This window comes from Perissodus microlepis, chromosome 4, assembly GCF_051167445.1.
Source record: "Perissodus microlepis isolate ML-2025 ecotype Zambia chromosome 4, ASM5116744v1, whole genome shotgun sequence".
Taxonomy (NCBI): Eukaryota; Metazoa; Chordata; class Actinopteri; order Cichliformes; family Cichlidae; genus Perissodus; species Perissodus microlepis.
In genome coordinates this window covers 32578524-32649316 of record NC_140464.1, presented here as the reverse complement: position 1 = coordinate 32649316, position 70793 = coordinate 32578524, and the positions used below count along the sequence as shown (strand labels likewise).

Sequence of the window (70793 nt, the reverse complement as noted above, 5' to 3'; positions counted from 1 at the left end):
CATCTTTAATAAAACGATCAGCATTGCTGCTTTACCAGGTGTAACTATGAAGTTTAACTTACAGGCATCCATGAAAACAAAATTTCTTACATTTAACGGAGTTAGAAGTTAGCAGGAAGCTAGCGGAAGTTAGCTCGCTAGTTTCGCTAGTTACCTAAGCATGATATAGCATGTTCTGACTGAGAGATTTCTGAAAAAATTCAAACGTACAGCTCTGCTATCACTTCCAACATAAATGAAGACAGGAAACTAAACAGCAGTGACGTTTGTAGGGTTACTGAAGTTGGGCTAGCTGGTAGATATTGATGTGCTACGTGATCGCTAGCGACACAGCTACGTTAGCATAAGATAAATATTGAAGCTGCAGGATGAACACTAACACTTTTCCACTTATAAAAGTTAACGTTAAGGTTCCTGATAGTTAGAGACAAATGCAATCGCATGGCAGGATGCTGTAAACGGACCAAACTTCAGTCAGGAGAACAACTGAGATAATCCATCCACAATACAAGGTTAGTCATTAATATACTGCAACAACATGGGAATAGAGCCGCTGCCAGAGAATTCAACATTAATGAATCAATGGTACAGAAGTGGAGGAAGCAAGAAGAATGAGTTTAATAAAGTTTGATTTATCTGACTGCTTTGTTTCGCTTAATGTGCCTTATAATCCCGTGCAGCTTATGGTCCGAAAAATACGTACTGCACACAGCAGTTTAATGTAGCAAAGCACCTCTTTTTAACTTCAGTGGATATTATACATGGTTATGCTCAGGATATGTCAGCACATTTCTACTGGAAATGCCTTTTGGTTAAACTTTCAGCAAGGAATTTGCATTTGCACTGTTGCATTTTTATAAAGCTTTAATGTACATAAAAACCAGCTTCTTGTTTAAGTGAAAATAAATGGAAGGTTGTCTTTTTGTGCTAGTAATGTTGTGGAGTTGTATTTTGTCTCGCATCAATTATATCGTCAGTTAAATCGTTATCGCAAATTTTCAAATATATATCGTGATAAATATTTTTGGCCATATCGCCCTGCTCTATGTGTGAGGATGTGACAATGCTCACTTTATGCACCGGACATTAGGAAAACGATTATTAAAACATTCTTTTAAAAGGGCCGTGGCACTTTACCTCTCTAATGGCAGCACAGAATTTGCTCTGTAGGACTCTCTGCAGGGCCTGCAGTTTGGGAGGAGGCAGCTCACCAGTCCGCTGCAGCCGGTCCAGCAGCTCGATCACCCTGCATACATCTAACCCACAACACACACAAGCCAGGATTACCAACACAGCAACACAACACTGTCTGTGGACCTTACAGACCCTCCCACAGTCACAGTATGCATTTCCATGAGGTGAGTGGGAACATTTCTCCAAGTGGTGAAGACGGCCGCATGAAGGCATCTACTGCCTTTCCATCCATCCCCAAAGGTTCTCAGTTGGATTTAGATCAGGGGAACACGCAGGATGGTCCAACAGGGTGATGTTATTGTCCTAGAAGTCTCTTGTCCTGCAACATTGTGTACTGTAGCATTGTCCTGTTGATAAACCCAGTGGTTACCACACAGACGATGGCCCTCGGTCATGAGGGACGCTCTCTGCAACATCTGGACACAGCCAGCAGCTGTTTGATGCCCCTGCACCTCCTGAAGCTCCACTGAAGGAAAAAGCACCCCAGGCCATGATGGCGGGAGACTACCTGACAGAAAATGACAATGAATCCACATTCGGCCTTTTAAAGGCCATGATCCCACCAAGAGGTGGGATCACGGCTAAACTGGAAACGTGGACCCTCCTGGGGTGATTACCAACACGATGTTAAACCCTCTGAAGGTCTACTGGAAAATGTGAATATGGAGCATTTTGGACGAGGCCTGAAGCATGAAGAGTTGGTACATGGCACCAGGCCCTGGCATGATTCACACCTACTGTCTAACACAGGTGGCAAAGGCTCACACATTCTCTACTTAAGTACACATACTAGTGTATGGGGAAAAGAATTACAAATCACTACACTTTCTATTGAGCGCTCCAGTAGCTACATGCTGCTGCTGCTCTGAGTTTTACTGCTCTTTGTGGACTTGCACGACTGAACTGAACAAGACGTACGCAGATGTTTGACAGTACACTGCTCATGCTGTTTTTATACTAGATGATATAAAGTTAGCATGAAGGTGGAATGAATCTCACCATCATCAGCTTAACTAACTAATCCCTGCTACACTTGATGATGTAACCTAACTCTGACCATAAGCACCACAGGTACTGTGCACCCGTCACACGCTGTTCTTTAGTGTAGAGCCATCACAGTACAGCAAGCTAACCTGTTCATCCTGCACTAAATGGCAGAATGTTTTTCAAGCAACACTTAAATAACAGCCTATTTTGTTTCTCAGCAGATTTCTCCATATGAACAGACACATCACATGTATAACCTTAATTTAAAAACACGAGGACTCACATGTAAGCTTTACATTTCCCATTTATCAAATACCAATTCAATTTTATTTATACAGTACCAAATCACAGCAGCAGGGGATAGGGCCTGATTATTTAAGACCTTGTATGTGAGGAGCAGGATTTGAATTCTGGATTTAACAGGAAGCCAAAACAGGAGAAATCTGCTCTCTTTCTAGTCCCTGTCAGGACTCTTGCTGCAGCATTTTGGATTAGCTGAAGGCTTTTCAGGGAGTTTTTAGGACTTCCTGATAATAATGAATTACAGTCGTCCAGCCTGGAAGTAATAAATGCATGAACTAGTTTTTCAGCGTCACTCTGAGATTACTTATTTACTTATTACTTTTTAAAAACATGATACCTAATCTGAATACGTAATAAAGCGACAGACCTTTCAGCCCAACTCTATTTTTCTGCATAATCATCATATCAAATTGAATCAAATGGAAAAGTCTCTTTTAAAAAATTGTTTTATAAGTTTTAATCTTTTAACTTTATGCACATTGCATCAAGCAAAAATTTAATTATATGTTACAGTCTTTCACATGAAGAAATGTGCCATTTAAACCTATGTTCTGCATATTCCAGCATATGAAATAAAATTATGTTTTGTGTTTACACTCTTTCAAATAGATGCAAGTAAAACTCAGCAAATAAATGAATAAAATCAAAGATTCAGCAGCTCTTAAATCTATTGTCACCTGTTTAGCAGGAGTGGGGCGGATCCCTTAGTTGCCTGGGAAAAAGTAGATAAGAGGGGACCATCTCTAGTGGAAAGTTACTGAGACACTGTTGTTTAGACTAGAATGAGAGAGCTTCTGTAATAAAACTGTTAGGGGCACACCACCATTTGGAGATCCGTGGCAACGTGTCATGCAGGACGCATCTCCCTTCTAGAAGTAATGTGAAAGAGAAATAAAGCGTTAAATGGTCTGAGCAGTGTTTTGTCTTCCATCGGATGTGTCTGAGGAATCAAAAGAACTCAGAACTGTGGGGGTCGAACTACCAGAAGGCAACATTGCTGTACGAAAGGCCCCATAGTTACGGTGATCGTTGTTCAGTTGTTAGTTTCACTGGTAGTTTTTTAGAGTGGCCAGTAGAGGTCACTCCACTGCTTTGTATGAGAGAGACAATGGGCAGGCACCTGAGCTTTTCTGCTCCAGATTACGGGCAGAGAATCGGTCATTCCTTGAGAAGTGTGCGTTAATGAGCAAAGTAAGCTTGTGATGTGTAAGTATAAGTGATGATAAGATATGTTTGGGACTGTGTCTGAGGTTAGTGGGGGAATGACTGTGCTTCTGCCTGTGCAGCTAGTGAGCGTGATCAGGTACCCTGCTGGGGTAATAAGCTGGCCAAAGGAGGAGATAGAAGCTCCTGACATCAAGACCAGGAAGCACCTGACCATGCATGGAGGGTTTCACCCCAAGTCCAGCACCCTGAGGCTGTACGCTAAGCGGAAGGAAGGAGGCCAGGAACTGGTGAGTGTCAGCACCACAGTCCAGGATGAGACAACGAACATCCACGAATACATCACGAAGATGGCCCCAACAGACCACGTGCTCAGTGAATACCTCAGGCAGCAGAAACCCAAGAATGAGGAGGAAGAGGAGGAACCATCATGGAAGGACAGGCCCCTGCATGGTATGTACCACCGGCAGATAGAGGAGGTGGCTGATACCCAGAAATCCTACCAGAGGCTGGACAAAGCTGGACTGAAAGACAGCACAGAGGCACTAATCATGGCAGCACAGGAACAAGCACTGAGCACAAGATCCATAGAGGCTGGGGTCTATCACACCAGGCAAGACCCCAGGTGCAGGCTGTGTAAAGATGCCCCTGAGACAATCCAACACATAACAGCAGGGTGCAAGATGCTAGCAGGCAAGGCATACATGGAACGCCATAACCAAGTGGCCGGCATAGTGTACAGGAAACATCTCTGCCGAGTATAACCTGGAAGTCCCGAGGTCAAAATGGGAGACGCCCCCAAGGGTGATGGAGAATGACCGAGCTAAGATCCTGTGGGACTTCCAGATACAGACGGACAAAATGGTGGTGGCTAACCAACCGGACATAGTGGTGCTAGACAAACATGAGAAGACGGCCGTAGTGATCGATGTAGCGGTTCCCAATGACAGCAACATCAGGAAGAAGGAACACGAGAAGCTGGAGAAATACCAAGGGCTCAGAGAAGAGCTCGAGAGGATGTGGAGGGTGAAGGTGACGGTGGTCCCCGTGGTAATCGAAGCACTAGGTGCAGTGACTCCCAAGCTAGGCGAGTGGCTCCAGCAGATCCCAGGAACAACATCGGAGATCTCTGTCCAGAAGAGCGCAGTCCTGGGAACAGCTAAGATACTGCGCAGGACCCTCAAGCTCCCAGGCCTCTGGTAGAGGACCCGAGCTTGAAGGATAGACCGCCCACAGGGGTGAGCGGGGGATTAAAGAAAAAAAAATTGCTGGAGCCACTCACCTAGTGCTCCGATGAGGGGTTTATGTATATGTATGTGTGTATATATATATGTACATATATGGTTTTAATAGTAGGGTGATCATTGGCAGTATTCATAGAAGAAGTAGTTCTGAAAGAAATCATAAATTCTTTGACCATTTTTATAAATAAGGGGGAAAGACGTCTGCAAAATGTGTTTATGTTACCTCCTCTCCTCTCTTTCACTAACGAGGCCCTCACCCTGTCAGCTCCAGAATAATAACCACTCAGATAATATTGTAAATATAAAATAAAAAGACTAACATGAGGAGCCTATAGTCTATAGTGCTCCTCTCGGCAAAGCAAATATTTTTGACACAACCAAGTAGTCAGACGATGATTCTACTTCTTACAACTATTGGACAGGTCAGGTATAAAAAAATAAAACAAAACGTTTAGTAGCTTCACTGCACTGTGTTTGCACACGGGACTGAAGAAGATAACAGAGGAATTATACCTTTAATTAAATATTAATTAAGGATACAATCCAAGCACCCTTTTCACACCTTGACTCATGTAATGAAGCACATGATAGTGGGTCACCCACTGGGATAGATACCTGGGGCTGTCCACCCAGTCTTAGAACTGACAAAACTTCTCAGATGAGACGTCTTCAAGAAACTTAAAGAAGTCCAGTTACATTTTTCCCCAAGCTCCTTAGACTACCATGACCTGGATGACTGAGAACCTACACAGATATGATGTTAACCTGCTTTAATGATTCCAAAACCAATTTTGATGAGTATTTGGAATATCTGTCCTGCTGGAACATCCAGTTTTCTTCACTTGAGGTTAAGTTGAAGACGTTACTCCATCCTCTTTGTGTGGATATACCAGTAGCACTTGCAGCAAAACATCCCCAGAGCATGATGTCACCACCATGATCCACAGCACATGTGTATACAGGTATATGTAGCACAGACTGTACAGTATCCCACACACTTTTGATGCTTCATCCGTGGCTGTTTGATCAGTTTTACCAGTGTGAACCTGGTGTATTATATTGAAAACATGGGCTAATTTATTCTGAATTATTCTTTGACACTACATCAGGTCATCCCACTAATGAGGGTTGCTTTTGAAGGTGGTGTTGTAATTAAAGAGTTTAAAAAACTGAATGTGTCTGCGAGCAGCGTTCACAGTAACTGAGAGGTAGGCGTGGCACTGGGGACCGAGCCCCAATAAAGGTTACGTCCTAGTCACCCCTGCTGCGCACATCATCAAAACTGTGTCGTGGTTAAATTATTAACTTGTTTCGTTGAAGTCTGTGTGCATTAACAGACGTCGAACACGATCCTCCTCACCGGCTGGATCATGCCGTACGCTGATGGATACTCAGCATTTTAGGCCCAACCAAGCTCTACACACGCAGGCTCCACACCGCTAAAGACGCAGTAGATGGTGCCGTAAAACCCAAAGAAGCCGACCACAGCAAACAAACGTGTTAGTGTAGGAGCGGAGGCGGGGCCCAGGGACGTGTACATCGGTACCTTTGTATGCATTAGACAAGCCAACGCTCATCGTTTCGCCTTTGTTGTGAAATCAGACTGCTCCATGTGCGAGCACGTCTCCCACACACACTGCATCTGCTAGCTACGTTACCTCTCTCCAGGGTTATGGTTAGCTACCCTGCTATCTACGTTACCTCTCTCCAGGCACAGCGGCTCTGTCATGGCCGCCATGTCTGCTTCTTTAGCCGGGTGGTAGTACGAGGACATCATCGCGGACTCGGTGCACACTGATCCAACGAACACCTCGTATGGCCGATTGATGTTGTTCACAGCAGTGCGTGGCCCATCGTTGCCCACGGCCTGCTTAGCATGGTGAGTGGAGCTCCGAGACTACAACCTGACGCAGCAGCTCTCCTCCAGCTGCGGCTTCTGTGCGCGAAGCAGCGATGTCATCTACGCAGGACTCATGTGCTCCACGCAGACACAACAAAGGACATCCCTCACACACTTGCAGTATCTGCTGCTGTCTAATGGGCGTTTTTAATATTTATCACCCAGCTGAAAGACTAATAGAGCACTGCTACATGTGCTCTGGACATCCTGTAACTGGCCTTCGTTTGTCTGGGGTGACAGGTTTGGTAAGAACTGATCGGAGACTACGAAATAAACAGAAAACATTTGGCACAGACTCGTGGACAAAGGATGCAAAGTGAATGGTGTGAAACTTTCTGGCTTTAAGTCACATCTTTATTAAAATGTCCTTGCAAATATTACCAACAGCAGGAGAGATCAATAAAAAGGAATAAACAGAAGAGCTCATAACTGCCACAACACTACAGCTCCTTCAACCTGACAGGATGCTCATCGGGACACATTTACCAAACTCACGTGGCTCCTAAATCTGGAAATTAAAACGGCTACACCATCGACCCATTTCAAAACAAAGTTTATTTGTGTCTGTTTGTTTGTTTTTTTTTGGGGGGGGGGGGACTACAACCAAAACCATCGCTACAGTAAAATGAGAGTGTGATGTAGTGGCACACATTAGTGGGGTCATGTTGAGAGCGTACCATGACACCAGGTTACAGAAACAGACTGACAGGAAGGCTCTGACATCACAAAGGTCAAAGAACACAGACGGTGTGTACGAGACGCTCCGACGGGCGCTTCATTTCAGTACTCGTCTCCTGCAGCCTCCATCTTGTAGCCATTTTCACTGGAAACATAGCCATCAGCTGACGGCGCAGACTGCTGGCCCGCCATCATCCCATCCTGGCTGTATTCCTCCATCTGTGGCGGCACTCCTCCATCATCCTCGTTTACCATGTCGTCTTGAGGGCCCATGTCATCTCGCAGGGAGCTGTGCCGTTCCTCTCGCCGATCGCCCCTGTCTCTCTCTCCACGCTCCCGTTTGTGCTCCCTGTCTCTGTCCCGATCTCCCCTGCGTCTGTCCCTATCCCTGTGGCTGCGCCTTCTGTCCCTGTCCCTGTCTCTGTCTCTACGCTCCTCTAAGCCCTCACTCGCTTCTCCCTCGTGTTCCTCCAGCATGCGCTCTCCGACCTCGGGGGCAGCTTCTCCTTGGCCGACCTCCTCCCCTCCTTCTGGCCCCTTCACCCTGTCCCTGTCTCTTTTACGATCTCTGCTCCTGCTCCTTCTCTTCCGGTCTCGACTCCTCTCCCTGCTCCTGCTGTCTCCTCCTGATGCCGCCCCACGCTCCCTTTCGCGATCTCGACGCCGGTTACTACCACTGTTGTCGTCTGCTGCTCCGATCTGTCTGTCCCTTTCTCGCTCCCGGGAACGGGTGTGGCGACGGCGTTCGCGAGATCGGGACCGGCGACGCTCTCTGTCCTTGTCCCTGTCCCGTTCACGGCTGCGTTCCCTCCGGTCTCCACGGTCACGGTCACTGTGAGCAGCACAGTTGCAATAAGTATTTACAGCAGTTTGTATTTTTACGTCAAATTACAAACGTAGAACAAAGACCCACCCCCCAAGAGGACGGTCGTCATAGCGTGACGCGTCATCTCGACCAGAGTGCTTGATGTTGACATCAGCGCCGCCTCGCCTGGTGCCACCCAGTCCACCTCCTAGACAAAGAAACCACAAACATTTCTAACACGTTCATGAGAAGTCTGCTTTCTTCAGGCGAATGTTTACAGCGCCACCACAAACAGAGGCGCTGCACATTACAGTGCCACAGTGGAGGGACGCCTAACAACTTAGAAAGCAGTGCTCACCTAGCCTGCGAGGACGCCACCCTTTGACAGTACGTCCTCTTTCCACGTCCACCAGGACCCTTCTGCCATCAATCTTCTTCCCGTCAGCATGCTTATAGGCGGCTGGAGAAGAGTAACGGGAAGAGGGAAGATAAAAGGTGAGGAAAGGGAGCGAGGGAATATGGCTAAGGAAACAAACAGTGCATTATTATACTGACCAGGAGCAGGCGAAGCCGACATGGCTGCTCTCTGGGCAAAAGTCGAAGGATAATGGGAGTAGACTTCCTTCCACCCGAAGAGTGATTGTTACATTACACCGTTTCTTTTACTTACTCAGGGTCCTACACCAGCTACACCAAAGAGCTGCTGTTTGATATGCTAAGGTGCTGTTTCATTAAGCTGTGGCATGTTTGGATACACTGCTGCTAAACCTTTGTGTCACCCGCTGACACGTCTACAATAAGACTTTGTTTTCTAGAAGATTTAAATGCATCGAGCTACAAACTGCTGGTAAAAAGCTGCAGCAGCTTCTGTTATTACACAAAGCTGCTTTCATTTACAGGTTTCCTGAGAGCAACATACAGTAGGAACATCAGGACCTGGCAAACTGTCCACTCGTATACCACACAATGTTATGACCCATGTTGACTGATGTAAGAACGTGCCACGGTCCAGACTGCTAAGCTACTTGATGTGTGGAGCCAAGGCTAAAACGTTACCATCCATGAAAGGGGCCTTACCAAAACCCACCAGACACAACATCATTTCACTGATAAGAGTTCAGAAAGGCTCAGGCCGAGCTTTAAGGCCTCACTAAAGTACCTCCACACCACGACAGTGTCACAGCACATCTACTTACCATACCCCGAACCCATTTCCCTCTTCAAGAAGGATTTTACCACCAGTCCTACTGACATGGACCACGTGGGGAAAAAAGGAAAGGAAACGTGGAAAAATATAAAAAAACCCAAAACAAACAAAACTGGGCTTGCTTCTTTGCAGGACTGGCTTTATCACAACTCCAACCTACTGAGAAAGAAATGTTCCTAACACTGGCATGCCATGGATGTGTAGGCTGAGATGCATTCAGTGCGCAGATGTTATAAACTGGAATTGTAGAAACTAGCACCTGGAAACTTTGGCCTTGGGCGGTCATTTCCTGTTGTATTTACTGTCTGCCTGGATACGCAGTGACAATCATTAAAGCTAAGTGAGAGCGAGACTGAGAACCACAACGGTTTGTTTGTGGCTGCAACTACGCAAAGGGGCTGATCACATGACCCCGACAAGCCTGGTTGAGGGAAGAAAACCCAAACTGGGGGGGCTCATACACGACACTCGGAAACTTCAAGTGAATCATGTTAAAGATAGTCAAAGATGTTTTGCAGCCCCCCTGCACTGATTTATCCATTTTGTTGGTGACCCATCCTGGAACACTGTTGTTCTTTGAGCTGACAGCACAGGAACCTCTGGATTAACGTGTGGAGCTTCACTCTTCACTGTGATGAACAACAAGATTATCGGAGTAAATAAATGATGAGATTAAAGCTTTTTGGTGACAGTCTGCAGTTTGTAAGGCTGCCAAGTTAAGCATTGCAGCAATTTAGTGCTGTGCAATGAGAAAGACTGCAAACTCCACGTCACAACAAACTCCAGCTAATGCGAATGGCAGCCATTTAATAATGCGTGTGGCTCTCTCAGGCTCAGCTACCACTGCCTTCATTAACCTGAGGTGACATTTAGGACAGGCGGTCGGGTGCGTTCAATGGTAAAAGTCTGAATAAAAGCTCTTTAGGGTCTGCAAGAAGACGCTTTACCCATTGAACCCTATCCCTATGTAGGAGATGGAGGGTGGAAAAAAATCTTACCCATCATACAAACCCATTATACCAACCATATACTGAGCTGTGGTAGTAGGGTGTAGATGTATCATAACCATCATCATCTGCCAGCCAGCTCTGGCCAATAGCCATCACAGATTGGCGGCTGCAGTGGCAATGAGAACAACATACAGTTAATACACTGTTTACCCCACATTCCCCATCAGTTCATCCCCTGCTCCAACTACACAACTGTGATTCAGCAACTCTGGTCTTGAAGAGCTGATTGCACCAACATCCCAGAATGGCGTCATTGTGTTCGATGACACCATTCGACTAAAGAGACAGTATTTACTGTGGCATCGCCACCAGCTTAACGTATCTCGCTAGTGTGGAAAGGCTGAATTAATCTCACCATGACCAGGGTTGAAGACCACCGATAGAAAGTTTGTAAAACGTGGGCTTTGACACACGTCTGGTAAAAAACCCATTCAATGCTTGGTGACCAGTCTGACTATGTGCTTACCATTATAGTCCAACCGGGAGAGCTGCTCTTCCACAAAGCTACAAGGCCTAACAGTTAAAAAGACAATGTGCCTTTGACAGGCAAAGATGTTCAGGCTCACAAATGAAACAGTTGACCCCGCCCCCACACACAAGATGCAAAAAAGAAAACAAGTCTTTATTGCTGAGAACGCCGTTCTTAGACCAGACTGATGACACGCATCTCTCTTACACACTCACACACACACACTCACACACACACTGTAGAGCTCCAGCACTAACCAGCAGCTGGGCTCTCACTCAGCAGCAGTCACTACAGAGAAAGCTGCTGCTGTTACAAACAGAGTGCTGCAGAGGAGAAACGCCCTGCACACAGTATTTGGTCTTTAAGTTACATAACTATGTTTGGGTTCATATTGGTACTCACAGTGCATGTCTCTCTCATGCTCATATTCAATGAATGCATAGCCTCGAGGCTTCCCCGTCCTCTTGTTGTAGACTATGTAAATCTGGAACAACAGTAGAAGAAAAGAATATATCACAATATATATCATTACCGCACATGCTTCAAATTATACGACGATATGGATTTTAGGCCATATCGTGCAGCCCTGGGCAACAGTAACTCAGATCACGAGTTGTTACAACCAAAGTAAGCAGAACAGCATCCTGAATGTGCATGCACTGACAGCACCCCCTAATGCAGCAGACACGCCCACCTAGGACCAGGACACGACACGCTAGGGCTGCACGATTAATCGTTAGAAAATCGCGATCTCGATTCATACTTATGTGCGACCTCATTTTCAAATGACAACGATTTAAAAAAAAAAAAAAAAAAAAAAGGATTGTACCGCATTTTGATCCGGGACGTAATCTGCATGAAAACAAGCGCTCACTCTTCCTGCTCAACAAATGACAAGGGCGGAGCCTTATACCACGTGGTACAGAAGCTGGCTGCTAAAATTAGCAGGGAAAAAACAACGGAGAGCAGGTCAGGGATGACGAGAAAGTGACAGGAGAAAATCCGTCCCGGTCAACCACCCAAACATCAATAACGGGAACCTTATACAGCGCTTCCCTATACACGTCGAACTCCCGCAGGCACAAAGAAATTACGGAGGCCATCACTTATCACCTGACCAAAGATATGGCTCCATCAACACTGTGCAAAACGAGGGATTTAGGAGAACGATCAACACCCTAGACAAACGCTACGCAGTGCCGTCCCGCAACTATTTTTCTATTGTTGCACTACCTGCTCTGTACACGCAGCGTCGAGCAACGGTGGAGACGGAATTTCAAGCAGTACAACATTTTGCGGCAACGACAAAATGTAAGACATTTGTTGTTTTTATGTTTATTTATTGTTTTTATGTTTATTTATTGTTTTTATGTTCAGTCTCAACTGTTACGAAGTTGATGTGCAGTTAATAAGTGCAATAAATATTTATACTGGAAAAGAAAATCGTGAGAGAATCGTGATCTCAATTCTAAGCAAAAAAATCGTGATTCTCATTTTATGCAAAATCGTGCAGCCCTACGACACGCCCCTGTCCTGATGGCTGCTTCCAGCAGGATAACACCGTGTGATAAAGTTGATCAGTTTCTTGAACAGGACAATCAGTTCATTGTGGATAAATGAGCTCTGGGTCACAGATCTGAATCCAACAGAGTGCTCCTGAAACATGGTGGAGCTGGAGTTTAGCATCATGGATGTGCAGCTTGCAAATGAATGAAGGCGCTACGGACTACAGTTTCTGAGGAATCCATGTGTTTTTCTCTTCAGGTGAACATGGAGTCCAACCTGTTACTATCAAGGTGTACCTTAAGTGGCTGGTGAGTTTACGCCTGAGCGACCTGCCCAGGACGTGCACGTGCGTTAGCTTGTCTTCATAATAGAAATAAGAACTGAACACATCGTCGATCTTTGATGTTCTAAAGGTGCTACTGACATCAAAGTCAGTAACAAGGCACGCTACACACACGCCAACACATCCAACCACAGCTGTCCATAAAGGATGTGTAATAATGAGGAATGGGAGAAAGCTGACAGCTGCTGTATGCACAAACCAGTCCGACGGTCCTCAGGCGTGGTTCTGGACCTCCAAACACCGACTGGTATTACGGCATCCAAACAGCCCTTTCCCACTAGTACCAGCTTGGCTCAACTGGACTTTGATCATTTTCCATGACAATCGAGTACCAGCTAATGTGCGTGGGGTTGTTATAGCAACACTCGTGGTTTCACGTATGCGACACAGGAGCACGTCGAGGGATCAGCATACCCCCTGCTCTGTGTAGCTCGCTGTCAGGGTCGGGGACCACGGTGTGTCGTTGTCAAGACGACAGAGGTTTGGGTTTGAATGAGCTGCTCTCCTGATTCAATGGCGATGAGTTCAGTTTGGCTCTTCTGTGACCAGTTTATGTTGAAATGATTCCTTCTCCACTACGGCCCAACACTGCTGCAGAGTTTAGAGACGTTTGTGTAACCAGTGCCACCAGTTTGCAAAGGTCATGACAGAGCTCACTGGTTCTCCTCATAATGAGACGTTACTTGTGTGACAGCTCGGTAACGACACAGCTTTGTGCAGGTTGGGATTGAACGAGCTGCCGTGACTCGGCCTTCAACACTTCATTTATGCACAGCCATGATTTCAATAGATGAGCTGTTAGTGACATCTGGAGAAAACCTCATGTCAGAGCTCCTTTACAAAGATGCTGGACTTCAATTGGACACGCGTCCAGTACACGAGCCCGACAGTCAATACAATTATTACAGCATGTGGAAAGGACTCCAATAATCAAGAGTAACATTTCTCTTCCTGTAGAAAGTGACCTGCAACTGTTTTAAAGGCTAACCTTGATATCTTTGTTGCATGAGACTGATACTGTGAGACTGCAGCACAGGCTTAGCTGGATCTGGATGGCTGTAAGCGTGGCTCAAATATCCTGTTCGATTCACCATTGCTGCACTGCTACATTAAGGGGCAACACACAAAAGTGTGCCGATGCCAGTTGTGTACTGTACGCGACAATTGAAAATAGTACTAACTGAATAAATAAGACATTAAGCACAACATTACTCAGACGGGACTGTGTAAACGTACCCGTTTGATGGGGCCGTACACTTCAAATTCCCGGCGAAGCTTGGACTCAGTGGTGTCATAATTCTGTAGAAAGAAGATATTTAGAGTTCACACAGTTCATACAGGTAACACCCCCACCCAAAAAACCCAAGCCCAACACACTTGGGCAGGCAGCTATTTGAATATACTAACCACTCGTGCCACAAACAGAGTCTTGAAGGCATCGCCCTGTGCGTTGGGGTCATTATGAGGGTCCCCTGATAGCATGCGAACAGAAAAGCAACATTAGGCCAAATCTCCACATCATGCAGCGTTTGCAGAGCGTGTGCCGTGTCAGGAACTTACAAAGCTTCAGCTCTGTCTCTACTACTGCTTGCCTCCTTTCAATCTTCTCTCGTCTCTACAAAAACAAAAGATTCACAGAAACGGTTAGTGCTCAGCTTTCTTAACGATCGTTGCCTTGTTCTCAGAAAACCTGACACATACATCACAGAGCTTCATCTGTTCCAGTCTCTTTCAGCATTGGATTAAATTCATTTCCACCTCTAAATTCTTCACAAAACACCCCATAAAGTTAAAAGATGCATCCCGTTTCCACTGATCACCTGTCAGATGTTATGTCTACAGCCTGACTGGAGCCCCAGCTGTGGTAAATAAAGCAAACTGGACATTATTTGGAAAGAAACACTTTCACTATAAAAAGGTCCCACAGCTGACAGTCCAAGTCAGAGAACACACCCAAGCTGTGAAGTCCAAAGAGTTGTCCTCAGAGACTGGATTGTAGGTGAAGGAGGCTACAGAAAAATGTGTGCAGTATTTAAGGTCCCAAAGAGCACCGCGGCCTCCATCGTCTACACATGGAAGACGTCTGGAACCACCAGCACTTCCAGAGCCGGCTGCCTGGCTGATCTGTGCAGTTGTAGTTGAGGGTCTTAATCAGGGAGAACCTGACTCTGAAAGAGCTCCAGTGTGGAAAGAAGAAGAACCATTTCAGCTCCCACGGTGCTCAAACCCTGTGCTGTCCAGCAGTGTGGAGAGAAACTGGCCTCAAAACGGTTACAAATGATCCACAAGCATGAAGGAAGACAACACGAATGTGTGCAGTGATTTGTGTGTAACCTGACGACTCACAGGCGCATGCTTCAATCCATACGAATGCAGAGCATTTATCATTTCCCCTTAATAATAAAAGCTTCATATAGAAACGTGCATTGTTTTTGTCTGATGATCTGAAACATCTCAGTGTTACACCGGGACATGAACACAGCTTACATCTGTGGATCTGTGCAGAGCTAGCAGCGTGAACCTCATGCATGCAACGTGACGTGTGCGTATCGGGCGACTCGTGCACACATATTCAGAGTTTTGTACGTAAGCAGGAGGGACGTTAGGCGTAGTTTCAGACATCTGCATGAACAGAAAGCTTATTCAGAGAAAACGATCCAACTAGTGAAGCTAAACTTCTTATGTGGTGTGTAAATGATTGGTTTCAGGTTCGGGTAAAAGCTTTTATAAAGTAGTTTTACGTGTGCTCACACTGCTTTGACTGAAGCGTGTGCTTGTGAGTCCTCAAAACCCACACACATTCGTAACCTTTTGAGCCAAATTTCTCAGCTTCTCTTCAGCTTGATTCTGCTGCAGGAAAAGGTGCCGGTGCTGTGGAAGACGCCACGTTTACTCAAAGGTCCTGGAGAGGCTGCTTCTCGATCCTTCCTCGCTCTTCAGTTTGCTCACCAGCCTCTTGTCAGGCGGATGCTGCTGCTGCTACATTTTTCGTTTAAAAAACAAAAAACTATCCAACCACATCTGCTTCTGAGTGAGAAACTGCTCAGGCCTCGGTGCGTACTCTGGGGAGCACCCTCTCTGATTTTGTGGTTAACAAGACTGGAGCAGCACAGGGTCAGATCTGAAATATGCCACCTGCAGACGTTCTCTGGCAGCAGCTGGCTGGAAGCGTCATTGGTCAGAATCGGGAGGCGTCTGAGTCGATGAGGGACAGGAAGTGACTGAACAAACTGCTCTCCAGCACAGCTCCTTCTCCCTCACACTGACTCCTCCTGTTCTCTATAAAGCTGTATAATGTACAGATCATTCAGTGACAGCTAAATGCTCCGGTCATATCTCTCTGTGTGGCTGTTTTCTTGGACTTGCAGTGTACTGAATATTTCTGAATGTAATCTGAACTACTTTCTTAAACAGTGCCAGTCTTACTTTTACCAAGTCTGCAAAGCTTTCAGTCAAACGTTCTTCGCTGTGTCATTATGGGCTGTTGTGTGCAGGAGAACAGGTTGAATACTCACCTTTCTCTCCAGCCGCTCTTCACGGGTCTCTGCTCTTGTTGGAGGCGGTGCATCTCTCGGGTCCTGGTCAGAGAAAGGAGATATTTAACAGGACTAATGCGGGACGGAAGAAGAAGGGCTAACCAAAGCGCACAGAAGATTTACATTCACCTCGAAATGTCTGATGAACGGGGCGATCCCACTGTAGGGCTGATTGTGGTGCTTTTCGTGGGGTAACTTCACCAGCTGAGGTAGGAAAGGTATTGGGTCCCGTGGAGCAAAGAGGGCCAGGAGGTTGGGTGGTAGGAACTGCGTCATTTTTCACCTATTGCGACAACAAGGGGATCACTTCATTGACACTTATATGCTGGTCAATCCGGGCATTGAAGCACGCGACAGCCCCAAGAGCGGAAGTTCTCGGTACATGCTAACTGTTGTCCTGATTACGACGACACTCCTACAACCATATGGCTAGCACGCGTTTCATTTTCACCCAACATCTTCCTTAACTTACAAACAGCACGGCAGCGATATCTGAAATGTACGCGCTAACAGCTTTTACTTTAAGTCCTATCGACTTGTTTAGCGCTTAATTGAGCCTTTCGAATTAGCCACCAAGCTCACTATGCTAACATGCAGGGTCCGCGGAGTCTTACCTTCTCTCCTCCAGTGTTTAGCAAATTTCAGATCATGTAGCAGAAGAAGAAGCGCGAGATCAGGTAGATCAGGTCCTTTGTGACAAACTTACTTCGACTGAAGGAGATAATATACTTGGATCTATTAGTAATACGAATCTGATCTTCAAGTTACCCACAGCGTGCAGCGGCGACAAATAGCTAACTGTGTCGAGTTCGCAAATAAAATGGCGGGATGCCGCAAAATAACGACAATTGTCGTAAAACGAATCGTTAAGGAAATGCCAAGCTGATCGTAAAATGAGAATTAAGCGTTGAGTCGACATTATGATATTGTTCGGAGTGTTTATGAAGGAAAACAAAGTCAATTAGGGTGTTAATGTTTTATTAATCTTGTGTAAGCAATATATACATAAATTTCGTTTTTTAAGACCAAACCAACCCTACACTGGAAAAACGACTTAAACTTGTTGGTTAAATCTTTGACTTTAGTTTAAAAAAACTGCATTTTTGTTTACTTTTTGGAAGATTTTGATTTAGTGAGTTAATACTCTGTTAACCTTTATGATCCCGTCTTTATATCTTTATTTTCTTTGTACAAAGTTTGCTAATTGGTAAGAAGTTTATATTTTCTGAATGAATAATATATGGTGCATTTTGTTTATATGTTGATTTTGCTAATAAAAAAGTTTTGAGTCGACATTAATTTATGAAAAGAAAGACACACCCTCTGACTCTTCACAGCCTTTTATAGCGTATGCGCCAAAGCGATTGTTGTTCCAGAAAAAGTCCAAAATAACTGGATTGTTTTGGTTCCTTTGAAGATATAACCAACAAAGTCATGGATAGAGCCTGAAACGAAGCTACGACGGAATATTAGAGCTACTTTAAAAATCAAGTCAAAATATGCAGATTACAGTTGTTTCAAGACAAACCGCCAATAATTCATTTGTATTGTACATTAATAAAATAATAACTTCACTCCCCGCCGGATTGTACAGCCCGATCCGGCGGGGAGGTGTGGGAAGCGGTCGGGCGCGCCACTTCCGGCTCTCCTCTCTCCTATCTTGTCCCTTTTGTCTTACTCCTCTCTGTCACCTTTTCTATCCCTTTGAAGAAGTGAGGCTCCATAAATGCTAAAGAGGTATTATTTGTCAGTTGCAGTGAATAGAAAATAAACTGTAGGAAACTAAGCAGAAGAAAGAAGAAGAAAAATAACATTTTAACATAAACCAGTGACACTCTGGGGCCTGATCAACCCTGGCTGGGCCTCCTTGGATGAGGGTGTCTAGTAGTGATGGGATTTCCGGCTCTTTTTAGAGAACCGGCTCTTTCGGCTCGGCTCACTTAAAAAGAGCCGGCTCTTTCGGCTCCGAACCGGCTCTTCAGGTTGTTTTGTTGCTTTAATTAATTTATCATTAACAATAATATAAAATTATGCAGAAAAGGAATTACTGATGTAAAAAAAAAAAGTGGTTTTATTTATATATGGTGGCCCCTAGAGACAAAACACGTACAAACTCCAAAAAGCACATACAAACTCCAAAACACATTTCTAGCATAAGTGATCTAGGTAGCTCTGAACTTCCAAAACAGAGCTACTTAGATCACTTAAATTACACAATTGAAAGCATGAAAGCATATGTGTATTGTTTGCGTATTTATACACAAGCATTCATATATAGTCAAATAAAATTAAAAAAAAGTTCATTTACCTGTTATTACCACACACTAAATCCGGTCATTGGTACTTCCTGGCTTGTGCAGCCACTAGGTAACAAAAGCTCAACACTGCCCCTAGCATCCTGGAGCACTTCTGTTGTCTTTTGTACGTGTTTTGAGTTTTTATGTGCTTCTGAGTTTTTACGTGTTTTGGAGTTTGTACGTGTTTTGGAGTTTGTACGTGCTTCAGGGTTCGTACGTGATTTGTCTGTAGGGGCCACCGTAAATACACTTTTATTTATTCACTCCACATAAAATGTAATAAATAAATCATATAATACAAAAATCAACTATTCACATTTCAACTTTTAACATAACAGCCATCCCTCAAGATTATCTCCATTTAAAGCAATGCATTATCCGGGACTGTAACATCTAGTCCTTTTTACTGAATTATTTTAATAGGGTCACAGAAGAAAAACACATTATTGACCATTTTGAGAACAAAGTTAGTGGACTCGTATTTGATCACAGTAACGTAGGAGGGACGTAAACACGGTGTGATGTTGAACAGGTGGTGCAGAGAGCTGCGTGTGGTCAGAAGGAAACCCACGCAAACTTGGAAGAGTGGATTTGTACAAAATGAAATGGCTGGTAGTGGACCGATGGCCACAGTCACGTGCAGTAAACAGGATGTATGGTAGGTAGGTATCATTTCTGCTGTAACCCACAACACTCGTGTTTCACTGTTTAAGTAAAACTTCACTACTTTCACGTCTAGTTGTTGCAGTGGAGGTGGAGTCATGTGGTTCCACGCTCCCTGCCCCGTGGGCGCTCCCGTTCTGTTGGGGACACCTAGCCTGGCACGGCACGACTTCATTAGGTCGGGCGCGTTTAGCTCCCATTTCATTCACGTTACATTTGTAACTTTCAGGGTTTCACATTCTTGTGTCTTTCAAATAAACTAGTAAACTAAATGAAATGGTTGCATTTCTTTTTAGCTTACGCTGGTAAGAAATGTCCAATTACACACATGAACTTCTAGAAAATGCTACTCTTATTGGTTAAGATGATTTTAGAATTCATTTTATTCCATAACAAAGAAATGTGTTTTGGACAAATATTACACACTAATATTTGACTATTGTTGTAGCATCACATCCTGTTAGTGTAGTCTGCCTGTGTCTCTTCTCTGCACATGAATTCAACTTGGAAAATGACGTGTTAGTGGATTGTATGTACATTTATGTAACGAAGGTCACGTGGGACCATCATGTAGTGTTTATTAAGAACAGCTGGGGCCAAAATACATAAGCGATCGACACAGCTGGCCAGAGTTTGTAGTTACATACTGTCTGTTATATTATTATAGTTTAGTCTACAGGCTGTGTCCAAGTTCAGGGGCTGCAGCCTTTGAAGGACCGTACCCAGTCTGAGGGTGGTTAAACTGGACGGTCTAGCCTGTGACGTGAGGCTCCAGCAGCTGTGACAGCAGCAGCTACAGCTGTGGTAGACGGTCGAGAAAGTCCTGAACAGTCTCTCTATGAACAGAAACAACTGACAGAGAGCAGACAAAATAAATAATACAATGTTTACCAGTGTTAAGCAACATTTATAGTGTGTTGGTCATTTTATAAAGAGACTGAGTATAACTGTCAGTCTCAGTAACATGCACAGAATACACAATAAAAGAAGTGAGAAATCAGCAGTGACCAACAGCCTACAAGCTGCCTGTAAAGACACAGGGACACGCAGTACTTCTGTTTAGTATTGTTTGACTCCTTTTGGTGTGCAGCTGGGTATCACGTCTCCTCTCAGTTTGGATGTTGATATAAAGGAGAGGAGAAACATTTAATTCAATACTATTAAAAAAGGTCCTGTAATTAGTCCCACCATTGAGACACTTCTAACAAATCCAACCAACAAAAACTAAGAACTAGACCCTTGACAAAGGTAGGATTTATTGCAGGGTTCAATCTGGGACTGTATTAGCTCACACGAGTGTCTAGACAGGATCTACTTACTGAACCTTGAGTTCATGATACATTTGGAAAGGAATATTTACAACATGATTACAGCGATGAGGATACATACTTCTACATGAAAGTATAGACAAGGGAAGGTACGGAAACAATAAAATTAGGCAATGACAATCAGCGAACTGCTCACGTATTGAGCAGATTGTGGCAAAGGTGGAACATCCCCCCCACCCAAAAGTCTTGTATTAGGCAGAGGGATGCAGTGCTCCTGGCTCCCTGTCATCCCTTTCTTCCTCGTCCATTTTCCGCCCGTGTTTACGGAAGTATCTGTAGCGCTGAACATACAGCTTCACAAGGTTGCTGACTTTGACTGGGTTGATTTCTCCAGTGCGGCTGTGGCAGATCTAAGATAAAGACACAGTGTGATTAAACAGTCAGTAACAACTCAGAACACAAGTACAGAGCTTCATTTACGGACGCACAGATCAGACATTTTGACTAGATGCTGGTCCAATCCCATCATAAAAGCTCCAATGAAAGAGCAGGACGATCCACTCAGGTGCACTACACAGCAGCAGGGCACTGCTTGGCAGCTGATAGCTAGCATAGCAAAGAGAAAGCTAACAGCAGAGGGTCAGCAGTTACAAAGTACTCCACGCCCGTGACACCAACAGCGTTCCTTTGTATGTCTGCAGAGTGTGACTGTGTTCATGTGAGGCTGCATGAATGAAATGCACAGATGGTGATTCTTTGTTCTTACGTTCTCTGGAAGAGTTGCCAGCATGCTTTTACTGCTCGTGATTAAAAAACCTGATGTCAGCAACCTTATCATTTCACCTCACCTTTCTCTGGCCACTGAGGATATGTGTGCAGGTGTGTGCAAGGATGTGTGCAGGTGTGTGCAGGTGTGTGCGAGGATGTGTGCAGGTGTGTGCGAGGATGTGTGCAGATGTGTGCAGGTGTGTGCAGGTGTGTGCGAGGATGTGTGCAGGTGTGTGCAGATGTGCGCGAGGATGTGCGCAGATGTGGTCAGATGTGTGCAGATGTGCGAGGATGTGTGCAGATGTGCGCAGGTGTGCGGGGATGTGCGAGGCTGTGTGCTTATAGGAAAATCAGAAGAATAGACTCGTGCCAGTGTAAATGAATACAAGCTGATCTGAGACTAATGCAAATAAACTATGCTAATAATGTCAATATTCATATTAGTCTTAATTATTCTTAATTCATATTATTTTACTAATAAATACCAATTCACTAAATGTATATTATTGCATTTATTTGTTAATGCAGTACACAAAGGCGTGGTACCAGGATCTCAGTGGAAACATCCATAGTTTTACTGTAGAAATACTGCATGTTGTAGCCACACTGTCAACTTTATGCTGCTGTAGCGACAAAGTGCAAAGTCATCATGAGCCATGTGATATATAAAACAGTGCTACGTGTGTGGTTAGATTTGTGTGTGAAGGCTCACCTTATGCACTGCTTTCCTGAGGATGTCTTTGTATTCTTCCTTGTTGATGTCTTTGCGTTGATAGTAAGGCTTGATCGCCAGCTTGACCTCCTCTACTGCCCGCTCCTGTGTATGCAGCTTCTTTAGGTACTGTGCAATTCAGGTAAGAATCATGTTAAATAAGGAACCCACAAAAACAAACAAACAAACAATACAGCAAATACAAAAAGGCCACAGCTAAACCCAGGGGGTGAAGCAGGACCACTGCTAAGCCCCGTCCCACCAACACAGGCTTTGTTCAGCCTGGAGGGCACACTGCTCTCATCAGGAAGTTCAAGTTTACCTTATCCGGGTCTTTGCTCTCATTGTCCCATCCAGTGTCACTAGAACTCCCAGACACACCTGTCATCCCCACAGGTACGATGGAGGGTGGAGTCTGAGCGCATCCACCAGCTATTGACGGGTGCAGGTGTGAAGGTGGAGTTTTAGTGCAGCTAACCAATGGGAGGGAGCCGTGCAGAATGAACTGGGCTGGGCTCAGTCCAGGAGGTGGGGGGAGAGAGGGAGGGGGAGGAATTTGTAAGGATGAAGAGGAAGAGGACGCCGAAGGAGTGAGAACATGCTGCTGGGACTGGTTCTGATTGGCTTGTGAGAGCATCTGCACGTGAGAAAGGAGACAAACGAGTCGACGGTCATTCAAACAACAACAGGATCATCATTTCAAAAAGGCTGCACACAGAGGAACACAGCAAGGTCCCACTCTAGCACAGTGTGTGTGAGTGGCCTCCTCCTAAGAACATGCACTAAAATGTTCCTCCCCACTGCAGATGAATGAAGCTCCACTGTGTCACCTGGCTGGTTGCTTGAATGAACTCTTGTGCTTTGGCTCTGCTGGCAATATTGGCCTCTTCCATTTTGAAGAGCAGAGCAGTCACTGTGAGAAACAACAGAGACTGTTTAGGGAAACAGACTGACAAACACACACAATCATGTTTCATAACAGGGCAGCACGATCTTTGAAACTATAGATGGATTCATATGATTGTCTAAAAGCTTAAAACAGTGCTGCACAGCCTGTGCTGCCCTTGGACACAAACTGTACTGTCAGTCTACACTTTACCAGAAAGCTGGAAAATACTCCGACAGTGACCAGCAACATGTGGGAAATTTGAACTTGTCCTAAGTTTACCCCCCGTCCCTTCTGATAGGTTGTCCCATGAAGGACTTGGTTTTGGTTGCTGTTATGGAAAGAAGCGCTGCTGCTGTCAAAGCTCTTCTGGTCGCCTCTTTGCTGCCACTGTGTCACACATGCTCCCTCCGTACATTTGACAGTGCACACATCTATTTTGATTAATCTGCAAGTTACTGTAAATTGTCCAACAGCATTAAAAAAGTGTTCTGATGATGTTTAAGTGCAAAGGTGAGTGAAATGCTGGCGCAGTAACTCTTCCTTCATTTTCTCCACAACACTAAGAACTACTTCAGTAATCTCATACACTTAGGTCAATGTGAAGAAATGCTAGTAACAGCAAAACCCTGTCAGTGACAACCTGGTTCAAATAGGAGAGACCATGTGACCCAACTCTGCACGGGCCCAAACTGCCCAGTGACCCACTAAATACCCAGCTGTGCACACTACTAACAGTTTAGTTTCTGCGTTTGAATAATGTGCCTTCTCTGCATAGGGAGAGTCAACTTACATGCTAAGACACCTCCGGTTGTGCAGTCCACCCCAGTCTGGAGACTCCAAGGAAGAGTGGGTGCAGGTGCTGGAGGGGGAGGAGGAGGCGGCTTACCAGCAGATGAAGAGGACACAGATGAGGATGGGTCAGAAGAAGACAGAGGTAGAGCCAGGGAAGGGAGACCACAGACGGTTGAGGACAAGGAAGAAGGCGAGCCCAAAGCTTTTGACAGATCATCCTGACTTGGCAGCTTGGCCGTGGGTGGGGCGCTGCTGAGACCAGCTCCTTGTGAGGTGGCCAGGTTGGAAGGACTGGATGCTGGTTGTGTAGGACTAGGCTGTTTTGGACAGTCCTCAGTTAAGAAAGAAGGGTCTGGAGTCTTACAGCTGCTGTCTACAGTTTGAGAGTCTGGTGAAGACTCCCTGGTGTCCCGCAACGATGGTGCAACAGGTGGCGGAGGGGTCTGAGGAGGTGACGAGGATGGTGGGAGCACACTAGTGGAGGAGGATGTGGACGAGGAGGAAGAGCAGGGTGCGGGGCCAGCTTGGCCAATATGTGGACTGACCGACTTGCTCCCATCTCCAACGCCTGACTGAACATCTAAGGAGACACCCCCACCCCAGGCTTCGGACATGACTTTAGTTTGGCTGCTGCCTCCGGCGGTCAACCCCGCTGCTTCGGCCTTTTCTCTCGTCTTCTTGGCCAGACGGCGGCGCCGCTTGGTTACCAGAGAGGATGAAGGGGAGGAAGCTGAGGAGGAAGTGGATGTAATGGAGCTGGGTTTTGCTTTCTTGGATTTCAATCCTGCAGGACCGGTCAGCGATGATGGCGGTGCGGATAGACCGCTGCGTTTTCCCATACTGACCAGGTCTTTACTCCGCCCACCCAGTGACAGTGGTTCTGAACAAGGTTTCAGAAAAGGTGACCTGCTTTCATTGTCCCTGCAGAACACAACTGCAATTGAGCCACCCACCACAGACCCCCCAGTACTCCCTGCTGCACCACCTGGGCCGAGAAGGTCCATGTTCAGTTTTCCAGAGCCAACCGAAGACCCCGTGGTACTGCTTACGCCTTCGCGCACCAGAACCGACACTTTAGACTGGAGCTTACCTTTCTGACTAGCACCACCTTCTTTCTTGGACTTCCCAGAGCGACTCGTGTCTTTTCTGCTCTCTTTGTCCCGGTCTTTGTCTTTTTTGATCTTCCTGGTTCGCTTTGCTGATGGGAAGCCAGGGGAAACAGAGGCAGATCCGGAAGAGACCATCAGTGAAGAGAGGCATTTGCTTTTGGTTGTACTGGCAGAAGCCGAAGCTTCAGAGCGGGCAATTTTCTTTAATGTGCGAGATTTCTTTTTGGGTTCATGTCCAGTCTTGGGCGTAGCTGTAGCTTTAGGGCTGGGGACGGGAGCCTCTGGAGGCAGAGCAGCAGGGGGCGTGTCCTCCAAAGATGGGTAGTCTGAGTCCAAAGCTTCACCATCCAAAGACAACACATCAATCTCCAGTTTGTCTGAATAGCGGTCTGACTCATAGCTGTGATACCTGGGAGGCGAGAGCGACTGCGATCGGCTCTGACAACTGCCTTGTTTCCCTGCCTCTCCAGCTGAATGCCATTTTCTCTTCTTTTTACAGGGCTTGTCGGAGTCCTTTGTGGCCCTCCCAGGAGAGGATGGGGTAAGTCTCGGAGACCCGGGAACGGTGGTGGTCGTAGTGGTGGTTGTGACCGTAATGGTTCGCTTAATAGCGAAGAGGTCAGACCCACTGAGGTCTTGGATGGACGGAGGTATGACGGGACGACCGTCTCGTCTCCTATCCCTGTCACGTTCCCTTTCTCTATTGCCTTCTCTCTTTTCTCTGCTTCTTTTGGACCGCTCTGAAATGCCTCGCTCTCTGCTCCTTGAATGATGTTTTCCCTTCCTTTCCTTCTCCCTCTTTCTGGAGCTAAAATCTTCATCCCGTCCATCTCGTCTGTGGCTACTGATACGATTGTGTTCCCTCCCTCTGTCTGTGTCTCTGTCCCGATCTCCAGTCCGGCTCCGGTGTTTATCCCTTTCCCTCTCTTTGTGCCTTTCTTCAGACAGGCTGGAAAACGACCATCTGGTGTGGCCATCTCTTCTTGAAGAATTGCAGGACCGTGAAGTCTCTGGGCTGCTGTGCCATCTTTTCTTCCTCTTCCGACTGCTGCTCCTGCTGCTCCTTCTTCCTTTATCCTCTTTGCCCATCTTTTGCGCCTTTTTCTTGTTCAACTCCTGACCCCACTCTTTGCCTTTCCTTCTCTTTTTTCTTCTAATCTCCTTTTCTCCGTCTTTTCTATCTTTGCTTTTTTGCTGGCTGTGGCCCTTGGAGCTTTTGGAGGACTTGCAGCACTTGCCACCCTGATCTTCAGGAGGCGTTAAAGGGGACGAGGATGTAGAGGTTGGAGGATGAGAAGGAGGCGGTGGTGGTGGTGGCGGCGGCGGCGGCTGGGGAGAGCAGGGTGAAGAAGCAGGAAAGGAGAGATATCGTTCCTTCCTTCTGCTGACCAGCTTCCTTCTCAGATCCTCTACTCCTACCACAGGCTCATCCTTGAGCTCGCTGTCTACTTCCCAGCTGCCCTCTGTGCAAACGGACACAAAGCCATCCCCATCTAGCACTCGGAAGATTCGCTCTGGCTTTGACCCAAAGAAGGAGATGCTGGGAGAACTCAGGGGGAGGGTTTCCTCTACAGGTCTCTTACTGCTCCCATCTCTTTCAATGGCTCCAACTATCTCGCCCTCCTCTATCTCAGAGTGATCTGAATCAGCTTTCATGGTGCTACAGTCCACCCTCCTCCTCAGAGGGAGCTGAGTGCTCAGACAGGCGCTTGGAAGGTCAGTGAAGGTGTCCGTGGAATCTGGAGGTTCCTCCACCTTCTCCTTTTCTTCTCTTATAGTGTTTCTCTTCAGTACCCTTGCTTTGCCACTCTCATCATCAACATCTGACGCTGGGGAACCCGTGGGGTCAAAAGGATCGTATTTCTCCCCTTCCCCCACCTCCTTCATCTCAGTTCCTTCTTTTGCTCCATTATTTGGATTGAAAGGATTGTACATCACCCTTTTCCTCTCCTGTTTTTCACAGTCAGCACTTTGTTGCATTAAAGTGTGAGGCAAACAGTCTGAGGAAGTGGTACTGCATGTAGGTTTGGAGAGAGACTGTGTAGCTAGAGAGGCAGAGCTGGAGGAAACCCTGGCTCTCTCTGTTCCATTGAATTGGCTTTTTACATGGCTGGGATAAACTGATGTGTTGGCACATATAGAGGAGGATGTAGACAATGGAGAAGATGGACCGGTTGAAGGAGATGATGCAGAAAATGAAGGTGAGTAGGAAGGAGGGCTCTTTGAGGTCTCTTCAACTCCACCTGGGGAAGAGAAGGCCCTAGGCCTCCTTCTGAAGCCTGATGCCAAAGTCAAGTCCATGAGCCAGAAATACTGGTGGGTCAGAAAGTGAGGGAAGTAATACCGAGACACCTAGGGCGTGGCAGGTCACACCAGAAAACAGGGCTCAGGAACCAACCTTGCAGAAAGAAAAGAACATGTGTCACTTTACGTTACAATATAATCCAAGTGGAAAGGCTCCCTGGAGAGCCTATGATCCTGACACATGATGAATATCATGGAGGATACTCAGAGCTTGGACTGTTTCTACAATTGTGTTGTCAAAGTGAGGGCATGTCTTCAGTACAGTACAGAGAAACTAAGAAAAGACTGACTGAACAAATTTGAATGATATTATTGTTGTTGTTGTTACAAAGAGCTAAATATGCATCTGCCTGTTAACATGCTTCTGCAGTCGGGACTGTAATCAGTTTGGAGTCCAGTCATATGAAACAGAGGACCAGAGCCAGTCTGAGGGGGTCCACCGAGCCCACTGCGCTCTCACCAGGGTGAGCTGATGAGAGGAGGAGTGGACCTCACACCGGATCAACAGACACATTTTTCAGTCCACGCTCATTGAACACAATCATTAAAAACTGCGCAGCACATGACTGTGTCTCTGTTGTTTACACGGTGGATTACACGTTACCGTCGTTCTCCTTCTCTGTTGGGATGCTTACGTGATTTCTGAGTTGTAAAAGAAAAGAAAAATATGTTTAGCTTCCATATCAGGGACTTATTTCTCAGTGCTTGTCACAGATAGCATTATCATTAGCTTTTCGTGGCTGGACAGCGCGTTGGTTGCTTTACAAAACATCTTTCCGCTTTGCGTTTTGACCATTAACTCCATTATGTGTAATGCGGATTTGTCAACCGTCGCACACTCGATTGATTATCAGACGCTAAAAATGTCTGGCGGCAGATTTTCAGTTACCCATGTAGCTAATTAGCTTAGCGCAGCTAGCAAGAAGAGCAGTATGTTGATGGGTTCTCTTCATCCCGGTCACCTTCTGTCTCAGGCCAAAGCCACCGCTTCACATCTACTGGCTGTTACTTTGTCAGACATTCAATCAAACCACGAAATTAGACATATGCTGCTTTTTGTGGTGTTTAAATACGTACCAGGATTTAAAACGGGTTCCACCAGTCACCGCCATCTTCCCTCCCGTGAAACCGGACGACAAAGAATGATGGGAAACGGAGTGAATATCAGATGCTGCAAAAGAGCCGCATACATCATTTAACACACGTCATTAAAGTTGCCTTTGATGTGCCGTGATCGTGACACTGTTACACATTTTAACAGAACTACAAACTGGCTTTTTAAAAAGTGTCTTTTTTTGTAACAACTAATTCATTTCTGCTGTGACTGGTTTACAGACAGCTGTCTGAAGTCTGCTACCTAAACCCGAACTTATAGATCAAAGTAACATGAACATGTTTACTGTCATAGCTCACTTTTACTTACTGCTCCCCAGGTAAAACACACCTGTTACTAAAGAAAGGAGACAGTAGCTGTTCAGCACATACAGGCTCAGCTGGCTTTGAACATCACCCATCCACCCAGTGTCTGTCTATCCCAGCTGCCATAGCGTAAGAGCCCGGACAGGCCATCCACCTGCTGCAGGGCTAACACTCATATTTACACTTGTGATGATAACCATGCATGTTTTTGGACTGCAATAGCACAGTGGCGTGAACAGAAAGAACCCACACAGACATAAGAACATGCTATCCAGTATGGCCACAGCAGTGCTGGGAGGTTTTTTTCCTCATATCTTTAGAATATAATTTCACATGAAAAATTTTTTTTTTTTTTTTAAAATACTAACCTTCCTGCCTTTTCTTAGGATTTTTCTCCTTTTGGCTCTTCAGTAAAACACGCATTGCTGTGACATGACAAACAAACATGTTCATATTAAACGCACAGGTCAGTTGTTGGGTTGGTGCAGGAACAAATGAGAGAAGTGTTGGGTTACCCACATCTCTTTTAATTTGTCAGCAGTGTGTATGCAGACCAGTGGTAAAACACCACCCGTGTGCATAACTGAGACATAACAGACTGCACTGTGGCTGAGACAGAGCCCAATGTTTCTGTGCAGAGTGTCTGAAGTGGACCAGCACACTCCTAACACCTGTGAAAAGCTAAGCTCTGTAGAGTAAACTACAGAAACGGACTTCACACATCAAACAACCACACAAAGCCATTTAACATAAGCAACATGAAAACTGCTGTCACAGATACACTATTTAACACATTTGTTGCCATTGTCTAACTTTATTTGTGTAAGGCAGGTATATACATTTCCAAAGATACACAACATGTAGATTCAAACAGTTTGCCCATAGTTGACCTGTTTCTGATGACTCCATCAGAGGCGACGTACCGCTGAAAACAGAGTGCAAGCAAAGTGCAGGACAGATTTGGCTGCATACCAAAGACAGAGCAACAGTCTTTGTTTTAATAATCAAAATAAAATAAGCTCTAGAACCATTTCTTACATGAATAAAGCCTCCAACACATTCAGCAAAAGCACGATGTAAAGCTGTAACTGAAAGACAATAAATAGTCAGTGCTGAATGAGAAGTAACAGTCCAGTGACATCAGCACAGCAGCTGTGCGTCTGGATTTTCTTTGTGATTGATGTATAACTCTGACCAATCAGCTTGGTCGCATCATGTCCCACATCCTTCCCTGTTACATAGGTTAAACTGGAAATCTCTCCAACTGGAACATTCCTGATTCCTTACATTTAAACTCATTTCCTCTTGTAGTGTGCATGCACGCACAGGTACAATCAAGCTGTGCTCAGCTCCAGAATTACTGCTTGTATGAATGACTCGTGTTTACTACTGTAATAATGATGATGAAAGCATATTGTTGAGTTTAACAGTGGACAGTGTGGATAAAAGAAGCAGACCCACAGATCGGGCTTCTTTATCCCATCATAAAAATGTGGGGGCTTTAATATTCACGTGGTTATCTTGATATGTGGTATGAACTTTGTCAGGGCAACACAAACAAACCCCACACTGCTGGTGGTGATATTCTCTTTATATAAGTAGGCCCAGCCTCCTTGTGCAATGAAAACTGCTGCTGGTTTCAAAGCAAAGAAGAAGGTCATTGGCACGTAGGACTGTGTCCCTTTCATTGGAAACATCAGCTCTCTGCAGCAGGAGACAGGAGGCCCGACATAGTGACACTCCCCGGCTTCAGACGAGTCCAGAATCCTTGGCCATCTTGTAAAAGGCGCCTCTCTGACTGATGAGATTGGAGGGCGAGTCAAATTCTGCCATCTTTCCGTTCTCCAACACCAAAACCCTGGAAGCACAGAGAACACTCAGGAAACTGTTTGCAAGCAGAAATACTACAGCTGATGTTAGCCTTGAAGTGCAACACCACATTATGGTAAAAATGGTAAATGGCCTGCATTTGTATAGCGCTTTACTCAGTCCCAAAGGACCCCAAAGCGCTTTAAACTACATTCAGTCATCCACCCATTCACACACACATTCACACACTGGTGATGGCAGCTACATTGTAGCCACAGCTGCCCTGGGGCGCACTGACAGAGGCGAGGCTGCCGGACACTGGCGCCACCGGGCCCTCTGACCACCACCAGTTGCTATTTATGCCTAAAGGCATCGTTCTTCACAGAATAACGACAAACTAATATGTTGTATCTCCAAATGTTTGATGTGACGCCGTGTTGTTGCACCTGGAGCTTTCCAAATGCTCCTCACTATAATGACTCATTGGGAAGTGGTTACTTTGTCGCACACGTCTAGTAAGGCGACACTGGGTTTGGAGCTGTGCAGTCTTAGGATGACATGAAACGATAGCGCCAAGTATGAAGCGAGGAGCAGTGACGAGAGTAGCTGAAGATGATGATCGTTTACAGCGTGGTGGCAGTGGTGTGGGTGGGGTTATGGAGAACCCCGAGTCAGGAAGAGGATCTTGTCTGCACCACAGTTAAAGAATATTTACTTTTTCCAGTTCATACTCAACAATAGACTATTTTTCTTTATGTTTAGCAAAGACGATGTGGCTTCCTACTGGACATTTGAATGAACCAACCAGACGTCCGCTGAACACTGATACTCTCTGGTACACAGAGCGGTGAAGCGTCAGTGAGGCGGCTGTAGCACAGTGCTAAGATCACAATGACACTGCAGAAGAAACAAAGGAAAGAGAAATGAAATGCCTCAAACAAAAGGAAAGAATCTGGAAAACAAAGCACAGAGCTAAAAACCGTCTCATCTTAGAGGTAAAGACCCAAATGAAGTGGACATACATGGATGAGGTCCAGAGGAAACGGTTTCCTAAACAACATGATGATGAAACAGGAAATAAATCTACTGAACTTCATCTTACAAAATGAACAAAGAGACATTTATAAAATCAGAAGGTTTTTCAGAAGAAATGAAATGTAAACACAGCTCGTCCCCCTCATCAAGTGTTTAATACAGTTTTAGCCAGAAGACTTGCAAACACTTCAAACTGCTTTCATTAGACCAAGAAACAACAACATCTGGAGGCAGCAGGGCCTTTGACTGGGTCAGCTGGTACTCTGTGTGAAGTGGTAGTGGATTTTACACTTCAGCACAGTTTAATCAGAACTATCAAAGCTCTATGCTACAAACCAACAGCTAGAATAAGATTATGATTATTACTCTTTGCTATTTACATAAAGCTGTTGAGTCAGCAGATAAGGAGGACCAGAAAATAAATAAAACAGCTCTCAAATACGGCAATCTGGACAGATATTAAAGATGAATAACATTTAATTATGTCCCCAAACAACATGAATTGAATCACCTTAGAGGCAGCTGGGCTCTCAATCGATGACTTACACACTTAAACTACGATCCGCTCAGACAAGATGGAAGACGCTCCCCTTTCTAGGTACGGCTCAAATAGGAAAATGAACTTTCTGCAAGGATTCTTGTATTTATTTCAAACGATACCAACAGAGCCTCCAGGGAACGTCTCTGAAGAGCGTGACAGATGGACTTCCTGTTTACACACAGGGTTAAAGACCTAGAACTTAAGACCGTGCTACCAGCTAAAGGCAAAGGAGGTCTTTTCCTGCCAAATATTAGAGACTACTTTAACAAAACCTTAATGGACATATGTAACGCAGTCTGCACAGCTTAGTAGGTGCAATGACAAACATGAGGACGGATTCCATTACAGGCAACAACAGGCGACACACACCTGAGTGAATCCAACCCCTGCACATAAACATCTGTTAGTCAGAGAGAACCAAACCAAGGAAGCCTATAGGCTGATACAGAGGGTCACATGACCCTGAATTCATTCCACATAAAACCAAGAATGGGTTTGGTGTCAACAGAAATGACACAGCAAAAATATTTGACTTTAAACACAGGGCAGTCGTTTCAGCTTAAACCGCAGGATTGAGCCTCGTTTTTAAATCCTTCGAGCCAATAGAATCACAGTGACATCACTGCATTTACGTCAATCCCACCAATCACAAACTGCAGGGCGAGACATACACATGATGCAGGATGAATGAGCCTCGCTGCCGTCCAATCAAATCTCTGTAGCCGGGCATAAAGGGGCTATTTTTTGATGGGAACCAGCTCTAATGCATTGTGGGAGATGGAGTTTTTCAGTGTAATCACAGTGGATGTAAGTTTACAAAGAAAGGCAGAAACGTTGTTTGAATCCATCACTGAGACTGGCTCTCTGCTTTGTTTCTGGCTGACACCATTGCATCATGGGATGTTTCTGCAGGTGTTAGCATATTTCAATGCTTTTTGTTTGTTGCATGGAATTAGGGTGATTTACAGCAGGTTATTAAAATTAACCTTATCAAACACAATTATAAATATAACTAAACGTCAAAACTCTGTTACTAACCATTCTGACTGTTACTGTAGTAACCATGGAAACCAGAAACTGTCTCAACCTTAAAGAGCTTTCAGTATGGCCTAACAACTGTAAGAGACTGAAATGGTCGTGCCAACAGAGAACAAACAGAACTGGGAGACACATACAAATATAGGCATTAATACAGATATTCCACTTTTGGGGTGGGGGCCGTACCAGTGTCTCTTTAGTGTACAGTACCTGGTGTAGTCCATGATGGTGTTGAGGCGATGAGCGATGGTGAGGACAGTGCAGTCCTCAAACTGAGAGCGGATGGTGGACTGGATCAGGTTGTCCGTCTCCATGTCTACAGCTGCCGTGGCCTCATCGAGAACAAGGATCCTGGTCTTCCTCAGCAAAGCTCTGGCTAGGCACAGCAGCTGCCGCTGACCCACACTGAAGGAAAAGCAGACCGTTTCAAAGGCAGAAAGCCCTACTCCAGCTCTTTATCCAACGACTGGTATATGCACTGTTGCCCCATAACTAGTGTACTGCACAACTGCAAGAAATGCAGGTGTTGCTAATCGTGCTTGACGAGTGTGCACACTAACGTGTTTTTCAAAGAAGCTGTGAAACTGGGATACTTTGTATCTAATTTCTAATTCAGTTTCTAATTTGTGGTTGCTTGGACGTATAAAGCAGTTATACCTCAGGTTCTCTCCTCCTTCACTGCAGTCGTGGTTAAGCTTGTTGGGCAGGCTGGACACAAAGGTCTTAAGATGGGAGAATTCCAAAGCCCGCCATACTTCCTCGTCAGTGTAGGAGTCAAAAGGATCCAAGTTCATCCTCAAGGAGCCTGAAAACAGCACCGGGTCCTGTGGAAGAGAAGAGTGTCTTATGCTGGGCAGACACTGTGGGATTTTTTCCCCATTTTGAGACGATTTTTCAGTCGTGCGACCGTTCTGGGGAACGGCCCGAGTTTCGCCTTCATCGTGTGTCGTGCATCGTGTAGTATACACGGGGTAACGAGAAGCGATTAACACCTCACGACCAGCCCGATCATCAATCGTTTGGTCGTAAGAAAATCAAACCTGTTTGAAATCCTGTTGCCCTTCGTGAGGGCGTCACCGCAGCCTCTCACACTGCGCACGCGCAAACACAGAAATCAAAGTGAAAAGGCGGGGCAGCACGGCAGTGTAGCGTGTGACACAAGCGATGGAGGCATCGCTTGTGTCACACGCAAGCGACTTTGAAGAGGCTCAGATGAGCTTGCCAATGTGGCCTCACAAAATTATCACGACTACAACAACCGTGAAAAGAGTTGGATGGACGTTGCTGTTCAATGGCAGCTGCCTGGCCAATGTTTTCATCAGCAATTTAGCAAAGTTGGTGTGTGTGTGTGTAAAAGACAGACAGGGACAGATTTTGTGTTATAACCTTCATGTTATGGACGCACGGTGTGAGCACTCAGGTCTCATCAGAGCATCGTGACCTACCAACTTCTAGCCCCTGCGATTCAATCGTGCAGTTTGAGCAGAAGCTGAATAACGCGACTGAAAAAAATCGCAGTGTTTGCTCAGCTTAACATTACTGGGGCAGCGACTCTGAGGATGGGTTAGCTGTACAACTCTCCTGTAGCTCCCCTGGCTGCTGTAATGCACAGGCTGCAGATTAATCAGTGTAACAGTTTTGATCCTTCCAGAACGTACCTGTGGTATGATGGTGATTCTGGAACGAAGCTCATGGAGGCCAAGCTTGGCAATGTCCACTCCATCAATGAATATTTGGCCCTCGGCTGCCTCGATGATGCGGAAGAGCCCCAGCGTTAGGGAAGACTTCCCTGCACCCGTGCGTCCCACGATCCCCACCTGATGGAACAAACAGCTCAGAACAGCCACAAGCACACACACTGTCACTGGGCTGATGCCTTCACTGAAGCCATGTGAAATTCCACCTTTTCTCCTCCGTTAATGGAGATGGTAATGTTGCGGATGGCCAGATCCAAATCTTGGCGGTAGCGCAGGCCAAAGTTTCTCATCTCTATGCAGCCATTAGTAGGCCAGCCTGGGGAAAGGGTGGAGGGCTCGTGTTTCCACTCTGCCTGGGGGTCCAAACACACATGTTTAAAGAAGGTGATTTAGACACGCATGAGGCGAAACCTTTTTCCAAACACCCCACATATGGCTGCCAGGATATCTACACTGTCTTACTGCCTTTAAAGGCTTGTTTCTGTGTACCTCTTTCTCTGTGTCGCTGTATTCTTTCACTTTCTCCACAGCCACGATGTTGGTTTCCACATCAGAAGACATCCTAACCAGCCAGGTAAGTGAGGTAGTTAGCTGCACACGGGGCAAGACAAAACCAGATTAATGCACGCTCAGTCCTCTAGACAGGGGATCCCAAAAGGTTGGTTCTCTTCATCTGGACGTTTTCAGTGGGAGAAACCCATCATCATCATCATCATCATCATCATCATGGTCAGAGGGCCCGGTGGCGCCAGTGTCCGGCAGCCTCGCCTCTGTCAGTGCGCCCCAGGGTGGCTGTGGCTACAATGTAGCTGCCATCACCAGTGTGTGAATGTGTGTGTGAATCGGTGGATGACTGGATGTGTAAAGCGCTTTGGGGTCCTTAGGGACTAGAAAAGCGCTATACAAATACAGGCCATTTACCATCATCATCAGGTGACTCCTTCAGTCTCAGCTGACTGCAGGTTTCCAACGATTTTCTGAATCGAGGAGGGGGCCCAAGGGTACATCTATCACCGTCTCACACTGCTGTGACTGCAAACTCTGTGAATGCTACTCATTACCCAATATGACAGTCTGCACATTAATGACCTCACAGCCCATTGTTCGGTGGGCTGATGTTGGAAACCTGCAGTCAGCTGAGACTGAAGGAGTCACCTGATGATGAAAACGTCCCGATGAACAGGATCAGAGTTTTGGCAAATTAAGAACAAACATAACAAAGCACAAAACCTTTTCCTTCTTCTAGGCAGAGGGCTGTTTGAATTTCCCCTCATAAATAATATAACTGAAATGAAAGGACATCAAATGGAACAAATTACATAACAAAGTTCTCCTTTAAATAAATAAAGTCGTTTTAAACTGAACTTAAAAGTGGGGTGCATTCCATTACTGACATAAGACTGTTTCAGAATATTTACCATAGATTAAAAAAAACAAAAGTATGGTAACCATAAACAGAGCTCGTAAAAAGTATTCCTGTATAAACCATAATGGGCTCATAAATGTACCCACTCAGTCACTTACTGTGAAAGTAACATCAGGACTGTGGGACACCGTTTCCATGAAACAGTGATGAATCTATTCTTAAAAACCTCAGAACAATACAAAAGAATAAATGTTTTTCAGTGAACTTGTGTACTAAATCTGACTGCTAAACATCAATAAAATGGCTTAAACTAGGGAATAAACAGAGTTAAATTAGTAGGAAGGCTAAGCTGCTTGTAAGCTCCTTGGCACTCTTTTTCTTTAAAGTATGAAATAAGTGCACAGGTTAAGGAGATTGTCCATGTTTACCTGGAGGGCGTAGGAGATGGACAGTCCCATGATGCCTGGGCTGAGGCTCTGTCTGGCAACGACAGCAAACAAAGCAGCAAATGACACAATGCAGTTTCCCACAAACTCCAGGCGAATCGCCAGCCACCTGCAGAAACACAGATTCAGGAAAGCAGATTATTGTACAATATAAGGCGCACTTAAAATCCTTTAATTTTCTCAAAAATTGACAGCGCGCCTTATGTATGAATTCTGGTTGTGCTCAAGGAGCAATCTGGGTCCTAAACTCCGTCCAGTTCAGGTCCCAAAGTCAAATGAACACTGCGGCATCACTGAGAGTTAAAAACTGACTAAATTCTTTCATCTTTAATAAAATCATCAGCGTTGCTGCTTTACCAGGTGTGACAATTAAGTTTAACATCCAGGCATCCATGAAAACAGAATTTATTACATTTAACAGAGTTAGAAGTTAGCAGGAAGTTAGCTCGCTAGCTTCCACATAAACATGATATAGCATGTTCTGACTGAGAGATTTCTGAAAGAATTCAAACGTACAGCTCTGCTGTCACTTCCAACATAAATGAAGACAGGAAACTAAACAGCAGTGACGTTTGTAGGGTTACTGAAGTTGGTCTAGCTGGTATTTAATGATGTGCTACGTGATCGCTAGCGACACAGCTATGTTAGCATAAACACAGTGAAGCTGGAGGATGAACGCTAACACTTTTCCCCTCGATAAAAGTTAACGTGAAGGTTCCTGATGGTTAGAGACAAATGTAATCGCATGGCAGGATGCTGTAAACGGACCAAACGTCAGTCAGGAGAACAACTGAGATAATCCATCCACAATACGAGGTTAGTCATTAATATACTGCAACAACATGGGAATAGAGCCGCTGTGATAGAATACAGCATCAATGAATCAATGGTACAGACGTGGAGGAAGCAAGAAGAATGAGTTAAGTTTGACTTATCTGACTGCTTTGTTTGCTTAATGTGCCTTATAATCCCGTGCAGCTTATGTATGAAAAATACAGTAGTTCCCTTGTGGAGCTTAATGACTTTTAACCAGTGTCGAGAGTAACGGAATACATGTACTGCCGTTACGTATTTAAAATACAAAATATGAGTAACTGTATTCGGTTAATCACACAGCAATAGTACATTCATGTAGTAAAAAGCATGATAATATATTAAGTAATCAAAGTATTCAGAATATGTTACTCTCATTGAGTAATGTAACGGAATATGTTAAAAAAAATCCATTTTGGGGCATGTAATCTGTAATGGAATACATACGTTCTCTGGTTTCCTGCTTCCGGTGTGATGGCGCCTGTGTTCGGCCTTGCCGCTGCTGGCTGCAGTTTCCCTCGCTCTGTTATGCTGCTGTTTCTGACTGTCCTGCTCTCCTTCTTTGTCTCTGATGTATTGCCTGCCCTAGTCTATGATCGTCTGACACTACTGTCTATTCGCTCCTCTATGGTGGGCCTGGATATCGCTCCTTCATACAATGGCTTCTTCCCTCCTCCGTTGCCGGGGTCTAGATTTTTGACAGATGTCGCCAACAGCACCCTTTTGGGTCCACGCAAATCTCGGAGGAGGAGAGGTAAAAGAGCAGGTGTCCAGGTGAGATTTAGACTCCTCTTCAGACGAGGATTAGCGGGTAAGCGGCGTCGAGCATTTCTGGTTACCTGTGCTCAGACCGCCTGTTCGGAGGAGAATTTGTTTCCCCCGTCCCTGCTGGATTTTGCAAAGCCTGGACTTGTGAGCTCGTGTTTCCTTAGGAGTGTTCATCCAGACTCTCCTATTATTTGGCCCGCCGCCGCAGCAGCGAGCGGTATCTATGATCGTTACGGATCGAACCCCCAGTTTCTACGTCCCCTAAAACGGGTCAGTGTCGGTAATGGTTTGACTTCGTTGAGCATGGCGCTTCTCAATGCCCGATCTATGACAAGATCGTTCAATAAGAACGTTTTATTTATTCTTTCCAAAAAACGGGACTTATTATTTTTAACTGAAACCTGGCAGCGTGATGGTGACTATTCTTCCCTTCGTCAGTCGGCCGCGGACTTCTGGTCGTGGCGGAGGACTGGCTGTGGTGTATCGAAACTGGTTTCACTGGTTGAAAAAATGTCAACGTTTGAACTACAGCTGGTTAAAATTGGAACTAAAGATCCGTGTTACTGTGCTGTAGTTTATCGTCCACCTGGACTTAACGGTCATTTTTTAAAGGAATTCAGTGACTTTTCATCTTCCATCTTGAAGTTGTCCAGATTGCTAATAGTTGGCGATTTTAACATGCACATTGATGATGACTCTGACCTCTTTGCCAGAGGTTTTCTTAGCATCATGGACTCTTTTCACTTCACACAGCATGTATCTGGCCCCACCCACACCAAAGGACACACTCTGGACCTTGTTTTTACTATTGGCTTTACCATCGACTGTATTAGTAGATATTTTTATTTCGGACCATCATTGTATTATATTTAATTTGTCTTTTTATTTGCCTCCTCCTCCTGAGCGTTGTGCTTTTAGCTCGCGCCTCTCAGATTCTTCTGCTGCTGCTAAATTTTCTGACGTTTTTAATTTGGATCTGCCTGTTTCTAATGATGTTGATTTATTAACAAGTCTTTTTAATAATTACTGTCTTTCTATTATCGATAATATTTGCCCTACTAAAACTAGACTAGCCCCTGTTACAAAGCCCTCGCCCTGGATAAACGACAGCATTCGCTGTTTAAAGCGTGTCTGTCGTAAAGCTGAGCGTTTGTGGAGAAAGACTCGTTTACAGGTTCATCTCGTTCATTTAAAAGACCTTTTAGTTTCCTTTAACGCTTCAGTTCGTGATGCAAGGGCTGCTTATTTTTCAAACCTAGTCTCTAGGAGCAGAGGTAACCCTCAGGTTCTATTTGACACTATCAGGGATATTGTTGCTCCGGCTTCTGCTGCTGTCCCTATTTCTTCAAATGAAGACTGAAAATTTTCTTTCCTTCTTTGTTGAAAGGTTAGCAATGTAAGGAGCAACATCTCTCCCTCCATGTACCATTTGCCTGTTCCGATTTTACTTAAGCCTGTCAGATTTGAAAGATTTTCACCAGTGTCTTTACCTGAGTTGTTGAAGCTGGTCACTTCAATGAGATCATCCTCTTGCCCCCTTGATATTTTATCTGGGTCTTTACTTCAAAATGTTTTTGAGTCTATTGGTCCTAGTGTTCTTAAAGTTATTAATACATCTCTACTCTGTGGTCAGGTCCCTGGTTACTGTAAAAGTGCTGTCATTCACCCACTTTTAAAAAAACCTAAACTTGATCCTTCTGTGCTTTCCAGTTACAGACCCATCTCAAAATTGCCTTTTATTGCCAAGATTTTAGAAAAGGTTGTGGCCAAGCAACTCAGTTGTTCTAGGTGAACACAACGTTCTTGATAAACTTCAATCTGCTGTCGTAAGGCTCACTCTACCGAAACTGCACTTCTTAGAGTGTCTAACGATATTTTGATGAATTACGATGCTGGAGAGTGCACTGTTTTGATGTTGCTGGATCTGACCTCTGCTTTTGACACTGTTGATCATCTTATTTTGTTAGATAGATTAAACCACTGGGTGGTGTATCGGGTACCGCATTGGAATGGTTTAAATCCTATTTGTCAAATCGATCTTTCTCTTCCTCTAAGTTCAGATCCTCCGTCAGCTCTCTTGCCTATGGGGTGCCTCAGGGCTCTGTCTTGGGACCGTTATTGTTTTTGTTGTATTTACTCCCTCTTCTGCAACTTCTTAGCTCTTTCTCTGATATTTCATGTCATTGTTATGCAGATGATATTCAGCTATATATCTCTTTTAGGCCACCTGATGTTTCTAAGCTCCAAATCCTGCAGTCCTGCTTAGATTCCGTTAGAGATCGGCTGGCTGGTAATTGCCTTCAACTAAATGCTGATAAAACGGAAGTCATTGTCTTTGCTCCTGAGAAATTTGTTCCCCTCGTGGTTAAAAATCGAGGCCCTCTTGCTTCTTATATTAAACCCTCCATTAGGAACCTTGGTGTTACACTTGATCCAGCTCTGACGCTGGACACACGTCAAATCTTTGGTTCGCTCTTGTTTTTACCATTTAAGAAATATCGCTAAGCTGAGTCCCATTGTGTCACGTTCCGAATTGGAAATGATTCTTCATGCTTTTGTTTCATCTCGCTTAGACTATTGTAATTCCTTGTTTACTTGCTTAAGTAACGTCTCCCTGGAACGACTGCAGGGTGTTCAGAATGCTGCTGCCAGGCTTCTGACAAAGCATCACAAATACTCCCATGCCACTCCCCTGCTGATTCAGCTGCATTGTCAAGTTCAGGGTCCAATTTAAGATCATAATCATGACTTATAGGGCCCTGCACGGTGTAGCTCCAACTTACATCAGTGATCTTCTTCTTCCTTATCACCCCAGCAGGTCCCTGAGGTCTTGTGACCAGGGCTTGCTGGTTGTCCAGCATACAAGGTGAAAAACAAAAGGTGACAGAGCGTTTGTATCAGCGGCTCCCAGACTCTGGGAGTTGAGATCTGTGGACTCAGTCACGTCTTTTAAAAACCTGTTTAAACTTGCTTTTGGTTGATTTTGTTTTGTTTTAGATTTTAATGTCTGTTTCCTGCCTCTGTAAAGCACTTTGTGATTTTATCTTGAAAGGTGCTATATAAATACAATTTTACATTTTAAAAGAAACCTTCCCAACACTGCTTTTAACCTTTCAGCCAGAGATTGGAAAGAAACATGAAAATTAAAGCACGTAAACGTAAATGGAGCTTTTCTACGTCCAAAGTGAATATAATGTAGTCGTGTTGCTGCAGTAATACTCCAATGAACAGTCTCAGAGAGATCCTAATTTAGGGACATTCATCCTAAAAGGCGGTGTAAATTGTTGCAGCAGGTGGTGCAGTGAGAGCGTGTGACGGCAGCCTCCCTGACCTGTTAGCCACGATGCTGGGATAGTAAGCCTTCTGGTTATGGTCCACGCGCTGGTCACTCTCATGGATGAAACGCTCCTGCTCACTGAAGGCTCGGATAACCGACGTGCCCAGCAGGGTTTCATTGAAGTGGGTGTAAATTGGGGAACGACTGACCGACTCCAGACGCTTCAGCTGGCGAGATGACGCCACATAAAACCTCTGGACAGAGCAAGGATAGACACATGTGACTTATATAGTGTGAGTACAAGAAAACAATTATTGGAATGTGATGTGTTAAATTTGTTTAGATCACAGGAATAAGGAAGGCTTGGTCTGTGTTTCAGTTTGGCTTAGCTGTGGCCTGAGAGTGTGTACTTGTTTAGAGGGAAAGGAAGTTATGGACACTGGGGGTCTGCTGTCATAAAAGGAGACAGGAAGCTACAGTTGGGGGCTGCTGATGCTTTTACCTTTAATAAAAACTCATAATCGTTATAAACTTAGAAGTAGGTTTGCAGGAGACTCTCCACCTTAAATGTAAATGTAAGACAACAAGAGGCCACTGGCCCAGTGGATGCAGAGTGGGGGTCTCAGTGTTTGTAATATGTTAACTCTGTTTTGTGTGTTGTGTAGAGGAATCTGGTGTAGCTTGGGTGAGGAGATTACTTTTATGACCCCCAGGAAGTCACGTACAGAGACACACACACAGTGCTTTGACTGTTACACTCACACACCTACATGCACACTCGCGTGCTCGTGCATACACACACAGACACAGAGTTTGCAGCACACCGTGGGGTATGATGGGGTCGCTTCTATAAAGCTGACTGTAACAAACACAGGAGTGAAGATCTGCAGAGGGACACCGGCCTTGCACGTCTCCCCTTCTAGAAGATGCATGCTTAACTGAAGATGAATACAGGTTTTGTGAAAATGACTACTGAGTCTGGTGCCGTCTCTGGCTGCCTCGGGGAATAAAAAGAACCGGGGTGAAGCTGATTTCGTAACAATAGTCAGAATTACAGTGCAGGGAGGCGCAGTACTGTGGGGATAACACTGGAATATACTGACACTTCAGAATCAGTTTCCCTTTTCAAACTCACCTGCACAAAAAAATAGAGCAGACCCAGGAAAGGAATGATGATACTGACTAGAGGTGTGGCAATCAGGATGATAACACAAGAGCCCAGCACGTTGAACATGGAGCCCAGGAACATCTTAATAATGCTGGGGATCAGCGTGTCAATGGTGTCCATCTCTTTGGCAAAGCGGTTGACCAGGTTACCACTGGGGGTTCGCTCAAAAAAGGACATAGGTGAGCGCAGGACATCGTACAGCATGGACTGGTGGAGGTACCGGGACGCCAGAACACCCCCAATAGACATGGACAGGGAGTATCCAAAGACAGCCACACCTGAAGGACAGCACAGGAGTTTGCACAATATCATGACTTATTATTTCTGTGTGAAGAGCACACCTGCATCCAGCAAGACACATAAGACGAGTCTATAACTGAGGGGAACGAGTTAGAGAAGGGGGGCCTGGACCCTGGGGCTGAGCTATATGACCAAACTCTCATATCCCGATATAAGACATCTATCGTCCTGACAACGATATCACAAAAATGTTACACTTTCTGTAAATTCTGTGAATCTCGGGCAGCTCGACTTGCGTGAAGTGTTTCCACCTGGGCGTCGTGCACCTGGAGTCGAGTGCTTTGACCGATGCATGAAGCTATACATTTTTTAGACATAAGTTGTAACGGCCGCCGTTTTCTTTGTATTTATTAGACGGCGTGCTGCGGGGAAAAGCCTGTTTTTTAACGTTTGAGTCTAAGATGTATTTGGAGCACCTGACGGCTCCTTTTGCTTCTCTGCATTCTGTCAGGTGACTCTTGTGTTGGTGGTTAAAGAGGTTTGCTGTGTTTGAGTCTGAGGTGTTGGACCGGTTTGCTGCATAATGTGCATCGTACAGTTTTCTGGTCCGTGTCAGACTTTTCATAACCAAACCATGTCCGTGCTACAGAGGTGGCCCCTCGATTAGGAATAAGGTCCTTGATTTGTTTGGTCTGGTCCTTCTGTTTGTCATCATTTCCGTTTATTTTGAAAAGTCTCAACAGGCTCTTCAGCTTTATTGTGAAAGGTTTATGTGGAAAATAAACAAGAGGAAGGCATAGCCACACGCTGGGTTTACCGTCGTTGTTGCTAACGACAACACGTCTGTAGTGTGGTTATTTTAAATATAAAGAGAGAGTACAGCCACTACAGTGGCCGTCAGGACCATGAAAGCATATTGCTGTAAACAGTTTATTTTGCGACACCACGAAACAAACGATAGCGTAAAATGAAACGACAGATGTTTTCATATTGTCATCAGATATATATCGTTATATCGAACAGCCCTACTGGACCCCATCTCAGCTGTGACAGAGTAGGACCAAGGGCGCGCTGCAGGGTTAACTAAGCATATTATTAGTCAACGGGTGGTGGACACGGTCACCCTGCTCTGTGAGCTGACACCACATCACAGTCTCCCTCCATCTCTGTCCGGTGGCACCTACATGGAGATGTGCGAGTGTCCTCTGGTGCTCTAGCTTCCAACAGACATGTGATTAAGTAAGCACACATGTCAGGCCTGTGTTGGACTGGCCACCTAACATTTGCGTGCTGTTTGTTTAAAAAACGATGAGCAGGAAAAAGCAAAGGTGCTTTTTCCTGCTCATCGTGATGTGAACAATGGCTACCCTTAGTGTTGCCTCACTTTCTGAACCAGACAAAAACATGAGTTTTTCCTCCTGTCATGCTCACCCTGAGACAGGCCAAAGGCACCATACACCCCCAGTCTCATTAGTCTGTTAGGCTGCGTGCCATTAACCACAGGGTCATCGGTCCACAGACTCAGCCAGTAGTTGGAGAACAGGGAGAGCAGGTGATGGGCAAGAAACAGCAGAAGACTGATGCAGGACAGAAGCACTCCAATGGACTTAAAATAGGCCCAGAAGACAGACAGCTTAACCTGCGGAGGACAGGAGAGCTGCTGTGATCCCAGACTGAACATAGACACATTATACAGAAATGTTTGCATTTATACATGCGACCACGTGCAGATCCACACACCTGCCCAGTGCTGGCCTTGTCAGCCTCCGTCAGCTTCCCCACCTCGGGATTCTTGGGCTTCTTGCTCAGCTTCTCGTCTGCTTTGGTTGACTGTTTGGATGCAGTGCAGACACCTGGACTGCTGCTTAAACAGAAGGACACTTATGTGGTTAGTGAGACACCCCAGCCCCCCAGGACCCTGACCCTAAATCACTCACCCAGCAAGACTGGGCACGCTGCCGTTCTCCAGTCGTTGGATGCTGCTGTTTGGCACGGGCTCTAAATGGAGGACGGAAATTTAAAACATGAAGTCGATCTGAGAAGACCAGCTGCAGTATGATAAAATAATGATCAGACTTCATCTTAACAGAACTACTACTCAAAACACTGCACGGTGCTACGCTACACGGCAGCACGACACACTCCTCACCACTGTTATCAGCTTTGTCGACTGCAGCGTAAGTTCGCAGGAACTCTGCAAAGGCTCCCTCTGTGGCCATGAGGTGCTGGTACGAGCCCACCTCTGAGATCTCGCCCTTCATCATGACCAGGATCAAGTCAGCTTGGGGTAGGTAGCTCAAGCCGTGGGTGACCAGCACACGAGTCTGTACATGGCTACACAGAGTTAGTAAACTTGGTCTAAAAGCATCTATGCTGCTGAGAGACAATTTCAACAACTAAAACAACTTTACATTTGGATTTGGATCATCTTATGTTGTTTGGATAGTTTCATACAATCTACAGCACTGTGCACAAGCCTGAAACCACCACAGTCTCTTAGGTTTTACCTGTAAGAAGCCAGAGGAGTTGTTTTTTTAACACAATCTTTTTGGGGCCTTTTGATAGCAGAGTGAAACAGGGGGAGAGTGAGTGAAAGGCCCATTTAGCCACATGGTCGCCTTTGGGTCAGCTTTTACAACAAGGTCAGTGTTATTCACAGACAGCTGTAGACGTTCCCAAACATTTTCTGGAGACATTTTTTAAACACTGATCTACGAATCATTCAAGACTAAAATGCAGATAAACTCAAGGGATGAACACAGAGGCTGCTCAGTGAGCAGAAAAACACTGTGATGTCCCAGTTTGACTGGCAGAAAAACACCGTGATGTCCCAGTTTGACTGGCAGAAAAACACCGTGGGACCAAGAAGGTTGACTTCAGCCCAGAACCTATCTCTGGATGCTGTGCAGTGTCTTTAACAAAGAATTAAGGCTGACACAGCAAAAGAACAGTAAGGATAAGAAATGTGAGAACAGGCTGATTTACTGCTCACTGAAGCCAACATCCAAAGAGCTTTGGACTGCCAACAGTTAGTCCTGGGAACTAAAAGAGTTTACGCTGTGTAGAAGAACAAGACTCGTCCTACACACTTTCACATTCAGTTTCACTAAAGTGCTGCAAACATTTCCAAGTTCCTAGAAAATATAAAGAAAAGACGAGTGGCTCAAGAATTTTGCACAGTCCCGTACGAGCAAAGTACCAATGCTGTGAGGGACACACAGGATCCCAGTCATGATCCTGGGTATATGTATATGACTCCATCACACACCTTGTCCTTCAGCAGTCCCTGTGGGCCGATGACTTGATCAAAGATGTGTTTCCCTACGTGAGCATCGACAGCAGACAGCGGGTCATCCAGCAGGTAGACGGCACGATCACAGTAGACGGCCCTGGCCAGGCTCACCCGCTGCTTCTGACCTCCCGACAGGTTCACTCCCTGCAGACAGACAGACGGTCAGAGGCAGACAGTATAGCAGGCTAGCTCATCATTGTAGAAATGCTGCCGGTGTCATCAAACAGCAACAAAAGACTCAGTGACACACCAACAAGTCTGTCCAAACTACTGTCTGTGGTCTCGCTCAGTAACCAGACGCCTCAACAAGAAACCGGTTCCCTGTGAATTCCTGGGGGTCACATCCTCGTCAAAGCTTTATCGGGCATCTCCTCCAAATACCTGTTGAGTCTTTGCTAATCGTACGGTCATGATCTCACTAACATGTAACACACTGACTGAGGCCTGCAGTCTGACATGTAGCTCTTGGGTTTTCCTTTTCCCATTGCACCGTCTGACCACGATAACAAGTTCCTGGGATGTGCGCTCCTGGGAAGACTGATGGCCTCGGGTGTTCAGGTGTGGTTTAATACAATACTACAAACCGACACAACACATGCTCAGTTAACTGCAGAAAACTGCATTTAAATAGCAACACTTGGCTTTTACTCACCTCTTAATAAGTAAGACGCAGTAACGATGTTTTCATAGGACTGCAGAGCGAAAACTGTTTTACGTTCTCCGAGGCCAACTTGTTTTGTGTCGACATTGATTTACACACAAAGACGTGTACTATGGGCTCATACCTTCTCTCCTATCTCAGTGTCATCTCCTGCAGGAAGTATGTCAAGGTCAGGCTGAAGGGCACATGCCTCCACCACATGCTGATACCAGGACTGTCTCCTCTCTTGACCAAAGATTATGTTGTCTTTTAAAGAGGAATTCTGGATCCAGGCCTGCTGGGGAACGTACGCCACAGAACCCTGCAGGGACACAGGCACATAGGGCTGCTCGATTATGGCAAAAATGATAATCACGATTATTCTCACTGAAATTGAGATCGATTATTTGACGATATTTATTTAACAATAACAATGTATTGATTAATTAATTTATTTTATTTATTCAATACGCTGCTGTGAAAAAGAGTTTCATTGTAATTGTGCATCCTTCCATCCATCACTTATCAAAGGTGCTGGTGCTTTTGTACACGATCAAATATTCTGTGCTGGCAGGCAGCGGGGGCCCTCAGGCAGCGGGGGCCCTCAGGCAGCGGGGGCCCTCAGGCAGCGGGGGCCCTCAGGCAGCGGGGGCCCTCAGGCAGCGGGGGCCCTCAGGCAGCGGGTTCATGGCAGTCTAAGGAGCTCAGAAATGAAGAGACTCGACTTCTTTGAGTTTCATAAGGATGTTTCACCTCTCATCCAAGAGGCTTCTTCAGCCTCTCAGAAAATTCAGGGGAAATTTCTCAAAGCACAACATCCGAGTGCTCTTCAGACCCAGTCACGTCCCCAGACCCAACCACGCCCCCCTGACAAGCCACGCCCCCGGGGGAATCCTAAGGGGGGGAAAAAACCAAACAAACTTCCAAACACAAGCTTAACATCATAGTTAATGCTGTGCAGTGCAGCAGGTAGTCCTCAGGCCTCTGTAGTGGAGAAACCAAACAGCCACTCAATACACACATGGTGCAACACTGAAGAGCCACCTGGACAGCTCTACATCTGCAAGGTCAAAGGTCACTCTTTCAAGAATGCCAATGTCCACATTTTAGACAGATGGTTTAAAAGGAGAGTAAAAGAGGACATCCATGTCCACTGACCATTGTTGAACAGAGGGCGGGGCTTATGACTAGGGATGGGTATGGTTTAGGTTTTATCCGATACCGGTGCCAAACCGGTACTTTTGAAACGGTGCCGGTGCTTAAACGGTGCTCGAACCGGTGCTTAAAGAATGGAGAACACAAACTTTGTCCCAAAACCTCTCATGTTCAGCTGTTTTTTTTGTAAAAAGATAACAATGTTAGCCTTTTCTGCAGCTATGGGGCATATATGGCATCACTCTTGGCTGGAAGCAGTGCTTAATCAATGGAAAAAACACAAACTTTATCCAAAAACCTCTCATGTTTAACTGTTTTCCACTTTTTCTTTGGTCATTTTAGCCTTTTTGGCCAGGGTGAAGGGAGCATCTGCCATCAAACAAGAAGACAGCTGCATGTAGATATGATGTTTGCTAGTTCACCTTACATGCATTAATGTAATAACGTGGTTAGCCTACTCAACGTAAATTACACACGGACAACATTAAGCTACTCAAGCAGAGAAGAACGGCTGCTGCTGCATCATCATCCTCATCATTTCTGCTACACTGGCAGGGCTAGGGGCCAGGACTCTCCTCTTCGGGTTCTTGGGGGATGTTGCTAACTCCGGGTCCGATAACAGGCACCACACCCGCACCCGGTGTGAGGTCTTGCCGCAAGCTATCAAATACGGTGCATTTCTTGGCTTTAAAAAAAAAAAAAACGCTATGCGTCGCCAGGTGTTTCATCAGATTTGAGGTGTTACCTCCTTTGACAGTATCAGCTTAAAGCACTTGTTGCAGGCTGCTGAGTTTGCATCTTTTGCTGTGAAGTACAGCCAGACTTTTGACCGGTCCTCCTTGGGCATTTTTAATCTGTAGCTCTGCTCTAAAAGAACGTACGTACCTGGACCCGCCTACTATCCTCGGAAATGTAAAATGATTGGCTAGAATCCAAAGTGTATCACAGCTCAGGAAAAAAAAAAGCACCGAAATAAAGCACCGAAATGTGCGCTGCTTTTCGGTCTGGTTACTACTGTTTATGTCAGAACTGGTGCCATCATGGCACCGGATACCGGTACCCATCCCTACTTATGACACCAGCTGTCTGCCATCTACACTGCAGTTTCCAGGCATATACCACACTAGATTCCCATCTAACAAATGCTGACATCAGCATAAAACCTACTGGATGACTGAAGTACAAAGAAACAGGTATTGGAACAGCACTGCCATGGAAATCTAATGGGAAAAGTAGCAGACAGTGAGATCTCAGTGTGTGTGTGTGTGTGTGTGTGTGTGTTCACCTTAACAGTGACAGATCCTTCAAGTTTGTCCATCTCTCCAAGAAGTGCCGAGAGCAGCGAGGACTTTCCCGAGCCCACGTGTCCCACCACAGCCACCAGAGAGCCTTCTGGGATATTTATATTCAGCCTGAACAGAGACAGAGTCGTACAGTTCAGCTGTATGTAAGCAGCATGTTCAGTATTAGTGACACACGCTTTACAGAACTGATTAAGGAAGAGTCTGTTTTTCCAAGCTTGTAAATATTTAAATTGAGGTAAACCAGTGGCTGCTGGGAGGTCCAGCTGGGTGACTCACACATTACTTCACTTTGTCATACAGGGATGTGCTTCAGAGTACAAGTGAAACGTAACCATAGAGTCACACACTGCAACGGAAAGTCAGACATGGAGCCAGCACGCACACACACACACACACACACACACACACACACACACACACACACACACACACACACACACAGACAGACAGACAGACACACAGACACACACACAGACAGACACACACCTCTTGAGTGTTGGTGATTCGGTTCTGGACCAGGTGAAAGCCCCGTCGGTCACAGAGATGCTGTGCTGGGCTGAACAGAGAGGAGAACAATGACTAGTTTAACCTACTGTGTGTATGAAAGGCGCACACGGCTGTGTCTCTGGATTCGAGCATATGGTACTACAGGAAAGGGGACTCACAGCCTTCTGCTGCTTTATGCTCCACGCTGTCCAACTGCAGCTCCTCGTGTGACAGAAACACCCTGAGTCGCTTCAGGGACACGCTGGCCTGAGGACGGACAGGGTGGAAACTGTCAGAGTGCAAAGGTGCTGCAGACTGCTGCTTAGTACAACTAACACAGAGGGAAAAAGGCCCCAAACCACAATTTATATTCATGTGAATATAATATTCATGATTGGATTTTGTGGGAGAGTGAGGAGAGGAAACGTCCACAGCTCCCTAAATATAAAAGCCAGGTTCCAGTGTAACAGCCCGTAACACTTAAGGTATAAGGAACAAATGTGTCACGTGTAGACTGGCACACCAAAAATGAGCCAGTGCAAAGTCTATCTCATCATTTAGATCAAACCATGGAGTCGTATTTAAATCATGTGCAGGAACAGCGAGATGTGACGCTAACACGTCATCATATCATGGACACTGTGCTCTGCCCCTGGGCTTTTGTTTGTGCACATGGTGCTGGGCGGAGCAGCCTCCCCACACTGGACAGGCTCACAGACAGGTGTTACAGGGGAGGGGTTTGTACTGTACAATATAAAGCGCCTTGAGGCGACTGCTGTTGAGATTTGGAGCTATATAAATAAAATTGAATTGACCTGTGAGCTGGATGTTGATGTGCAGAGTCTACATTTAATGACCTCAGCATTCACCTCAGGTCTCCTCAACACGTCCCCCCACGAGCTGATAGGCCCTGGATGAACTGTACATCATTGTCATTGGCTTAGAGAACTCTAAACCCAGAGGTATGAAAATGCTACCAGCGATTCATTCAAGTGTCACAAACCCTCCCCACACTGCCTTTGGGGAGGAAGACCACGCTTCCACACTGCTGCTGCCTGACTCAAGACTCAAACAGAAAGAAAAAAAAGCCGTTTTCAGGAACAGGAAACTGAAGCTGAGGAGGTCTTACAGGACAGGTCTTAGACATCTACTGGAAACCCTGGGTAAATGGTGGCAGGTGTGCTAACCTCTGCCTAAACTCCGACAACTCTGAAGCTTAAAAAGCAGCCAGGTATGACCTCTGGAATTCCATGGGAAAGCCCAGGAGGAACTCCGAGGATAAAGTGGAGTCCAGCTTCAATGGCCCCAAGCAGCTCTGCTGCATCCCTGACTATAGAAGGAAAACAGTGTTCAGATGAGCTGTGCTAAGGAAGACGTTCAGGCTGCCACACTGATCCTAGCACTGCTGATGGGACATTATCCTTTGAAAAAGGTCAACCCACACAAAGCTCCCGGACCAGTCGGCATTCCAGGTGGTGTTCTCAGAGCATGTGCTCCACCATCTTCCACCTCTGAAGCAGCCACAGGAAATCAACAGTTTCATGTTGCACCAACGCCTGACCCCTCCTCTCATTGGCCTATTGAAGGAAGAGAGCCACACACGCTGCCCTCACCCACCTGGAACAGGGGAGCACATATTGTGACCTCCACCATCAGTCCTTTGAAACTCTGTGACCTTTGGACGTCCATCAGCACTTCCTGACAAACAGGAACCAGTTAGAGAGAGCTGGAAAACACACTTCCTCCACTGTCATGACAAACACGGGACCACGCAGAGCTGAGTGCTCAGTCGCCCTCTGTACTGCTTAGTTAGTCGTGACTGTGTCACTAAGCACAGCTTTAATATCCATGTTATATTCTTACATATTAATATACACTAAACAGGATTACTGACTACAACAGCATCATGTTTGTTTTAGTGTAGCAAGCTACAACGTAGCATTACAACCAAACCACACCTGGAAACCCAGTCAAGCGTTCGTGTTAGCAGGCTGCAGACTGGGCGGAATGGTTGTAAACCAGTTGTTTATGTCATCCTCAGTCTTGTTAAAGTCTCAAAGGGAAACATTTAACCCTGATGTTTACAGTAGCTCTGAGTCTGTGGATGATGTCATCTGTCTCACATCAGTGATACAAGAACTCAGATGTAATGAATATTCAAGCTCACTGACTATGAGCACAGCGCAGGTGTGTACAGCTCACTCTGGCCCTGCAAACCTGATATGGTAGCCCCGTAAACCGCTTCCTTTCTGTACAGTGGGAGGAAGCAGAGCCACATGGTCACCTTCCTGGGTCTCCTTGCCTGGATTACATCCATCAAAACATCCTTGTGATGGTTGGTACTACACGCCCTACACTCAACAGCTTTTAGTGCAACAACAAAAAAAGCATCCAAGCTTTTACTTAAGGTCCTTAAGCTCATGTATACCAATCCTACCATCCCAGTTTGAGCACTGGCACAGACTGGTTTCCATCTAACGTTTTGGTAAACCTGAAGCTTTCTTTGTGGGTTTCTTTGTGACGGGATGAGTGTGCGAAGAAGACGGAGAGACACGCACCTGCACCATGCTACTAATGACCATCGGCAGCATGTTGAGAGGAAAACGCAGGATGTTGAAGAGTGCCAGCGACACAAAGGCCTTCTGGGCGTCCAGCACGTTTTGTTCATCAATCAGTACGTACACAGCGAAGGTTGACAGGGCCACCTGTGCAGTGACGCAAAAGACATCGCAATGAGAATTTCATTAATGACAGTAAAGTGCTGTGTTTGGTTTAACTGATCTGCAGCTGCTCGTTTGGATGTGTGTAATGTTTGTCCACTTTTCCCCGTCAGACTTACAAGGAATGGTGCACAGACCCAGGTGAAGGTGGACACCGCCCCCAGGTAGGCAGCCTTTTTCAGGACACGCAGCTCACTTTCACGAATGTCTGACACCTTTCCTTTGAAGGCCAGCTCCCAGGCATAAAGCTTCAGCACTTTGATGCCATTCAGCATCTCATTCATCAGCTTAATGCGATTGTCTTTATTCTTCATCTGAGCCACCTGCAACAAACACACAACACTGTGCTACAAACAGCTACCAGCTAACAACGTGTGTGTGTGTGTGTGCGTGCGTGCATAAATGAAAATAATCACTGTACTTGCTGTCACTCGACACATTATCACACACTCTTTAACAGAAATGAACTGGCATTGACATGGTGACCACCCAAAGCAAACTGTGCATTAACACAGTGCTTTACAGATTTGAGGCCTGTGATCTACCTCAGTGTTTCCCAACCACTGGGCCGTGGCATGTAGGTGTGCCGTGGAGGTTATCTGGTTCCACCTGATTGGTACTCTACGCGACGGGCGTGAGTAACGGGCAGAACAATGACGTTCTCTTCCACTAGAGGGCAGTACAACCACCTGCTCTAATAAATGTGTTGCCAACTGGCAGTAAAACAGAAGAAGACGAAGAAGAACTTAAATAACAGTCATGCTGTGAGACGATGCAGCGCGTAACAGCAATAGATAAATGTTTAAATGTTTAAATGTTGGGGCGACCGTGGCTCAGGGGGTTGGGAAGCGTATCTGTAACCGGAAGGTCGCCGGTTCGATCCCCGGGCTCTCTGTCCTGGTCGTTGTGTCCTTGGGCAAGACACTTTACCCTACTGGTGATGGCCAGAGGGGCCGATGGCGCGATATGGCAGCCTCGCTTCTGTCAGTCTGCCCCAGGGCAGCTGTGGCTACAACTGCAGCTGCCTCCACCAGTGTGTGAATGTGAGAGTGAATGAATAGTGGCATTGTAAAGTGCTTTGGGTGCCTTGAAAAGCGCTATATAAATCCAATCCATTATTATTATTAAAAAGAAAAAGTGTTCAGTCTGACCTGGTCCTGGAGAAAACACGACCCAGATGAAGGCCCTAGCATGAGTAGTGGTCAGAAGGAAGCAACAAAGGTATACTGGGGACAAACCGAGCCAGTTCTGCTATATTTGGTGGAAGAATGATCCCTATGGTTTTTGACATTTTTGTTTAGTGGTGTGCTGCGGCATTTTTCTAATGTGAAATATGAACCGTGCCTCCAAAAGGCTGGGAAACACTGAAGTGTATAATTCTATCAAATGTATGTATTGGGAACTTGTCCATTATTTACTGGAAAATGTGGTAATTCCAGTAAAGCCTGACATGGATGTGTACATCCATCCGTCCCAGGATTGGGTACATGTGGCGCCTAGAGCCTATCCTAGCGTTCCCAGGCGAGATGCCCCCTGGAGCCGCTCCCAGTCTGTCATGGGGCTAACACAAAGACTTTCCCACATACGTCCAATGATGCATGAAGCAGGAGCACCGTGCATGGGGAACATGTAAGCTGCACACAGAAAGGCCGCCACATGGCTGAAGGATTGAAAGCCAGCCATAGTTATAATAACAGTAGAACATGAAAATGTAAGGAAGGTGTATACGGGTGTAGGATGTGGGGATAATAATACTAAAGTCCCACCTGGTAAGCTTTGGTTTTCATTGCAATTACAGCATTAACAGGAACCATGAGGACCATCACAGCCACTCCAGCCAGCACAGACGGACCCAGGTTCTGCACACACAACAACAAACTGCTTCAGTGTAAGCCTGTGGTGCACAGTATTATTCACACTAGTGGAACCATCCACACACGGTCACTGGAAGCCTTCCACAAGCAGAGCGACACTTTAAAAACAGATTTTGTTGCACTTTAGAAATGGAGAATCCAGCTGTAACTGACAAGCATTACATTAAACATCATCTGGACTCCCTCCTGGAACAATCAAGCTTCCACAGCTGCCCAAGCCTCATGAGCTGAGCCAACACACAATAGTATGTTTATTTTCTTTATATTGAAAGTATGTAAGCAGCATTAAATATTTGATTTTAAAAATATATTTAAAGTTTAGTTTACTTAACCTGACCTGCCAAAGAAAGTAGAGGGCCAGGACCACCTGCAGAGGAGCAGACCATATCATGTTGATGTATGTGATGAGATCCATGAAGCGCTGCGCGTCCACTGACATCAGGTTGACGATTTCTCCCACTGTAGAGGTTCGCCGTGCCGCGCTGCTGATGACCAAGGCCTGAGGAGCAGATGAAGCGATGAGATACAGACTTTTCAGCAAAAGCAACCACTGATGGACAGAATAACAGTCAGCTCCAATGCACTTGTTTAATGAAGAAATGATGAAGATGGTTACATTTATCAACCTTCATCACGAAGAATCTAAATTGCTCTGAAGAAGCACTTGTGTTTGTCCGTTACCTTCCTATAGACGGCTCCAATGACTGCAGTGCGTAAGCGCATGCCTGACACAAAGCATACATGAAAGTACTTCTGCAGGATGAGTGACTGCACGGAGGTGCAGACGAAGAGCAGAGCAGCGTAGAAGTAGCCCTGCCAGGAGGGGGCGCTGGAATCATTGACAAACTGGATAAGCAGTCTACAGAGAAACAGGAAACAAAGGAACATTAAGCACGTGTCCTGCCCCTCGGTCCTTATTAAAACTGCATCGTGTACTTGTGTAGCAGAAAAACACGGAGCAGCCCAAAGCAATACGTCGCACTGTCTACTGTTTGTCACCACAACTTTCACACCTAGAGTCATCATGTAATCAAATCCATTTATTTATATAGCACTTTTCACAGAGTGCTTCACAGTAATATAAAAACAGAAATACATAAAATAAATTAATAATCAAACACACAGCACAAATCTAATTAAAAGCCAATCTAAATAAATGAGTCTTAAGCTGCTTTTTAAAAGAATGAATACAGTCAAGTCAATGATGGAGGGAGAGCATTCCACAGCCTGGGGGCCACCGCTCTAAACATCGATCTCCTCTGGTCTTAAAACGAGTTCGTGGGACTACCAACAGCCTTTGATTAGAAGATCTCAGGCTGCGAGAGGGAGCGCGGGGTTCTAAAAGATCAGAAATGTAAGCAGGAGCATCACAAGTCAAAGCTTTAAAAGTCAGTACCAAGATGTTAAAATGAATTCTGAAGTGTACTGGAAGCCAGTGTAATGAGCGTAACACTGGTGTAACGTGCTCTCGTTTTCGTGTCTTAGTTAAAAGCCTTCAGCAGCATTCTGGACTAACTGGAGACGCTCAAGATTCCTTTTGCTCAAACACAGAAAAAGACTGTCACAATAATCTAAGCGAGATGAAACAAAAGCATGAAGAACCATTTCTAACTCAGACAGCAAAGTTCGCAGTTTGGAGATGTTTCTTAGCTGAAAAAGGCCGTTCCTAATTAACTGGTGAGCGTGTTGTTGTAGGGACATGGCAGAACCAAAGATCACACCGAGCTACCTGAGGCTCGGCTGAACAGATGAGCCGAGAGAACCAAGATGCTGTTTGATTAGAGATATCTGGTTGTCGGGGGCAATGATTTAATGAAATGTTGGTCTTTCACCAGCTGGTTCACATTTGCAGCTCTTAGACTTTGTGTTCAGTTCAGAGCACCCAGCCTTCTTAGGGTAACTGAGTGGGTGCTCCACAGGGGGACGCTGTAGTCCCACTGGGAGACCTGACGGTGAGACCTGGAGGTGCAGTCCTATCAGGTTTGGGTAGCCCGTTGATGGGAACGGAGCGCCAAGCGGAGCTCGACTTGGCGCTGAGCAAAAACTTGTGTGGGAGGAGTTTGTTGAGGCACAGCAGTCCTGGCAAAGATATATTTAGTGCAACAGATGGGCTCTGATGTGTTTCCCCGATGATTTAAACAATTAAAGTTCTAGAGCATGATAAATGCACGATGCAACTTCAGACAGATCAACGACTCAATGTCATCTTATCAAAGGGTCTACAGTTTCCTCACCGCAGGATCTCAGGGCCAACAAACATTAGGATGTCCTGGATTAATTTATAGATGCAGGAGATGAAGAAGTAGGGCCCAAACGTGAGGCACAAGGCCCACAGCAGTGAGGGCTCTTTATTTTTCTTTCGAGGTCTCAGAATCAAGATCTCAGACTCTTCCACAGCTTGGCGCTGAGGGTTTTCACTGTGGGGCACTCGCTTGGACGAGTACAGCATTTTCTCCTCTGACCTGTGAAGAGAAAGGAGAGTTAACCTGGCTGGATGTTTCCCAAACAATCTGCATTTGTATAAAGAAGTTTGATCCCTTTCCTGACCTTTTAAATTTTTGGCACTGTGTGTTCCAGCGTTTGACCAACTGTGGGACGACTCTGTGGGAGCAGTCCTCAGCGTTCAAAGACCACAGGTCCTTCTCCTCCAGTGGGCGCCTGTAGCCTGTCATCATCATTCTGGTGGAGAGGTTAGGACAGGTAGGAGGATAAAACACAAAACATGTAGAAGCTCAATGTGCAGTAACGTTTCCAGAAAGCCCCAAAGGACCATGTAGAAACGAGAAGTTTCAATACAGAAGACGTCAGCCTTGTCTTAAATATCAATAAGAACAAGCTCCTTCTTTAGAGATGATACCGACCAATGTGAGATTTTGTTCATCAACTTTATTACACAGAAATAAGAGCACGTTCACCGGAGTGGAACAGCGTGTTCCTACCTGGTGATCCACCAGAAGGTTATTCTGGAGAGGAAAGACGCTCCAGGCTCAGGGCACGGATTCTACAGACAAACATCGAGCAGTTAGACACAAATGATTTCCATGGCTCAGAAGACACTGACGCAGCAATGCTTTCACTGTACTACCAAAAGTATTCGTCTTTCTCCCTCCACATCATCACATTCCCGATCCGTAGGTTTAATATGATGTCGGCCCACCGTTAGCAGCTCTAACAGCTTCAACCCTTCTGGGCAGACTCTGCACAAGTGTTAGGAGTGTGTTTATGGGAATCTTTGACCGTTGTTCCTGAAGGTCAGACACCGACGATGGATGAGAAGGTCCGGCTCACAGTCTCTGCTAATTCATCCCAAAGGGCTTCTGCTGGGTTGAGGTGGGACTCTGAGTTTGGTGTGGAAGAACCTGACAGGCCTGCACACTCGTCTTTATGGACCGGTGCACAGTCACGTTGGAACAGGAAGGGGCCATCCCCGAACTGTTCCCACAAAGTTGGGAGCATCAAAATGTGCAAACTGTCGTGGCATGCTGAAGCATTAAGAGTTCCAGGAACAAAGGCCGAGCTGAACTCTGTGATTTGGAGGGGTAAGCGAATACTTATGGCAATATAGTAATCTCAGTATAAATGAGTGACAAGGAAAGAAAGATTTGTCAGGCAGCCTCACAGAGTCTTTAACTTCCCGGGAAAAGAGGGGCAGCTGGTCGGTCAGGCTGGACAGGAACAGAGCAATCAGCAGCAGAGCATAGTAGATGTAGAAGGTGGTGTACCTCCACACACACACTGTCTGAGGCTGCACAACAAGAGGATGGTTTTAATCAAACAACCTTATTTTGTTTATTTACTACAACATCCGTTCGATTAGTAACCAGTTATTTCTCGTCATGTAAGTAAAGTGAGTGTAGTCCTGCTCAGTGAGCACTAACCTGCTCCAAGGCCTGGAAGACCTTTGACCTGAAGGTGACAGTGGCACACAGCAGTGCCAGCAGCCAGTAGATCAGCATCACCCCCGATGACTGAGCCCCCTTCATCCGCTCATAGTGGATTAACATGACAGCCAACAGCTGCGGCACAAGCAAATATTTTTATATACTAAAAGAAATAGTCTATTTAGTTTTACAGCATATATTAAAGAGCATAAATTTAAGAGTTAAGTGAAAAAAGAAAGACTACCCTAAATAACAAAATACATGTGAACTTTTCTCAGCTCCATAAAGAGACGGTAGAGACAGCTGAACGCTCACCATGGTGAGGCCCAGTAAGGTCGGACTGACGAGGCGGACAGGTGCTGGGCTGCTCACATGACTCCTTTCCCAGAAAGAATAAAAGACGTCTGACCAGCAGATAATCCAAAGTAAAAAGCCAACAGCCTGTGGAAACAAATGAAATCGCTCCTGGATTCGTTGGTAAATACATTTGGTATTTTGTTTATAGACCTATGACTGACATCTCCCACAGTTACAGTAGTGACAAGTGGAACCAACCAATGAAACTACAAACACACTGTTCAGTCACTGTAATTAAAACAGTTCAGCAGTTTAGCTAGATTAGATTAAACTGTGATCCTTGATAATAATATGTTTGGGTAGCAGAACATCAAATGTTTAAACTGTGAAAACACGCAATTAAAAAATAGATAACGTCATTACGACTGTGATAACAGCAATATAATGTGGTACTAATATCATAGAGCTGTAGGACCATTTGGTACCAGTCAGGTTAACTGGTAACAGGTCAGTAACACGACTGTCCTCAGCCTTCCTCCTGGTTAGCACAGGCCCAGAACCCTCGACTATGAGCGGCCCACGAGGCATTCAGATACCAGGACCCCCTCACCTGCCTCTGCTCTGAGTCCCTCCTGAATGACTGAATTCAAAAGTCCAGCAACAGGTCTCAGCTCCCAGACGACTGCGGACTATTTTTAAAAGAGGGAATCCCACACAGCGGGAAACATGGACGTTTTGAAGAGATGTGTTACTTCCAAAAAAAATTCAAAATGACCTTGTTGTTTTTTTTAAATTGTACCTTTTCCTCAGTTTAAACATTTGTTTTTCTGAATAAATGAATAAAATGATTTCATTCAATTTTCCACAACATCCCATTTTCTTGAAGTTGGAAATGCATCATGACTGGAATCTTCAAACATTTCTTGTGTTTGAACGAGTTTCTGGTTTGCTCCACTGAGAGAACAGATGAGTGCAGTGATGAAACTACTACAGTGGGCTCCCATAACTCACAGTTTTGGCTTTGTTGAGGTGATTCATACATATATATCCATGGTCATGGGTATGGAGGTAGACGAGGTAAAAGGGTGCACATATCCAAAGGTAGAAGCATGGCAGCCACACCAAGACAGTGTTCTGGAAACACTGGGTGAAGTCAGGATTATTGGTGTACCATGTACGGTTCCAGTCCTGGAAAAGGAACAGTAAGGTTGAAGACATCTAACAACAGCAGGAAAAGACACTCCTGACACACATTACTTATGTGTGGCCTGGAGTTATTAATATAGCTTTCTTGTCTTATTTAGATCAACAATGTTGCATTTTACTGCTACATGCAGCTGAAAAAATTAAAATGAAAAGAAGACCTCATGACAGTACAGGACAGGGGTGTCCAACTCTAGGCCTCGAGGGCCGGTGTCCTGCAGGTTTTAGATGTGTCCTTGATCCAACACAGCTGGCTGAAATGGCTAAATGACCTCCTCAACGGCTGTATCCCAATTCAGGGTCTGCAGCCTTAAAGGCCGCATTTTAAGGCCGATTACGTCACAGCGACGCGACGAAGGCTGTCCCAATACAAAGGCTGCTCGAAATGCGGCCCTCAAATGCGTCCTTCATTTCCCTGAATTTTAAGGCTGTGGCGGTGTAGACTTCGTGGCCCCACATATCCCAGAATGCATAGCGCGGCGGTGGGTGTGGATAATTTTGCCGCAAAAAAACGGCGGATGAGGGGCGGCCGAAGAGTAAACTTTAAGTACTGAATATGATGTCACTTATTTATGTGCAAATGTTTAATGACGAAGAAGATTAAAACATTACTGTTGGCCACATGTTGGCAAAGTTATGTGACATTAGTGACGTTTGTACTAACTTGGTTTTAAAGCCTTTACTTTAAAATATACGCCGTTCAATAGCTGAGCTTAATCTTACAGAGAATGATCAAAGCTCATGTGGAAACAAACAAACAAATGAACAAAAGATTTTCTCCTTCATTTCTGTCAAACAATGCTGAAAAGTTTCCAGCTGTTAGTATCATGGTTGCCAGGCAACCTGGGCGACGGAGGCTAGACCGTCCCATTTCACAAGCCTCGCACTTCCGGCCTTAGCGGTCTTTAAGTACGCGGCCCTTGTGGACCGTTAACGCTGCGTACTTTAAGGCTGCAGACCCTGAATTGGGATACAGCCAACATGTCCTGAAGTTCTCCAGAGGCCTGGGAATGAACTCATCATGTGATTCAGGTGTGTTGACCTAAAATCTGATCTAAAACCTGCAGGACACCGGCCCTCAAGGCCTGGAGTTGCCCACCCCTGCTATAAGACAAACTCAGTTAAACAGACAATAACAAGGGAACGCCCAAAAAGGGAATGGTTTTGTAGGTGGTGGACACAGACCACGGCCCTCTTCTCAGCAGACGGGACTGATTTTCCTCCATTTTTATTACCAGATGACACCTACAGCCCAATGACATGTATTCCAGCTCATCCAGGATGGCATCTGTATGCGCCACTGCAAGAACGTTTGCTGCATCTCAAAACTGTAGAGGAGATGCTAGGATAAGGTCTAATGAACTCGAAGAGCTGGAGAGAGATGCAGAGGAGCAGGAAGTATAAAAAGCATGTCTGTGGCCACCACCAGTGACCCTTCCCTTTTGAGGCTAACTTGTCATTACTCTCTAGTGGACTTATGACTCTGGTTTGGACCAAAGCAATTCAAAGTGAGAATGTGTTGTGAAATGGATTCACAACAGTAGATAATAGAATTGAGTTTATATTATACTTTAATGATGGAGTGCTATTGTCAGTGTCCCTACCTGGAGGCAGTAATGCTAAATGGACTGCTTCTTATATCGACCCAGAGCTTTTCCACTCTGAGCACTCAAAGCTTTACACAACCGGTTCTTTCACCCAATCACACCAGCACTAGTTTTTAGTGCTATCTAACTAACATTCATACACACTCACACTCCAATGGATGCATCGGAGAGCAACCTGCAACATGCAGAATGAAGCAGACTGGGATCAAACCACTAACCTTCCAGTTAGTAGATGACCTGCTCTACTACCTGCTACAGCCACCCTGATATCAATCCCTCCCTGTTATGTGACAGGAGCCTGACGCAAAAGGTTTTTAAACCTACTAAAATCATAACGGTTGTTATATGCACAGCTATTCCCCCTCAGAAACCTTCCTGTTCTATAGGATGTGTTTGGTAGACGCACCATGGTTGCTGTTATCGGTGCCTGAGCTACTAGTCAAGCTACGTGATGGATGCTTGTTTTGGTTGAGTCAGTTTAAGTTTCTCAGTTAATGTCATCTCAGAGTAGTGGTGCATGAGATGAGCCCTCCTGGTCGTAGTATTCCCACAGCATTTTATTTTATTGAACAAAATACTGATACTTGGTGTTTCTGTATCTGCTGTATCAGCCCCCACCCCCGCGGTACTGCTCCATCCTGTGGTGTTACTGTGAGCGGCGCTCATGCGTCTGCTCAGGACGAGCTTCCATGTTGTGGAGAGGAGGGGAATCAGTTGGTAGTTTGATGATGTCACACTTGTACTTGAATTCTTCATGATCCGAGTTGTTCGCCCTGTGTTAGCTGGTTCAGGTGCGTGTGTGCTGTTAGCACCTACTACATGCCTGCTGGTATATGAGGTCCTACCCAGCTCTATGTGCCTGGGGCTCATCCTTGGACCTCTGCTGACTGGTTTGGTACATCGATCCTGGGCCACCTCTTACTTATATTGCCTTCCACACTCTTTGGGCACTGGCTGCTTTTTCACTGCAGTCCTGGTTCCAGAAGCAGCTTCAAGTCAGACCCTTAGGTCCTTCATTAATGGCAGGCTCTGACATGTCCTCAATAATGGCTTTAAACACACTACCAGAGTGGCATTAATCAGCGACACAGTGCCACGCGTGGGAGAGAGACTACAGGACACTTAATAACATTCACACTGTGACGTTTGAGTGTGTACTGGGACTGATGACAACGAGTTCCTACAGACCAGGAAACGAGAGGGAACAACACAAACACGAGCTCGGTGAACACTTGTTCTACTGCGAACCCTTCGATGTTCAGATCAGAGAACATGTGAAACGCACTCGGCCAACGGAGGCTCAACGATCAGCTGTAACAATGATCTCTAATAAGAGAAGTGCGTCTGAGACGGGACTAAATAACACGCAACCTGCCGTGGCTTACTATTAGCATGTACCGGGCACCGGCAGTCAACGCCAACTACGAGCGTTTAAAGCTAGAGGAAAAGACACGGTGTCTGTGACAGGTAACTCACCCACAGGGGATCGGACCTGTCCACGCTACAGAACTGATCAAACCCCATTCGCTGCGAAGCATTAGAAAAGCACTGCGGGGCTGCGAGCTCAGCTTGTTTTGTAACGCCTGTTAAGACGAAGAAGAAGGTTGTTTTTCTTCTTCTTCTTCGGTAATTCAGAAACTCGGCCCAAAGGTCTACACTGCCACCTACAGCTTCTGTAACGTTATGGCTAACTACGCTACGCCATTTGTGCAGCAACTGCGGTGGGATTGCTGCTGCGATAGTTACAGGAAAAGAACAGGCCGTGTGACTCGTGTCATTACATAGAGCAGATAGTTTGGTGCTGTGGAGTGCAAGCAGATGTATCTAATAAAGACTTTACGACCCAGATATGTGTCTGTGCTCCCAAAACTGTATATTCACACTAAGACAGCAAGAAAGACGGAAAAGGTCATCATTAAAACTATCCCATGTTATACCAGCTGTGTCTGTGAATGTGTCTTAGAAAGCACTTTGAGTACTCACCTGACGAATATCAGTTCATTCACATTTCTAATGTAGCCGGGTGGAAAATGGGAGAGAAATGTTTATCTTTTCCTTTCTACTAGTGGGTGATGTTTTAAGCATTTTCTCTGGCTGTAGTAGAGAGTGGCTGGTTTTCTAATGTTAAGACAGTACCTGCTCCAGCACCATATCTAAATGCAGGGGTTCATTCTAACCTAACCAAATGCCCAAAAAACTACAAATACCTGGACAGGAAACAGGAAGTTCTTTTGTGTGTAGATGCAGAGAAGGCATGTGATATGTTATGGAGAGAAGGATTTTTGATTAAAATAAAACAGATGAGTGTCAACAGTAAAATGTATAAATGTATAGGTGGATAAGAAATTTCTTAGTGTTAGAATTAAGTTCAAATTATCAAGTAGAAAACAGTACTCTTCAAGGCAGTATAGATATTTACTATTATGATCAATTATATTTTTAGCAGTACAGGTGAGTCTGTGGGTATTGCAGTATTTGCACATGATGGGTTTATTTGGAGGAGGGGAAGAAGCAAGATTAGAGGAGGCATTAGATTATCATCATACTTCAAATCCTCATAATAATCTGAAATTATATGAGGATGCTATAGAAAGAATAGATTATTTTAAATATCTAGGAATATGGTTTGATAAAAAACTGACATTGAAAATGTTTTTAGAATAAAAAGTAACAAAACTCCTGTTTCTGTGTTACAGGTCAGGATATGTGACACGTTGACATCAACGGGTCTTTTAGACCCCATTCCTACAAAACAGCTTTAGTGAAGGTTACAAATGATCTTCTTATGGCCTCTGACAGTGGACTCACCTCTGTGCTTGTCCTGCTAGACCTCAGTGCAGCGTTCGATACTGTCGACCATAATATCCTATTAGAGCGATTAGAACATGCTGTAGGTGTTACAGGTACTGTGCTGCAGTGGTTTGTATCATATCTATCTAATAGACTCCAGTTTGTGCATGTAAATGGAGAGTCCTCTTCACACACTGAGGTTAATTATGGCGTTCCACAGGGTTCAGTGCTAGGACCAATTCTGTTTACATTATACATGCTTCCCTTAGGCAGCATCATTAGAAGACATAGCATACATTTACACTGCTATGCAGATGACACCCAGCTCTATCTGTCCATGAAGCCAGATAACACACACCAATTAGTTAAACTGCAGGAATGTCTTAAAGACATAAAGACCTGGATGGCCGCTAACTTTCTGCTTCTTAATTCAGATCAAACTGAGGTTATTGTACTCGGCCCTGAAAATCTTAGAAATATGGTATCTAAGCAGATTCTTACTCTGGATGGCATTACCTTGGCCTCCAGTAACACTGTGAGGAACCTTGGAGTCATTTTTGACCAGGACATGTCCTTCAATGCACATATTAAACAAATACAGTGAGATGCAAAAGTTTGGGCAGCCTTGTTAATAGTCATTATTTTTCTGTATAAATCGTTGGTTGTTACAATAAAAAAATGTCAGTTAAATATATCATATAGGAGACACACACAGTGATATTTGAGAAGTGAAATTAAGTTTATTGGATTTGCAGAAAGTGTGCAACAATTGTTTAAACAAAATCAGGCAGGTGCATGAATTTGGGCACTGTTGTCATTTTATTGATTCCAAAACCTTTAGAACTAATTATTGGAACTCAAATTGGCTCGGTAAGCTCAGTGACCCCTGACCTACATACACAGGTGAATCCAATAATGAGAAAGCATATTTAAGGGGGTCAATTGTAAGTTTCCCTCCTCTTTGAAAAGTAGCAACATGGGGGTCTCAAAACAACTCTCAAATGTTGTGGGGCTGTGTGGCCAGTGCAGGGACTGGGAATCTTGTCAAAGTTGATGGACACATGGATTCCACTCAGTATCAGCAGATTCTGGAGACCAATGTCCAGGAATCATTGACAAAGCTGAAGCTGTGCCGGGGCTGGATCTTTCAACAAGACAACGACCGGAAACACTGCTCAAAATCCACTAAGGCTTTCATGCAGAGGAACAAGTACAACGTCCTGGAACGGCCATCTCAGTCCAGACCTGAATATTATTGAACATCTGTGGTGTGAGTTAGAGAGCTGTCCATGCTCGGAAGCCATCAAACCTGAATGAACTAGAGATGTTGTGTAAAGAGGAATGGTCCAAAATACCTTCAGCCACAATCCAGACTCTCATTGGAACCTACAGGAAGCGTTTAGAGGCTGTAATTTCTGCAAAAGGCGGATCTACTAAATATTGATTTCATCTCTTTTTTTTTGTGGAGCCCAAATTTATGCACCTGTCTGATTTTGTTTAAACAATTGTTGCACACTTTCTGTAAATCCAATAAACTTAATTTCACTTCTCAAATATCACTGTGTGTGTCTCCTATATGATATATTTAACTGACATTTTTTATTGTAACAACCAACAATTTATACAGGAAAATAATGACTATTAACAAGGCTGCCGAAACTTTTGCATCCCACTGTATATAAGACTGCTTTCTTCCATTTGCGCAACATCTCTAAAGTTAGAAATATCCTGTCTCAGAGTGACGCTGAAAAACTAGTTCATGCATTTATTACTTCCAGGCTGGACGACTGTAATTCATTATTATCAGGATGTCCAATTTCACAGCAGCTCATTTCCGACCTTCCCGACCTTTGGAGGACCTGACCCACGTAGACCTCGAAGGCCGGATCCTCAGGAGGATACAGCCTATGAATTTGGACACCTCTAGTGAAAACTATCCTCCCCATCCGGGTGAATCTACCCCCTCCCGATGAGCGGGAGAAGAAATGGGCCACTGCCCCTGGCCTATGGACCACCTTGAATTTGAAGGGCTACAAAGCCAGATACCACTGGGTGATCCAGGCGTTGGCATACTTCATGCAGTGGAGCCACTGCAGCAGGGCTTGGTCTGAACAGAGGGTGAACAAGCGTGCCAGGAGGTAATAACGAAGGGAGTCGACAGCCCACCTGATAGCCAGACAGTCCTTCTCCACTGTGTTGTACCTGTGCTCATGCTTTGTCAGCTTCCGGCTGATGTGTATGTCACGAGGGTCTATGAGAAGGTAAACCCCTCTATAATGGGAAGAGCAGTGAATGATCACAGGGAGTAGAGAATATAAAAACTACATTTCTAAAATATAGTTTATTGAACATAAAAAACAACAAGAAAATACCATGGCCAGGGACAATAAGAATTTAAATATATAAAAACAAGACAACTAAAAGTTCTAGTGGCCTCAGCCGAACAATTAAAATCACTAAAAGTCCAATAAAAAAATCTCAAGTCGGCAGCGCCCAAAAATTCACCTCCAGTTGCAGAAGCTTGCACTTGTTCAGCTGCAACTTCAACCCATGACGCCATAGCCTCTGAAACACTTTATCTAGGTTCTGTAAGTGAAACGTCAGGTATGTAAATAATATCTTATCCAAATACACCAATAATGACTCAGCAATCTGTCCTCTCAGACAATGCTGCATCAGCTGTTGAAATGTAGCGGGTGCGTTGCAAAAACCAAACAGCATCCTCTGGAACTCAAATAACCCCATCGGGGTAGTAAAAGCAGTCTTCTCCCTGTCTCTCGGGTCCATCTGGACCTGTCAGTAGCCACTGGCTAGGTCAAGAGTGGAAAACCACAGGGCTCGGGTTAGGCTTGTCAATGTCTCTTCTGTTCGCGGCAAAGGGGAAAGCGACCTTTTGACAGCTGGTGTCGAAATTGGAATCAGGTAAGGGGGTATACAGGAGCAAGCTGGAAGCCGTCTAAACAAGGGTGGGGCGATCTAGCACTTCAGAGGGATTTTAGCCCAACACAGAACCCGCTGACCCTGTCCATTGGGGGTTGGTAACGTGAGAGACCTCTATATCTGGTTCTAGGTGTCGAAGTTTCAGGGACAGATCCAAAGGGATTAATAAAGGTCAATTTCATTAATAAAACTAAACCAACACCACAGCCACCAAACAATGTCAGTACATCTCTGATAAAAGGGAAAGTAGTGGTGGTTGACTAGACGCAAATGAAACCGCAAGATTTAATTGAACGCGCCATCGGATTCAGTGACAGTAACCTCTGGCTGGATTGGGTGGCCCAAAATGCTAGGGAACAGCACGTGTCTGATTGTGTCGCCTGTGCCACGGCTAGACCTTGTCTGTTCACCGAACCCGCGCCACTGTATCCAGAGGACGAGTGGGGTTTCAACTGCATGATGAGGCTAACTAGAGAAGCAGTGAGCACCGGCAATTGCACCATACTTTCGAGCTTATTTCCACCAATAGACAAGCGTACACAAGTAGGACCATTTATACCCAAACCAAATAATTACACGTGCTTTAAGTTTTCAACAAACACAGTTAAGTTTACTCTGGGAGAGATAGATTCAAGTTGGTGTAATATCACACTCAAAGGAAGGACCACAAACAATGTAAGTGACCCAAATACTATCATTGGCACATGGACTCGAAGCGGGTTGTATTATTATTGCGGACACCGCACTTTATTGGTCAGTAAGTAAAGTCTACGTGTCCTGTTTTAGGAGATTTCTTAGAATATTAATGCTTACAGGATAAAAAAATGTTTTAAAAGTGTTTGATGCCAACAGAAAAAAATTAAGGACTAAAGTTGCAGCTAAAAAAATCAACATTATTGTGTGGATGCTGTAGGCATCTACACTATTGAGTTCCTGTTTCTCTTTATTCTTTATCCTTTATCCTTACTTTCTTTATTCTTGTCGCTTCCGTATGTTTTTTGGCCTTTAACTACTTCCACAATTTTTACCGTTCAAATTTTAAACTATTTTGCTATTTCTGCTAATGCCGGCTATGACTTTTGGTATTTTTTACTATTATACTTTTTAAAATATTAAGCTTTTTATGCATTTTTTTGTCCCATTGAAATGAATGGGAAACTTCCAAAGTTCTACTAAAACTTGCTTGTTTTTGAAACTTAACTACTTTCTCATACTTTCACGTAGAGCAACAATTCAAACTTTAAAATGTTCTCAAATTATTGGGCTATTCATGTATGATTCAGCTTTTTCATATCGTTTACCGTTTTAATCCTATCCCTCTTTAAGTTTTCAGTTTCATCTTTATGATTTTTCAGAAAATACATGTGTTGTTATGGTTGCTATGCTCTTGGCTTAGAGTGGATACTGGCCCTTTCTGAATCTTCTCTTCATGTCCAAACAACCTCTTGCTACTCGCTCAATTTTCACCCAAGCCCCACAAATTATACATCAAAACACAGGTATTTTTGCTGGCTTTCAGAAAATGTCACTATCATTGTTGTGTCTGTGTGTGTGTGTGTGTGTGTGTGTGAGAAAGAGAGAGAGAGAGGGGGAGAGACCCTTTTTTGGCAGCATCTCATTGTAGCATAAAAATTGAATACGTTCAGACTGGTTGACTGGCATAGATCCTGTGTGTGTCTCTCTGTGGCTTTGTGTTTCCATATGTGTCCATGTTTGTAATTGTGTGTATCTGCTGGCTGTTATTTCCTGTTTTTTTGTATTTCTGCCAATTTTTCACAGGTGAACAACAAGTAGTTTTGAGGGAACCTTACCATGTTCAGCTTTTTTTCAGCTGGTCATTTTGTTTTTCCAATATTTCTACTTAAGTTATTACTATTCTGCTAAATCACAGAATCATATTATTTCAGCTATATCATAGTATTTCTACTAAATTATGGTATCTCTGCTATGTTATAATATTAATATATAATATGCTGAATCACAGCATTTGTGCCAAATCATAGTATTTATGCTTAAACATAGTATTTCTGCCAAATGATAGTATTTGTGCTAAATTATAGTATTTCTACTAAAACTTAGTATCTGTGCTAAAACATAGTATTCATGCCAAATCATATTTCTGCCAAATCATAGTTTTTCTGCTAAATTACAGTATTTGTGGTACATCACAGTATTTCTGCTAAATCACAGTATTTCTGCTATGTTGTAGTATTTTTTCATAAATCACAGTATTTCTGCTATGTTGTAGTATTTTTTCATAAATCACAGTATTTCTGCTATGTTGTAGTATTTTTCATAAATCACAGTATTTCTGTAATGTTTAAGTATTTTTGGCTAAATATAGCATTTCTGTTTTCTTATAGTATTTCTCCTAAATTGTTGTATTTCTGAGAAGTTATGTTTCTACTAAGTTCTTCTATGTTATTGTATTTTTCTGCTAAGTATTATGTTTCCTCTGAGTTATTGCAGTTCTGCTAAGTAATTACATTTTTACAAAGTTCTTATAGTTCGGCAAAGTTTTTACAATATTTGCAACTTTTCAGCTTTTTCGGCTAGTTTCAGCAGACAGCTTCAGCTTTACATCATCCACACAGCATTTTCGCAGGTAATGCAAATTTTTCTAGTCTATTATTGATGCTCATTGAGAACACAAAGACATTAGCCAGTATTAAAAACCTTCAGACACTCCTACTGTTCAGGCACAGAAGTGATCTTCCAGACCTGCGAGAAAAAAACATAATCCCGAGCAAATCTTTTCATTTCACAGGTGCAATTAAATTCCTAACATGTAAATTCAACAACCCGCACGCATAACAGCCATGCGCACACACAGAAGCCATCAGGCATACTAGATCTGCTTTGCACCTTGCTGCAGTTTCAGGCTCCAGCAGGTAACTCACTGTGCTTGGAGGTGAACCCTGCTGGCTCGAACCAGCTGACTGTTGGTGTGTCACCCAGTAGCGAAATCTGCTGGATTTAAACGTTCACTACAGGCAAATGCAGAATTTACAAAAAACTTTTTTCCAACAAAGTACAAGTGAAAAAAGTGAAATAAAAGTTAATGTTGGCAGCAAGGTGGCGTGGTGATTATCACGAAGGTCCTAGTCAATAAGGAGGTCCTTATTTTGACCCTACTATCTGGCCAGGGCCTTTCTGTGTTACGTTTGCATTGTTCCCTCTGAGCACTCTGGCTTCCTCCCACAGCTCAAAGACATGCAATTATTGGTCTTTACTTAACTGGTGATTCACACTCACATTTACTCCCATAGGAGCAAATATGAGTGTGAATCGTTGTCCGGATCACTGTGTTAGCCTTGTTTTGTCTTTCTGTGCTGGTGGCCTGTCCAAGTATACCCTGTGTCCTGCCCTATGGTAGCTGGCGTAGGCAAAGATGAAAAAAAGCACAATCATCCTCAGTAGCTACTGACTACTTGTATTGTCAATACTTTTATTGTTAATACCAATAAATCATACCATGTTGCCTGTTAAAATGCTATAAATTTCTAACCATATAAAATGGCATTTTTTGAGTCACTTTGTACCTATATCTCTTCTGAGTGTTCCCACAGAGACCACTGTTGCCCTTAATTTCCACACCTTCTCTAGCTCTACTCTCAGTCTCTGGTGATTTGTGAGGTTCTCATCATGCTTGCTGATGTTCCTTCATCCCATTTCAGCACAGTGAACATCTTGTCCTGATATCTTCTTTGGTCTTTCACTTGAGGTTGAAGAATAATTGTAGAATTACAAAAAAAAACTTGTGAAAGCTAGAATCAAATTAATCCTTAAATTGTTGCCAATGAAAGTTTTGTCAGGTAAAATATACTTGACAAAAATCT

General features: G+C 44.9%; 4 protein-coding genes and 1 long non-coding RNA gene across 8 annotated transcripts in view; 1 reads left to right on the top strand and 4 right to left on the bottom strand.

The window, feature by feature from the left end:
- The window catches only part of lin7b (lin-7 homolog B (C. elegans)), a 21786-nt gene extending 14760 nt beyond the window's left edge, over positions 1-7026 (bottom strand). The window contains exons 1-2 of one of the 3 annotated variants that reach the window (XM_084927159.1): positions 6594-7026; positions 1138-1256 (exon numbers count right to left, since the gene is read on the bottom strand). In XM_084927159.1, coding sequence (XP_084783285.1) covers positions 1138-1256; positions 6594-6669 — 195 coding nt within the window. In that variant the 5' untranslated portion in view covers positions 6670-7026. The remainder of the gene's footprint in view (positions 1-1137; positions 1257-6593) is intronic. The other 2 variants (XM_084927157.1, XM_084927158.1) reach the window with 2 other exon arrangements.
- A 303-nt stretch (positions 7027-7329) lies between these two features.
- Positions 7330-17177, bottom strand: snrnp70 (small nuclear ribonucleoprotein 70 (U1)). Its single transcript, XM_084927156.1, has 10 exons — positions 16961-17177; positions 16476-16629; positions 16326-16388; positions 14371-14425; positions 14218-14282; positions 14047-14109; positions 11364-11445; positions 8634-8735; positions 8384-8483; positions 7330-8302 (listed from the first exon to the last, which is right to left on the bottom strand). The coding sequence occupies exons 2-10, from the start codon at positions 16620-16622 to the stop codon at positions 7573-7575; spliced, it is 1407 nt and encodes a 468-aa protein (XP_084783282.1). The 5' UTR covers positions 16623-16629; positions 16961-17177; the 3' UTR covers positions 7330-7572.
- A 3015-nt stretch (positions 17178-20192) lies between these two features.
- Positions 20193-28340, bottom strand: scaf1 (SR-related CTD-associated factor 1). Its single transcript, XM_084927155.1, has 6 exons — positions 28226-28340; positions 23734-27242; positions 22885-22967; positions 22377-22691; positions 22055-22183; positions 20193-20984 (listed from the first exon to the last, which is right to left on the bottom strand). Exons 2-6 carry the CDS (start codon positions 27143-27145, stop codon positions 20826-20828), a joined length of 4098 nt encoding a protein of 1365 aa, XP_084783281.1. The 5' UTR covers positions 27146-27242; positions 28226-28340; the 3' UTR covers positions 20193-20825.
- LOC146389327 (uncharacterized) lies at positions 21384-21704 on the top strand. Its single transcript, XR_014800148.1, has 3 exons — positions 21384-21453; positions 21486-21571; positions 21624-21704. It is a non-coding gene; the product is annotated as an uncharacterized LOC146389327 (long non-coding RNA).
- Positions 28341-29361: 1021 nt separating the features above from the next.
- On the bottom strand, positions 29362-62852 carry abcc1 (ATP binding cassette subfamily C member 1 (ABCC1 blood group)). 2 transcript variants are annotated; one of them, XM_084927153.1, is made up of 31 exons: positions 62701-62852; positions 59426-59602; positions 58433-58558; positions 58115-58252; positions 57856-57981; positions 57176-57237; positions 56784-56915; positions 56471-56698; positions 54918-55095; positions 54574-54735; positions 54129-54221; positions 52482-52685; positions 52201-52347; positions 49822-49909; positions 49643-49712; positions 49138-49264; positions 46843-47019; positions 46034-46201; positions 44915-45089; positions 44703-44763; positions 44506-44626; positions 44197-44404; positions 42493-42803; positions 41412-41611; positions 36482-36608; positions 35177-35278; positions 34894-35040; positions 34649-34807; positions 33648-33814; positions 33201-33395; positions 29362-30425 (listed from the first exon to the last, which is right to left on the bottom strand). In XM_084927153.1, the coding sequence occupies exons 1-31, from the start codon at positions 62746-62748 to the stop codon at positions 30317-30319; spliced, it is 4533 nt and encodes a 1510-aa protein (XP_084783279.1). In that variant the 5' UTR covers positions 62749-62852; the 3' UTR covers positions 29362-30316. The 2 variants fall into 2 exon arrangements, with proteins under 2 accessions (XP_084783279.1, XP_084783280.1); XM_084927154.1 differs by lacking the exons at positions 59426-59602; positions 62701-62852 and adding an exon at positions 59025-59406.
- Positions 62853-70793: the final 7941 nt, after the last annotated feature.

Coding starts and splice junctions, on each gene's coding strand:
- snrnp70 (XM_084927156.1), bottom strand. CDS start 16,622: ATGACGCAGTTCCTACCACCCAACCTCCTGGCCCTCTTTGCTCCACGG. Junction 8,484..8,633: donor GTGGCGTCCTCGCAGGCTAG/GTGAGCACTGCT, acceptor TTCTTTGTCTAG/GAGGTGGACTGGGTGGCACC. Junction 8,303..8,383: donor GACGACCGTCCTCTTGGGGG/GTGGGTCTTTGT, acceptor TGCTGCTCACAG/TGACCGTGACCGTGGAGACC.
- scaf1 (XM_084927155.1), bottom strand. CDS start 27,145: ATGGACTTGACTTTGGCATCAGGCTTCAGAAGGAGGCCTAGGGCCTTC. Junction 22,968..23,733: donor AACCGGAGGTGTCTTAGCAT/GTAAGTTGACTC, acceptor TGTTTCTCACAG/TGACTGCTCTGCTCTTCAAA. Junction 20,985..22,054: donor TCAGGAAAGCAGTGCATAAG/GTGAGCCTTCAC, acceptor TCTTTATCTTAG/ATCTGCCACAGCCGCACTGG.
- abcc1 (XM_084927153.1), bottom strand. CDS start 62,748: ATGGGGTTTGATCAGTTCTGTAGCGTGGACAGGTCCGATCCCCTGTGG. Junction 59,603..62,700: donor ACAGGTCCGATCCCCTGTGG/GTGAGTTACCTG, acceptor TTCCTTTTCCAG/GACTGGAACCGTACATGGTA. Junction 44,764..44,914: donor CGACAAAGCTGATAACAGTG/GTGAGGAGTGTG, acceptor TCCTCCATTTAG/AGCCCGTGCCAAACAGCAGC.